The 65675-nt window shown below is 43.3% G+C and overlaps 1 protein-coding gene across 1 annotated transcript; it reads right to left on the reverse strand.

The window, feature by feature from the left end:
* Nucleotides 1-31909: 31909 nt before the first annotated feature.
* On the reverse strand, nt 31910-53629 carry LOC122926771 (myelin protein zero-like protein 3). The gene is made up of 6 exons (XM_044278249.1): nt 53529-53629; nt 45644-45810; nt 37448-37658; nt 36556-36718; nt 34771-34879; nt 31910-32954 (listed from the first exon to the last, which is right to left on the reverse strand). The coding sequence occupies exons 1-6, from the start codon at nt 53587-53589 to the stop codon at nt 32904-32906; spliced, it is 762 nt and encodes a 253-aa protein (XP_044134184.1). The 5' UTR covers nt 53590-53629; the 3' UTR covers nt 31910-32903.
* Nucleotides 53630-65675: the final 12046 nt, after the last annotated feature.

Consider the following 65675-nt stretch of genomic DNA (forward strand, 5'->3'; position numbering starts at 1 on the left):
GAGTGCTTCCATGTATATGGTGAGTACGTGTATGAGTGCATCCATGTATGTGGTGAATGCGTGTATGAGTGCGTCCATGTATGTAGTGAGTGCGTGTATGAGTGCGTCCATGTATGTGGTGAGTACGTCCATGTATGTTGTGAATGCGTGTATGAGTGCGTCCATGTATGTGGTGAGTGCGTCCATGTATGTGGCGAGTGTGTGTATGAGTGCGTCCATTAAGTTTGGGAGGGGCCCAGTACAAAAATTTGCTGTGGGGCCCAGTCAGTTCTAGCTACGCCCCTGACAGGTACAAAGCTGCTGACAGATTCCCTTTAAGAAGAGCCAGTACTTCCCACCACCCCTTCCAAAAAATGTATTTTCAGCTGAGCAGTGTCCATGGAATGTGGATGGCACGCAGAGGGCAAAAAATGGACACACATGGGCAATTTAACAGATGAAACATGGACAGATTTTTTTCAAGGACGTCAAATGGACAAGGAAATATGAAAGAGGCCTGAGTGGTACATAAACAAGTATGGCTGCCGATACATATATTGTCATCTTCCTACATTCCTAAACATAAAATTGGCAACTTTCTAAAATGATTTCCCATTACCACTTTGCATAACTAGAATGATTTGCCAATTATGACTCCAGAAACATGGGTGATATCCGTCCCGTCCTATTTATCATTTTCTACACTTGTTTTAGGCGTAAATAATTGTTTAAATCTACGTCAGCCATGGAGCTGGCATCGATTTAGACAGGCGGTGAATACGCCAATGTTATTTTATTTATTACTTTGGCGCATCCACTGCCAACTACAGGGGTATTAAAAAAAACGCCAGGTCTTAATTAATGACCCCCTATGTTTTTAAGTTAAATGGAACCTGTCACCTTGAAAATGCAGTGTAATCTGCAGGCAGCAGGTTATAGAGCAGGAGGAGCGGAGCAGACTGATGTATAGGTTTATGGGAGAAGATTCAGTAGAACTTATATTCCATTCTTTTTATTTCCTGCACTTTCTGGGCTTTGAAGTCCAGGAGGTGGAGGTACCAGTGATCAGTGATAAACCTATATATCAGTCTGCTCAGCTCCTCCTGCTCTAAAGCAAGCTGTCTGCAGCTCAGACATCATGTACCAGGGGACAGGTTCTCTTTAAAACATATATAGTTTTTTTTCTCAAATTTTTGGCGATTTTCTTTTTAATTTTCCATGTCACTATCTATAGTTTAAAATATATATATATTTCCTATTGTGAATGGTGAATCTTGTGTTATGTATACAATGGTGTCATTTGTCATTGTAATCCTGCCTGTTGTGATAATGAGATGGCTACTGAAGTTACCTGTGCAGAACAAGAAATCATGACCTATTATAAGGCCTAGTGGCCAGTGTGAAAATTGCAGGATTAAATATTTAGTATTTTTAAATATAGATAGGGAGTTTAAAAAATCACCAAAGATTCTAAAAAAAACAATAGGCAATTTTCTACTGACACATTCCCTTTAATAATAACCATATTTGTTGTCAGCTGGACGACTATCTTATGTGCATGGGTTTTGTGTCAAATTTCTTCTGACATGTCAGGGGAAGATGGAGCATGTTGAATTTCAACTTGCCTGATCCATTTTTCTCATGGGAAATCAGGCACTGCCAGAAGTGACGGGCAGCAGCTTATTCCACTCTCTCCATTGAAAGCACTGGCACCCTTGGTCAAACCGAATATGCATGTGAAGGTCTGCGGCTTCCTCAAGATATTACTACAGTTTTATCAGCTTGATAAAAAAAGAAAAGGAAAAACTGAGATACATGTAATGACCCAGAGTGCCATTGCCACTCTTTTTGTACCTTGCTACTGTCTCTAATATGCTAACTTGTGTCATCCAAATGTATTTTATGTCATCCCTGAATAATGTGTATATTTATTGCTATATAACTGTTCATGTAATTGCCTGGTTTACCACAAGGTGGCGGCATTACTGGCAGAGCTGTGCTCTGTAGAATGGAACCCTTCTTCCATTCTATTCCCCTCTCTAGAGAGGGAGGAGTTTAGCTAGAGTAGGTCAGTCTAAGCCTACCCCTCATGGGGTGAGGTTGTATGTGTAGCTGGACTCCTGCTAAAGGGAGAAAGCAGGCCTTGTCCTGTCTGGACAGGCCTTGCCTGTGAGGCTATACATGGTTGCATGTCCCCTCTTGCATTGCCTGAGAAGCCAAGCTAAAGTAAGCTTGAGTTCCTAGGATTACAGTGAGAGTCAGACTACAAAGAGTAAGAAGTTGCAGCAGAAAGAAAGCTAAGTAACAGCCTACAACAGAAAGCTAAAGGAAAAGTTCCTATTTGGACCAGCCAACATAGCAGAGCTGAGGAAGTTCAGATGTAGTAGAGCTGAGAGAGTTTGCCTGCCGGAACTTCATGTCAAAGACCAAGTCTGTAAACTGTTTGGATTATCATTTATGCAAAGTAAAGCTATGTTCAACGTTACTACAAGTCTGGACTCCATTTTTTCCACTTCCCTCATCATCCAAATTATTTACCCACCTTTTGCACTGCTTTGTCCGACCACTTCAGGGATCCAAGGGTATCCAGGTAGGAGCACCGTGACATGTGCTTATAACATCTACAGGGACATTGTAGGCCCACCTACACCACTCTGGCATTCCTACCTTGGGTACCAACACCACCACCATACTTAAAGGGGACTCCATGTCATTGCTGCTTAACTGCAACTGGTGTCACGATTACTTGCTCTGTAAGAGGGACATATTTCAGAAAACCTCCTAAGGGGCAAGGGATACCCCAGATGCTGGGATTAGGGCGCTAAAGACACAAGGGATTTTTTTGTGTGTGTGGAAATATGCTGCAGAGCTACATGTATGTAAGGGCGCACTGAGCTGGAAAGGGTTGTCCAGGAATAGAAGAAAAGAGTCAATGCAACTCTAATTAATGTTTTGTGTCCAGTATCGCTGCCCAGGGGCAGTCACCATTCTAACTTCTAACCAGAAAAAATATCATATCGGTCATTTAAAGGGAATGTCTCACCAGGAAATTCACTTTTGCTTCACCTTTGCTTCATTCTGGGGGGAAAAAAACACTTTTACTCTATATGCAAATGAGCAGTTAAGTGCACCAAGGGCGGGCCCAAGCCACTCCATGCACCCTTGCCACACCTGCTTCCTCTGCCAGCCCCTCCCTTTCCTTGATTGGCAGGGCCAGATGAGATGACTATGCAGGAACCTGTTCCGGCCAATCAAGAAGGAGAGGGAGGGGCCGGCAGAGGAAGCAGGAGGAAGAAGGGTGCACAGAAAGGCTTGGCACTTAACTGCACATCCGCATTAAAAAATATTAGCTAATAATCTCTTAGCACATTAATATAGTTATTGATACTTCTCATGGACAATTAATGGGTTATATATATTGTGTTATGTCTACAGCAGAGATTGGTTGTCAATGGGCTATTCAACGTAAGCTGAGGGACAGAGAGCCCTGCGTCGCTCCTCTGATGGTGCCCTACGGTGTCATCCAGCTTTGCCAACAAGATCTGTACAGCACATGTATCAGTGGTTTCATAAAGACACTATTTTGTAATGGAAAACCAAGATGTTTAATTTGCTACAAAGTTTCATTTTATAAGTCACTGATACGTTTGTAGCAATCATTTCAAATCATTTAAATGGTACGTCATTTTTAAAATGTGTCGCTAAACAAGTTTAATAATGGCGCTCTCTCCTTCAGACATATCTTGTACATGTCTTCACATCAATACATGTCCCAAAGCCGTATTTATGAATCCCCCGTTACAATTTTCTAGCACATAATCGGAGAGCGTTGTTCCGGGACTTTATGCATTTCAGTGCAATTATGCCAGAAAACTGTTGTGACTATATTGATACATGAACTCCATACTGTATACCAGTGCCAACCATATCAATTATACAAAATTACCAGCCACAGGGCATATGTGTTAACCCCTTAATGACCAGCTATTTTTGTTTCAATTTTCAGCAGCCATAGCTTTTTTTAATTTTTCATTAACATGGCTGTCTGAGGCCTAAACAAAAATCACAGAAAAGAGATAAAAAAAACTAAGATAAAAACATCCTGCACGATATGAATAAATATGCGGATGTCCCTGGCTACATTTAAGGTGGAAAAAAATTACAGAAAAAAATAATAATAATGCACTAGCAAAATAGATGCAAGCATTATATATGAACTAAGCCCTCATGCTGATATGGTAAAATCTGAGACTCTTAGCCAATATATATTGATCAAAACACATCTGTGCCCACCTACCTCCGCCGAGGTGGTCTCAGTCAGGCAGGTCCTACGCTAAACCTGCCTATGCCATTACGCATATATGTTCAGCAGCGCAGACTCTGCACATATGGTGTGCTGCTCCTAGTCACCTCTATGTGCTTCCAGCAACCAATGAGAGGAGGAGCACATACAGCTATATGTACCACCTAATCAAGGCGCTCTGTTTGATAGGAAGGGCAAAAGTGCACAGAAATGCTACTCCCATGAGGGATTAGTCCATATATAATGTTTGCATCTATTTTGTTAGTGCATTATTGTTATTTTTTTCTGTGATTTTTTTTTTGCCATAAATGTAGCCAGGGACATCTGCATATTTATTTATCATATTGTGCAGGATGTTTTTATCTTTGTTCTTTATCTCTTTTCTGTGATTGGTGTTTAGTTTGTAGCATATGCTTGAGGGAGTGGCACCTTCAAGTGTGAATGCGCTCCTATTTTATCTTGGGAGTAGCATTTCTGTGTACCTTTGCCCTTCCTATCAAACAGACTGCCTTAATTAGGTGGTACATATAGGTGTGCGTGCTCCTCCTCTCATTGGTTAATGTGTGCACATGGAGGTGACTAGGAGCAGCGCACCATATTGTCGGGTATTTATTTTATTTAAGATATGAAATCATAAAAATATGATTTCATATTTTTATGAAAAATAAAAAATAAAAAAAAAATGAAAAATTTAATTGGCGGACATATAAACGCCAGTTCTTTTATTGATGAGATCTAAAGTTAATTTGTGTAGCTAATGAAACAGGGTGCAATTAATTATACAAAATATAATTTATTATGAATACAAGCAGTACAAATGGCATACAAATGAATACAAAGATAATATCAAAATTGACCATAAGATGGTGCTCCACCGTTTACAGGCTGACCTAAGTACAATACAACTTTTTCTTTTTATCAAATTATTACCGATTAATATACTGGTAATCAAAATATTATAATGCAACAACAACAAAAAAAAAATAATAGAAATGAATCTGTGGAAAATCCCTTATGCTCAATCAGAGAATATGGCAGTAAGAGACACCTTATAAATACGCCCGTTGACCTAACTACGGATAATAAAATCCGATCAGAGATTCCACTCTGATAGCAATATTACAGAAATTCTAATGATGTGCACGTTCATTAAAACTTCCCATAAAATTATTGTTAACACTATTGACCCACTAATAATGGGGTCTCAACTATATGCCAATTGGAGCGATTTATAATTACTGCAAATAAAATAGATTATACATTACCCCTTGCTTTGGGATAAAGAGCTTTTAGAAGGGACCCAGCTTTCCAAGATTCAGATCTATCCCGTCCTGTGGTACGTTCCTGACGTGTGAAGTGATGCTGATGAATGAATTCCCAAGTGTTCTCCCTGAAGAAGTTCCAAGTGATGTTTGGCTCAAGTCCTCTTTGTCTCAAGTGATTTTTTTAAGTGATCTCCTTTTTTTTCTCTCCCCCAAAAACTGGATTAGATATCCTCATCCTTATCTATGCCCATCCCCTCTTGGATTAGGGATTTCCAATTAGATAAGGTGGGTGTGACGTATGGTAATCATGGGTATGATGTCATTTTATTGCCATTCTTGCGAAACTTCCGCCCATCTACCACTTGATGGCACTGTTGTATCATATAGCAATTTTAAGAATTAACATATATATCTGGCTTTATTACACCTCTTAACCTTTGGTCTCTCCCAACTTAAATCAATTAGGAGGTATTCTTTCTGACACTTTAGGATCACTTTCCCAGACATCATGGATCCATTTTGACAGTCAACAGACCATCCTATTTATGGTCAGATAAACGAACCATAAACTTCTAGATTTTGCCCTGGTTTGTATACACCTAATTGTCACAGCTATTTGAGTAATGATGTTTGAAATACCATCAGCTCCTTTGAATAGACCATTCTTTTAAGAACATACAACTTAGCTCTCTATATTCTCTCAGTGAGATACAATACAAAAAGATACATTATTAATTGGTTATAATACATTAATATTGCATAGTATATATGAATCATTAACAAGTTCAAACGCTAAATAAATGCACACAGGAATATATATATATATATATATATATATATATATATATATATACGAAAAGATACCCATTCCACACCAGATGTGTTTTATGGATGTCTCTTATCAGATCATGGCTTAGCCATGAAGCACCCATTGTCCCTCAGACTGATATGTTTAGAGAAACCAGTGTTTTTAAGCAATAACCTCTCTTGACCCCGGTATTTGAGACAGTTTATGTGAGACCCATTACATTCTCTTAAGATACCACATCTGTTGGCAATAACTTTTAAAACAATATACATTGTGTGCCAGTGACCATCATGATCTTCTCTGGCTTATTCCAACAGAGAGTTTGGCCTCTTAAAGGTAATGTGAATCTCCATTTTGGTTCTAATATTGTCAGACCTTAATGTGCAGATATAAATATGCCCGACAATATGTGCGGGGTCTGCTCTCCTGAACATAGATGCCTAATAGCATAGGTAGGTATAGAGCAGGACCTGCCTGACTGAGACCACCTTGGCGGGGGTAGGTGGGCACAGATGTGTTTTTATGTGAATTTTATTATATCTGCATGAGGGCTTAGTCTATATATAATGCTTGCATCTATTTTGTTAGTGCATTATTATTTTTAATTTTTTTCCTTGTTTTATGTGGAATAAATGTTATAATTGTTTTGCTATTGTTCAGGGGTACCTATAAATTACAGTGTAATTTATATGATTTATTTTTTGCTGTAGAAATGTAGAAAAAAAAAAGCTTTTTTGGGCATTTTTTTTATTTTTTTTTATGCTGTTCACCAGTAAAAGTGCCTGTTCTTCTAACAACTCATGCACAAGCATTACCCTATAGAGGATCCCTAAAACAAAAAAAAAAAAAAAAAAATGGAGAAGCTACTTGCCAGTGCACTATTCTCATGACCTCATTTGTCCAGATGGAAAGTACGGGACCTCCTGGGCAGCTAATGTGACTATTCTATGGAGATTTCTGGAGAGAAGATTATTTGCATTCTCATCTGCTTTATGTCTTATGATTCAATGAAGGCTGGGGAGTTCCTGATACCATCAGATACAAGCAAGGAACTCATCCTAAAGAGCTGGATTAGGAGCCTGGTATGGGGAACGACCAGCCAGCAGCCTTCTCTGTGCAGACTCTGCACCAAATCTCCAATGTCAAAAGATGACATGTGAACAGGGCCTAAGAAGCAGGTAGCTTAGTCCAGTCTACGCATTTACCACTCTCAGGGTTGCCACCTTTCCCAATAAGAAATACTTTACTGGGCATATTACTGTCAGGGGCCTTTTACTGGGCATATTATTGTCAGGGGGCACTTTACTGGGCATATTACTGTCAGGGGCCTTTTACTGGGCATATTATTGTCAGGGGGCACTTTACTGGGCATATTACTGTCAGGGGGCACTTTACTGGGCATATTATTATGATGTGGCACTTTACTGGGCATATTACTGTAAGGGGACGCATAACTGGGCATAACTACTGTAAGGGGACACAACTGGGCATAACTACTGTGAGGGGCACATATATGACCATAACTACTGTGAGGGGCACATATATGACCATAACTACTGTGAGGGGCACATATCTGGCCATAACTACTGTGAGGGGCACATATCTGGCCATAACTACTGTGAGGGGCACATATCTGGCCATAACTACTGTGAGGGGGCACATATCTGGCCATAACTACTGTGAGGGGGCACATATCTGGCCATAACTACTGTGAGGGGGCACAATGCTAGCATAACTACTGTGTGGTGGCATAAAGGAGGAAAAACTACTATGTTGGGGTATTTAGGGGGCTGGGTGGGATTAGGTGTTTAGTTATGTTTTGGGCAGAGTTAGAGGCGTGGCCCAGTGCTGAAAAATTTACCGCGTCGCGTTGCGCACATCATGTCCCTCTTCCTTCTTTTCAAAAGTTGGGAGGTATGGTGTGGGCTGCTGAGGAGCGAGCAGCTAGACAGCAGCATGGAGCAGTAAGCCAGGGAACCCCTAACCCTGTGGATTACAGTATGGGATAGCCTTTGGAAAGGAAGGAGAGAAGGTAGGGAGGCCGTACTAAGGGGTTTGCAAGCTACTTTGTTAGAGAAAGATAACTGCATCTAAACTGAGGCTAGAGACATCTCGGCATGTGGTGGGAGAATAACCAATGTCCAGTTTACTACCATATCAAATAGGGCAGAAAGGATCCACTGTCTAGAGACTGTATTCCACTGAGGATACTGGGGTATCTAAGGATTTCCAGAGATATACATATTGCATCTCTTAGGCCAGAAATGAAAAGATTGCACAGCTTAACCAACAAGGGAATGAGGCTAGCCCTCCATACACAGCTTTGGGGCTTGCACACCCCTTGCACCATAAAACCATCAACATCAAGGACACCATGACCGCCATCAGGCAGGAGGATCCCAAGAACCAGAGAGTGCCCTTCCCGTCACTGTACACCGGCCCAGGGAGCTTCAGAACCGTGAGTACAACTTCCACAACACCCATCCAGCCACCACATCCACATTCCCACATGCCCCTGTGGCCGGGCCTCTGCAAGGGCACCTCCAAAGGTCTCGTGGAGTCCATGCCTCGATCAGTAGGAGCTTTTTTTGGAAGAAAAAAGGAGATCTATACAGTGGCGACTCTAGGAACAATATATAGGGGGGGCACAAAGATACCACAGTCAAAAATGGGGGGGCAAAAACAAAATAAGATTACAAAATACGAGAGAGTTGCGGTCTGCAGGGATACAGTTATAATAAAACAATTTACTTACAAAAGAAGCTATTCAGTCGTCTGCTGTGCTGTCCTCTGCTTGCTTCCACGGATTCTTTCCCCTTCTTTCTGTCTCTCGTCAGTGCACAGGCGCACTGTTATGGTGGATCTGTGGAAGACACACTGTTATGGGGGATCTGTGGATGACACATTATGCCTCTCATTAGCCCTCATTATGCCTCTCATCACTCCCATATCAGCCCCCATATAAGCCCTTATGCCTCATTAGCCCCCATTATTCTTCTTATTAGCCCCATTGGCCCCCATTATGCCTCATTAGCCCACATTATGCCTCTAATTAGCCCCCATTATGCCTCTTATTAGCCCCCATATGCCTCCAATTAGCTCCATATGCCTCCAATTAGCCCCCATATGCCTTCAATTAGCCCCCATATGCCTCCTATTAGCCCCCATATGCCTCCTATTAGCCCCCATATGCCTCCTATTAGCCCCCATATGCCTCCTATTAGCCCCCAATTAGCCCCCATATGCCTCCAATTAACCCCATATGCCTCCAATTAGCCCCATAGACCCCATATGCCTCCAATTAGCCCCCATATGCCTCCAATTAGCCCCCAATTAGCCCCCATATGCCTCCTATTAGCCCCCAATTAGCCCCTATATGCCTCCAATTAGCCCCTATATGCCTCCAATTAGCCCCCATATGCCTCCTATTAGCCCCCATATGCCTCCTATTAGCCCCCATATGCCTCCTATTAGCCCCCATATGCCTCCTATTAGCCCCCAATTAGCCCCCATATGCCTCAAATTAACCCCATATGCCTCCAATTAGCCCCATAGACCCCATATGCCTCCAATTAGCCCCCATATGCCTCCAATTAGCCCCCATATGCCTCCAATTAGCCCCCATATGCCTCCAATTAGCCCCCATATGCCTCCAATTAGCCCCCAATTAGCCCCCATATGCCTCCAATTAGCCCCATAGACCCCATATGCCTCCAATTAGCCCCCATATGCCTCCAATTAGCCCCCATATGCCTCCAATTAGCCCCCAATTAGCCCCCATATGCCTCCAATTAGCCCCATAGACCCCATATGCCTCCAATTAGCCCCCATATGCCTCCAATTAGCCCCCATATGCCTCCAATTAGCCCCCATATGCCTCCAATTAGCCCCCATATGCCTCCTATTAGCCCCATATGCCTATTAGCCCCATATGCCTATTAGCCCCCATATGCCTCCAATTAGCCCCATATGCCTCCTATTAGCCCCATATGCCTCCTATTAGCCCCCAAATATGCCTCCAATTAGCCCCCAAATATGCCTCCAAATGCCCCCATACATCTCCAATTAGCCCCCAAATATGCCTCCAATTAGCCCCCAAATATGCTTCCAATTAGCCCCATATGCCTCCTATTAGCCGCATATGCCTCCTATTAGCCCCCATAATGCCCCCAGCAGCCACATTTTTTATAAAATAAAAAAAAAAAAACACTTACCTCTCCTGCTCCTGGACGGACGCCGCCTGCCATTTTCTCCCTCCTCAGTCGACTGTGCGTGCTCTAAACTGGCGCGCACAGCGTGAGGTCACAGAGCGACCTCACGCTGTGCGCAGCCCTGCACAGCCGACAGCCGAGGACCAGGAAGTGGTGAGTACAGAGCGTTCACCACTTCCTGGTCCTTCTGTACTAATGAGCGCTTCCTTAATGGAAGCGCTCATTAGTATTCACTCGGGGGAATCAGCGGGGGGGCACCTGGGGGGGCAAGGAACAACATAGGGGGGGCAATTGCCCCCCCTCGCCCCCCTCTAGCGACGCCACTAGATCTATACAATATTAGGTAGGTGCTTAAGGCTGATCGGTGTAGATATATAACCCCAATTCCGAAGAGGTAAGACACTATGTAAAATGTAAATAAATGTTAATAATAACAGAATGCAATGATTTGCAAACCTCATAGACCCATATTTTATTCACAGTAGATCACAGAACACAGACCAGATGGTACCAAGTGGTACTAATAAAAAAAAAACAGCTGGAGGAGCAAAGTGCTACTAAGTCCCATATGGTCAATCAAAGTGTAGAGGGAGCAGCAGTTGCAGAGAGAGCAGAGCCTCTAGGTCAGGCATGTCCAAAGTGCGTCCCTCCAGCTGTTGCAAAACTATAACTCCCAGCATGCCCTAATAGCTGTAAGCTATTAAGGCATGCTGGGAGTTGTAGTTTTGCAACAGCTGGAGGGCCGCACTTTGGACATGCCTGCTCTAGGTGTAATGGTAACGCCCCCGTTGCTCCTAGAGTCTCAATTACATATATTAAAACATCATTTTTCTCAGCAATGCGGGCACATATGAAGAAAATGGTAAATAATGGTTTCAATAACACGGGTACCCAATTGGTAGCAACTATTCAAGAAAATGGTGGGTGACCTTCATTAATACTTAACTTTTAATAATCGTATAAAATGTTAGCCCAACTATTGACAACTACATACACATAGGAGTGCATACACATTGACACACACAAAGATACACAATGGTGCAAAATAAAAAACGCTAAACCCTGCCAAAGAAGTAATTAGCCATTAGGTGGGATATAGACAGAGAGCATTGGAGAGTACCGTGCGGGGTCTCTTCCCCTACAAATCCCTACACCGCGGGCGATTAGTGTTCACCCTAGAAAGGGCGACCTCACCGTGTCAATTCTGGCCCCTTAGATGTCCCTACGCTGCGCCAATTGACTGCCCAGCTTCGTCAAAGAATAGGGAATGTAAGAAAGGGCCCTAAGGCTATAAAAGTAAGCTTTACCAACGCGTTTCGTTGGTCATTGGGCCAACTCATCAGGGGACTCACAACAGTTATCAGCAGTGTGAAGACAATTAAAATGATAAACTTAGCTTATGAATGGAGATAAAGGCGTAATTCAATACAAGGTGTAGTCTAGAAGCCACCGTCCACTCTATCACCCCAAGGACGCCCATTAATTTCACATGCTGTGTGGTATCCAGCCGGGCTTGTGGCGGCAGCGTGTTCTAGCGTTTTTGATTTTGCACCATTGTGTGTCTTTGTGTGCGTCAATGTGTATGCACTCCTATGTGTATGTAGTAGTCAATAGTTGGGCTAACATTTTATACGATTATTAAAAGTTAAGTATTAATGAAGGTCACCCACCATTTTCTTGAACATATGAATCTGGGACAAACACGCATGTAACAGGTCAGCCAGTTTGGTCATCATTGTCAATCATATTAGTAGGGGCCCGACTCCCGGCACCCACACGGATCAGCTGTTTGAAACGGCCGCGGTGCTCCATCCTTTTCCTAGCTCATTGAGGTCACATTCATCGGTCACATGGCCTAGGCGCATCTCAGCCCTATTCAAGTGAATAGGCCTGGGCTGCAATACCAAGCACAGCCACTATACAATGTACGGCGCTGTGCTTGGTATGCTGTACGGAGGCTGCAGCACTTTGAGGATATGTCATCAATATTGTACTCCTGGAAAACCCCTTTAAGCTTAGATTTATGATACACAGCAACACAGGCTACATAAATATGTGTAAAAAATACATATTTTTTTTATTTTTGCTATTAATGGCAAACAATGGGTCAAAATGAAATTTTTTTTTTGTTATTTATCATACACCACTGTGATGTACAGTATATAACTATTATAGCAGAGATACAGAGATGAATTTCTTACTTTTCACCAGTAGATGGCACCACTGTGAAGCTTTTAAATCACATTGGCCTCCCAGGGGTTTCCTGTGACAATCCTTACTTTTTTTACTTTATTTACTAGACAGGTCATAAAACTATGATAGATGGAGGCAGAGCTCAGTGACACCCCCACCACCACCCCAGACGGATACACTGCGGATTTAATGCTGTGGAGCCGCAGCCGCAAAACCCGGATCATTTACAGTGGATGAGATTTAACCAAGTTATATCCACATGCTGCAGACAAAATCCGGGTGAAATATGGGCAGAAATACATGCTACTGATTTCACCCTATGAAAGGCAAAAGATGAAATGGATGACAACAGCAATTCAGATCTACATGTACACACATTAAGGCTGCGTGCACACAGCCGTGTCCGTATTTCAGTCTGCAAAATACAGATAGCTTCTGTGGAACTTCGAATTTTTCTCACTCCGATCAATAGAAACGGCTATTCTCATCCGCAATGCAGACAAGAATAGGACATGTTCTGTAATTTGCAAAAAGGCACACGGATATGCAAAAAAATGTAGTTGTGTGTCTGGCCTCACAGAAGTGAATGGGTCAGTGTGCTGTCCGCAAAAAAATGCAGAAAACACATGGATGAAAAATACAGTCACGTGAGACCTTTAGGCTCCTTTCAGACGAGCGAGTTTTACGCATGGCACTCGCAGCGTGAGTATGCTGCAGCTCCCGTCCTGACCTCCCAGCACTGCCTGGAGTCACAGAGCATTACATTGATTTATGATGCTATGTAACCCTTACAGTTCTGGAATGTATTGGATGTTAGTGTTATACAATACATTTCAGACCTCTAAGGGTTACATAACATCACAAATCAAAATAATGCTATGCAACCCCGGGCAGTGCTGGGAGGTCAGGACGGGAGCTGCCGCATAATCATGCTGCGAGTCCGATGTATGGTACTTGCTCGTCTGAAAGGGGTTCTTTGCTGTAGTAGTATTGATGACCTATCCTCAGGATAGGTCATTAATATCAGATCAGTGGGAGTCTGACTTTGGGCACCCCTGCCCATCAGCTGTTTGAAGGGGCTGCGGTGCTTTCGCAAACACTGCTTCCTCTTCCATGTTTAAGCGCATGCCGTCCAGAATATAGTGGCGGTGTAGGACAATTACATCTTCCTCTCTCATTCAAGTGAATGGGACTAGCATTTGAAACTAAACTGCACCACTGCTACAACGGAGATGGTGCAATTAAGAGGACCCCCTGCAAACAGCTGAGTGGCCAGCCTGCCGGGAGTAAGACCACTGCTGATCTGATATTGATGGCCTATCTGGAGAACAGGTCTTCAGTATCATTGCTTTAAGCTCTGCACTATGTATAATTAGGTGGCTCAGATTTTCCTAGAGTATTCCGTAATTTTCATAATCATAGGAGTTCCTTTTCTCGTGAATTTATAATAAGCGTATTAAGAGCTTGTGATGAAGGGTGTGTTTTGTTAATTGGAAATCTTAAAGCAACAAAAGGCCTAGGGTTCATATACTGTATATAGTATAGTCACGGCTCTATGCATGTGAGAGCTTTAATTGCTGGGAAGAGATCAGATCTTATTCTTTGAAATTAGGAAAGCCTTTCCCAAAGCATGTGTGGAGAAACTATTTCTTAGTTTAAGATTATGGGCTCTGTCCCTTTAAACGGCATCTGTCAGCAGATTTGTCCCCATGACACTGGCTGACCTGTTACATGCGCACTTGGCAGCTGAAGGGATCTGTGTTGGTCCCATGTTCATATGTTCCCGCATTGCTAAGAAAAATTATGTTTTTATATATGCAAATGAGCCTCTAGGAGCAACAGGGGTGTTACCATTGCACCTAAAGGGTCTGCTCTTTCTGCAACTGCCACATCCTCTCCACTTTGATAGAGTTTGAGATGATGTTTTCACTGCCTGGCCCTGTCAATCAAAATGCTGAAGGTGTGACAGTTGAGAGAGCAGAGCCTCTAGGTGTAATGGTAACTTCCTCGTTGCTCCTAGAGGCTCATTTGCATATATTAAAACATCATGTTTCCCAGCACTGCGGGCACATATGAACATGGGACCAACACGGATGCCTTCAGCTGCCAAGCGCACATGTAACAGGTCAGCCAGTGTCATAGGTACAAATCTGCTGACAGATGCCCTTTAAAGGGAACCTGTCATCAACTTTATGCTACCCATACTAACGGCAGCATAAAGTAGAGACAGGTGAGTTGATGTCAGCGGTCTGTCATTTATAAGTTAAAAGTAAGTAATTGCTGTGAACCAACATCACAATCATTACAGACTGGGCCTGGAAAAGAGTCCTGGCCACCTGAGAAGAGTCCTGGTTATTCATGAAGTCCTGGTTATTCATGAAGTCCTGGTTATTCATGAAGTCCTGTTCTCCTGCCCACCTGCTGATGACTGACCGTCTTCTACAGAGTTTTCTCCCTTTCTCTCCTTTAGGAGAGAACTGCCAATCATCAGCAGGTGGGCGGGAGAGCAGGAGATTATGAATAACCAGGACTCTTCTCAGGTAGATTTGACTCTTTTCAGGGCCTGGGCTGCAATGATTATGATGCTGGTTCTCAGCAACCACTTACTTTTAGCTCATGAGTGACACAGCGCTGACATCAGCATTTCTGTCACTATTTTATGCTACCTTCAGTGAGGTCAGTATAAAGTTGATGACAGGTTCCCTTTAACCACCTCAGCTCCCCTAGCTTAAACCCCCTTAAAGACCAGACCACTTTTTACACTTCTGCACTACACTACTTTTACGGTTTATTGCTCGGTCATACAACTTACCACCCAAATGAATTTTACCTCCTTTTCTTCTCACTAATAGAGCTTTCATTTGGTGGTATTTCATTGCTGCTGACATTTTAACTTTTTTTGATATTAATCGAAATTGACCGAAATTTTTGCAAAAAAATTTCTGTTGTAAAATTTTTCTAATAAAACTACATTTCTATATAAATTCTCTCTCTAAATTTATTGTTTTACATGTCTTTGATAAAAAAAAATGCAATAAGTGTATCTTTATTGGTTTGGGTAAAAGTTATAGCGTTTACAAACTATGGTGCAAAAAAATTTATTTACGCACTTTGACTTTCTGAGCACCTGTCATGTTTCCTGAAGTTCTACAATGCCCAGACAGTAGAAACACCCCACAAATGACCCCATTTTGGAAAGTAAACACCCTAAAGTATTCGCTGATGGGCATAGTGAGTTCATAGAAGTTTTTATTTTTTGTCACAAGTTAGTGGAAAATTATTATTATTATTTTTTTTTCTAACAAAGTCTCATATTCCACTAACTTGGGACAAAACATTTTTTTTTACATGAACTCACCATACCCCTCACGGCATACCTTGGGGTGTCTTCTTTCCAAAATGGGGTCACATGTGGGGTATTTATACTGCCCTTGCATTTTAGGGGCCCTAAAGCGTGAGAAGTAGTTTGGAATCCAAATGCGTAAAAAATGCCTTGTGAAATCCTAAAAGGTTCTCATTGGAATTTTGGCCCCTTTGCGCACCTAGGCTGCAAAAAAGTGTCACACATGTGGTATCGCCGTACTCAGGAGAAGTAGGGCAATGTGTTTTGGGGTGTATTTTTACATATACCTATACTGTGTGTGAGAAATATATCTGTAAATGACAACTTTAAAAAAAAATTTATACAAAGTTGTCAATTTACTGAGATATTTCTCTCACCCAGCATGGGTATGTGTAAAATACACCCCAAAACACATTCCCCAACTTCTCCTGAGTACGGCGATACCAGATGTGTGACACTTTTTGGCAGCCAAGATGTGCAAAGGGGCCCAAATTCCAATGAGTACCTTTAGGATTTCACAGGGCATTTTTACGCATTTGGATTCCGTGTGGGGTATGGTGAGTTCATGTAAGATTTTATTTTTTGTCACAAGTTAGTGGAATATGAGACTTTGTAAGAAAAAAAAAAAAAAAAGCAATTTCCGCTAACTTGTGCCAAAAAAAAATCTTATATGAACTTGCCATGCCCCTCAAAAGTGATCTTTATAGCGCCGCAGCGATTTTATGGTGTTTTTGCAGTGATCAGGAAAAAAACTAATTCTGTCACTGCGGTGGGGCGGACTGAACGCAAGTGGGCGCACAAGGGCCCTGATCGGGCGAACACTGCGTTTTTTGTAGAGCCTATAGAACATGTCCTATTCTTGTCTGCATTTGCGGACAAGAAAAGGCATTTTCTATATAGTTCTGGCAATGTGCGGATCCGCAAAATGTGGAAAGCACATTGCCGGTGTCCGTGTTTTGCAGATCCGCAAAACACATACGGAAGTCTGAATGTAGCCTTACAGGGGGGTGATCAATGACAGGGGGGGTGATCAGGGGTTAATAAGGGGTTAATAAGTGACAAGGGGGGTGTAGTGTGGTGATTGGTGCTACTTAAAGAGCTGCCTGTGTCCTCTGGTGGTCGATCCAAGCAAAAGGGACCACCAGAGGACCAGGTAGCAGGTATATTAGACGCTGTTATCAAAACAGCGTCTAATATACCTTTTTGGAGTTTAAAAAAATCGCATCTACAGCCTGCCAGCGAATGATCGCCGCTGGCAGGCTGTAGATCGACTCGTTTACCTTGCGATCCTGTGAACGCGCGATCCTGTGTTAGGAATAACCCGGCTGCCTGCAGGACGCATCCCTGCGTTAGGCGATCGGGAGGCGGTTAAAGGGGGCGCCCAGAGATTAAGGGATATAGCATTTATCTGATTCAGCAGCTGTAAGGATGGCTTCTGTGGTTGGCCAGCACTATACCAGCAGCTGATACAAAACTGCATCCTTTTATTGTCACCATAAAGATACAGTGTAATCCGCAGGCAGCATGTTATAGAGCAGGAGGAGCTGAGCAGACTGATATATAGATTTATGGGAAAAGGTTCAGCAAAACATCTAATTTATTAATTTAAATCTCTGCTGGGTGTAGGAGTCCAGTGGGTGGTTTTATCAGTGATTGACAGCCTTCCCTGTATGAGTGTGGATAGTTATAGGTGTCACTCATTGAAAGGACCGTCCACTGGACTCCTAACCCAGAAACAGCAGAGTTTTAAATGAATAAATTACAAGTTTTACTGAATCTTTTACCACCAAACGATATATCAACCTGCTCAGCTCCTCCTGCTCTATAACATTATGCCTGCAAACTAAACTGCGTTTCGTGGTGACAGGTTCCCTTTAACCGCAGAATTGGTGAAATTACCAGAAATCAAAACCCCAACAGTTAGAAAATTATGGTGTATCCTAACCCTTTCATCTGTCATAGCAACCTCCCTATCCAACTGTTTGCATAGACACATAGCTGTGGTTCTCCTAATTAAAACGCTATTTTTCTTTTGTTGAGACGCAATGCAGTCTTTGCACCAAAGGTCTAATTTGCATATCAAGAAAAAGTATGATACATCATGAAAGGAGCCTCGGATGAACAAAAGAAAAACAATGTTTTAATCAGGAGAAAAAGTGATTAAATATACGATAACACAAACAAATCACATACAGAGTAATAAAAAGTAAATAATCATCACTAGCCTAAATGGGGTGGAGACTCAGTCGATCATGCTATCACCCATGGCTGTCTACCCCATTATAGCACATGACCGACACCTCATGGTGTACAAGAGAGATAGGGCAATCATACTCACATCCTACCTAGAATGGAGGGCCTGGTGGAGTCTAATGAGAAAATGTGGGTTATAATGTTTTAACCTGTTATCCCCTTCTCCAGTGTGCAGCACGCATGTCTCTGAGATCATTTAGGAATGTGGTCTTATCAGCACAATGGGGGATGGGTACTATCTCTAACCCACTTCATTACAAGGAAAACTTATAAACTATTACACAGAGTATTAAACAGAATTAAAGGGGAGAACCAGTCAGTCACTTAAAAATACCCTTACAATACAACCAGGTATCAAACTGTCGATACCCAATCAATACTATTGTACCTGGATCGATTCGATACCGGGTTTTACTATTTTCCGATACTAGGCTGCGCTATTTCACAGCCTAGCATCTGAGAACATGGCACGAGCAGAACAGTGGAGGAGGCAGTTCCTCCCACTCCCCTGTGCCGCTGCCACCAATGAGTAGAGAGGGGAAGATAAGGGGAGGGGCTGTGGCCACTGCACCACCAATGAACATAATTAACCTGTTAATACAAATGTAAGCATGCGGGTGCCGGCCATATCACATACCCGGCACCCACCCTCTATGACAGGGCGCTGCGATCTGCCGAACAGTCATAGAGGCTGGGTATGTGATACTGCAGGCACTCACATCCTATATTTGTTTTAACAGGTTCATTATAATCATTGGTGGAGCAGTGTGCCCCCCCCCCCCCCCCATTCCAGGTATTATAGTCATTCGGTCACAGGGTCTTCTCCTCATTTATGGTAGTGGCAGCTTCTGATCGGAGCCCCAGCAGTGAAATCACAGGGCTCTGATCGGTTACCATGGCAGCCAGGACACTACTGAAGCCTTGGCTCCCAAAGCACAGGGCTGCAGGGACAGTGTAACGTCCTATTCACCCTAATAGAAAAAAAAAATATAAAATATAAATATATAAACAAAAAAAAAATAAACATATAACATCGCCACGTCTTAAAAAGCCCAAACTATTAAAAAATATCTCCTATGCGGTGAACGCCATAACAGAATAAAAAATGCGCGATTCGCCATTTTCTTGTCACCTTGTCCCCCCAAAAATTAGGATAGGACTGTTCTATTATGGCCCGGACGTTCCATAAAATGCAGAATGCACGCCGCTTTTTTGGTGTTTTATTTTTTTCACAATATTTTTTCGTGGTATCAAAATCAAATCAAAATTTTGGTATCGTGACAAATTCCCTTTGAGTGCAAAAAAGCAGAAATTTGTAATTTTGCTTTCCTCGAGTCCATAGGCAGCACAGAATCGTTAATTTCTAACGATAATTTGTTTTCCCTTAGTCCTAACAGCAGCACAGATGGGGTTAACTGCCCCCCGTGGACTGGTAGGACCGGCGGAATTTTTAATGAGCCCAAAGACTAAACCGATAAAAGAACTCCAGCTCCCTTAAAGGGAGGGGTTCATCCCCCAGCCCACCGTGTATATCACAAGAGAAAAGTACTTTAGGGCGGGAAATTTGTGTGCTGCTGTTAGGACTAAGGGAAAACAAATTATCGTTAGAAATTAACGATTCCCTTACGTCCTACCAGCAGCACAGATGGGGAGATAGCAAGAAGAATCCCCTAGGGAGGGTCCTCATGCTCGGCAGAAGTAAGGACTGTCTGCCAAAAGGCCGAGAACTCCGATATCCTAGCATTGATCCTATAATGGGAGATGAAGGTAGATTCAGAGCTCCAGGAAGCTGCCTTACAGATCAACTCTAGGGGGAGAAGATTTCTCTCCGCAACAGAGGTAGCTACGGCCCTTGTAGAATGGGCCCTCACAAACTCCGGAGGATCTAAGGCTTGGGAAATAAAGGCTTCCCTAATGGCTTCCTTAACCCAGCGACTAATAGTCGTTTTAGACGCTTTACGACCTTTTGACTTACCGGCAAACAGGATAAAGAGATTTTCATCCATCCTGAACTCTTTGGATCTATCCACATAGATCTGAAGGCATCTAGCTATATCCAGTGGATGTCGGACTGGAACATCAGAGGAGGAGGCAGAGAGTAATACAGGTAGAGAGACTACCTGATTAATATTTTGAAAAGGTAGAAACCTTAGGTCTAAAATAAGGTAGAAATTTTAGAAGGACCCTATCTTGTAGAAACATGGTATAAGGGTATGACGCGGAGAAAGCTTGAAGCTCCGAAACTCTTTTGGCCGAAGTTATGGCCAGAAAAAAAAAACCATCTTAAGTGTTAAGAATTTAAAACTTGCCTCCTCCAGGGGTTCAAAGGGGGGGGATGCTAGCCCCCTAAGAACAACTGACAAATCCCATTGAGGAACGGGTTTCAGTATTGTAGGCTTCAATCTTTCCGCTCCTTTAAGGAAGCGCTTGATGAGCGGGTCCCGAGAATATGGTCTGTTAAGACAGGCCGAGATGGCAAACACTTGGACCTTCAGGGTAGAAGGGGAGAGACCTCTGTCTATCCCATCATGAAGGAACTGTAAGATCACTGCGAGGGGCGGATCTGCAAACGCCACCTGGTTGGAGCTACACCAAGAGGTGAAGATCCTCATAATCCGGGAGTAGGCCTTTCTGGTAGACTCTGCTCTGGAATGCGATAATGTTCTCAGGACCGACTCAGAGAGCCCTTCCACACTGGGAAGGGACTGGTCAACCTCCAGGCTGTCAGGTTTAATCTGTGCAGAGATGAGTGTCCCACGACACCAGGGTCTGCTCCGGGGGGAGTCTCCAATATTGTCCCCGACTCATCTGAATGAGCTGGGTAAACCAGGATCTCCTGGGCCAAAATGGTATGATGGCTATTACCGAGGCCTGATCCTGACGGATTTTCATCAATACCCTCGGGATCATGGAAAAAGGAGGGAAGATGTACGCCAGCCTGAACCTCCACGGTATTGTCAGAGCATCTATCGCCAGGGGGTTGTCCTCCCTGTATAGGGAACAGAACCTCTGTACCTTGGCGTTGAACTTGGTTGCCATGAGATCCACCTCTGGCATCCCCCACCTGAGGACTAATTGTTTGAAGATCTCCGGATGTAATGACCATTCCATGGTCGGTAGGCCGCGACTTAGGCGGTCCGCGATGACATTGAGGGAGCCTCTGATGTGAGTGGCGGATAGATGGGATAAGTTCAGCTCTGCCCACCGAAGAATTACCCCAATCTCTAAAAGAAGGGGTAAGGATCTTGTGCCTCCCTGCTTGTTTATATAAAGCACGGCAGTCATGTTGTCTGACTGGACTTTCACTGCTTTGCCCCGAATCCGAGGGGCGAAGTGAAGGAGGGCTAGCCGGATAGCACGCATCTCGCGGAGGTTTGAAGAAAGATGCCGCTCCTGAAAAGACCAGGATCCCCGAACTGGGGACCCGTCTAGATGAGCGCCCCAGCCTACAAGGGACGCGTCCGTGGTCAATATGAGCCAAGCTGGTTGGGTCATAGACTTCCCTTCTGGTAGATGGAACCACCATCTGAGGGAATTCCGGGTTTGGTTGGATAGGGTGCACAGGGAATCTAGCCCCTTGGGGCTGCCGTTCCATTTGCTTAAGACCTCCGATTGAAGGGGTCGGAGGTGCCATAAAGCCCAAGGGACTGCATCCGCAGCCGCTGACATGAGCCCCACCATCTTCATGAGGGTCCGTATGGAAACTCGTCGTGGTACGTAAAGGAACCTTGCTAGGTCCTGAATCCGCATACTTCTTTCTGGTGTCAACTAGAGGGACATCTCCAGAGAGTCGATTATGAATCCCAGATAATGGATAGAAGTCGAAGGGCTCACGTTCGACTTCGGCCAGTTGACAATCCAGCCTAGGCGGAGCAGAAAAGAAATTGCGACATGAAGATGGTGGGAAAGTAGAGGGACTGAAGGGGCTAGAAGAAGCCAGTCGTCCAGGTAAGGGACAATGGTCAGACCTTGGAGTCTCAATGCTGCCACTACCGATACTACCACTTTGGTGAAGATCAGGGGGGCAGACGAGATTCCGAAGGGAAGGGCGGCAAACTGGAAATGTTTGCACACTCCTGATATCTGGACCGCGATTCTGAGAAACTTCCGGGAGGAAGGATGGATCGGGATGTGGAGGTAAGCGTCTTTGAGGTCCAGAGTAGCCATCACATCCCCAGGGTTGAGGAGGTGGCTGACTGACCTTATGGTTTCCATGGGGAACCTGGTCCTCCTTATGAAACGATTGAGAAATCTCAAATCTATAATCATCCGAAGATCTCCCGTCTTTTTGGGTACCAGGAATACTGGAGAATAAATCCCTAGACCCTTCTCCCCTGCCGGTACCTCCTCCAGGGCTCCCTTGGAAAGGTAGTCTTGGATATAGGCTTCCAAGATCCTTTGCCTGGTTGGCAAAAAACTGCGTGTGGCAATGAATCTTCCTGGGGGGGGGGGGGGGGGGGAGAAACAAGGTCTATTAGATAGCCAGCGGCTACTATATTTTGGACCCAGGGATCCCGGATTTCCTGGGCCCATACGTGCCTGAAGAAAAAAAGACGCCCCCCCACAGGGAGGTGGGGGAGGGGTACGGGAAAATCCAGAGGCGTAACGGCAGGGATAGCAGGGTTTATCCAAGAGCCTCTGAGAGGCCCATAGTCAGGAGGGCTTTGCCTCCCTGGTGGGTTTGCGGGAGCGTCTAGAAAACTTTCTAGGCGGCCCCCCACCAATCCTTACGTCCCTGCTGTCCTGGTCGGCCCCCGCGGGCTTGTCTTCCCCTGCCTCGAAAGGGCTGTTGGGGAAGGCTCTTCCCCTTTTTGTCTGAGAGACCCTCCATAATGGTGTCTAGCTCAGATCCGAATAGACGGCTAGGTTCAAAGGGGAGCCCACAGAGGTTATACTTGGATGCGTTATCCGCATTCCAAGGTTTGAGCCACAGAGGTCTCCTAGCGGCAGACACTAAAGCCATAGTCTTGGCCGCCAACTTTAACTGGAGTTGGGCTGTGTCACAAAGAAAATCCATGGCTAAATTGACGGATTTAAAGGCAGCGAGGATATCGTCGCGAGAGACACTCTGGTCAACATCCGTCTGGATCTGGTTCAGCTTGGTTCTGAGGAAGGAAGAGACCTCTGTGGCAGCAATGGAAGTCGAGGCCGAGGCTGCGGCCGCCGAGTAACTTCTTCTGAGGGTGCACTCTGCCCTCCTATCTAGAGGGTCCTGCAGGCTAGACCCATCGTCTGCAGGGACCAGAGTGCGCCTAGACAACTTGGCAATCGCCATGTCCACCTTAGGAATGGAACCCCATGATTCCACTAAGGGTATAGCCATAGGAAACATTAATTTAAACTTCCTGGTAAGGACTGGGCCTTTCTCTGGCTTTTTCCACTCCGTGCGCATCACAGAGAGAAGGGTCTCATCTGCCCTAAAGACCCGCTGGGTCCGGCAGGCGGGATCGGAAGACTCCCCTACGTCAACATCATGGTCCCCCGACCTGATGGACCTTAGAAGCTTCTGGGTCTTTTCCGGTGGAAAGAAGCCAGAAGTCGATTCTTCCTCATCCGAGGAAGATGACCCCCACAGAAAGGGGCATAGGCCTATCGGTGGGGGCGGCCACCTCCATAGGCGTTTGGGAGGGAACGGGTAGTCTCTCGTTAAGACTTACGACCCCCTTAAAGGGTTTCTACCACTTAGGTGTCACATATTTGGCTGTCAGACACTAGCGATCCGCTAGTGTCTGCTCTGGCCAACCATCCTAATATAATTGCTTTTGGGGCGGTGGTTTGGCTAAAAAAAAATACTTTTATTAATATGCTAATGAGCCTCTAGGTGCTATGGGGGCGTCATTAGCACCTAGAGGCTCCGTCTACCTTCAGAAACGGCCGCCGCCGAGCGCGTCCCTCCAGCCCGCCCATCTCCTCCTGAATGCGATCCTCGTATGTATTCTGCGCATGCGCAGTGAATGTCTGATCGCTTCCTTGCTCAGACATCTCCACTGCGCCTGCGCGATGACGCCATAGTGCTCCGAGGACAGGCGCAGTGGAGATGTCTGAGCAGGGAAGCTGTCAGACATTTACTGCGCATGCGCAGAATACATACGAGGATCGCATTCAGGAGGAGATGGGCGGGCTGGAGGGACGCGCTGGGGGCGGCAGTTTCTAAAGGTAGACGGAGCCTCTAGGTGCTAATGACGCCCCCATAGCACCTAGAGGCTCATTAGCATATTAATAAAAGTAGTTTTTTTAGCCAAACCACCGCCCCAAAAGCAATTGTATTAGAATGGTTGGCCAGAGCAGACACTAGCGGATGACAGCCAAATATGTGACGCCTAAGTGGTAGAAACCCTTTAATGGAGTCGTCAACATAAGTCTTAGCCCACTGGTACATGTCCTGCATTGAAGGCTCTGTAGCAGTGGCAGAACGACAGCTGTTGCACCTAGAAAACGGGCAGCTGTCATCAAGAGGCGTATTGCAGTCATAGCAAGCCAGGTGTCTCCTCTTGGTGGCTGATTTCCGTGGCTGATCGGGCTCTCTGGGAGAGGCCATAGCTGAAAAGGAACAAAAGGAGAAGAATTTAAAACATCTTAAGAATGGAAATAAGGGAAATCCCTCCATGATTTTAGAGCACGAACCAGAGGAGAGTACAAAGATAGCTGAACAGCAAAAAGACCGGTCTGAAAAAGCAATATCTCACAAATGGCAGGAGACTCTGGAGCTAGCTTGGTAAAGCAGCGCAGCCAGAGACCGACTGAGGGAATCAGGGAGCTTAAATAGAGTAGCTCCGCCCAGGGGAGTGGTGAAGTCCAGGCTAAACCTCCCCCTTAACAGTGCTATCCAAACTGTCTTCCCTTGCAAAAAAAAAGGGGAAAGAAAGGCCTATGCCTAAGTGAGGGTGCCCCCACACATCCACCTATTCCCCCCATGAAAGAAAAAAGCGGCCGGAAAAGACCGGCCCGCTGTCGGCCGGGGAACCGGAAGTGACGCCGCGGCTAGGCCCGCGTCACTTCCGGTCATGGCGGCGCCCAGGCCGAACTTAACAGCGGAGCGCCGCCGAGCTATCGCAGGGGGAATGACGGAGGGAAGCACCTGCAAGCGTGTGGGAAAAAACCACCGCTACAATGGGGCGCAAATATAAGCGCACTAAGATAAAAAAGGGACTAAAGGAGACCCCAGGTCAGTACAATAAACGTCCCTAACTCCCCATTTAAAAAATAAAACAGGGAGAGAAAAACTCGCCAGTCCACCTGTCCAAAGGACAAAAAAAAAAAACACGGTGGGCTGGGGGATGAACCCCTCCCTTTAAGGGAGCTGGAGTTCTTTTATTGGTTTAGTCTTTGGGCTCATTAAAAATTCCACCGGTCCTACCAGTCCACGGGGGGCAGTTAACCCCATCTGTGCTGCTGGTAGGACGTAAGGGAATGGGATATTCTGTCCCCAGTCTCCGTACTAGGACCAGCCCACCTAGAATACGAAACAATAATTAGCATATTCAATTAGCATAATTAATTCACCTCTATAAAATCTCCTCCTCCCTGACAACATGCATGTAATAAATAGAGACGAATTGCTGCAAAACACACATTTATTGGGAGGGATATAGTTGTGCTGCCTACGGACTCGAGGAAAGCAAAATTACAGGCAAGAACAAATTTAGGCTTTCCTCATCGTTTGTTGTTCGTGTTGAGGGTTAGAGAATTTTATGGAGGGAAATTAATTATGCTAATTGAATATTCAAATTCTTGTTGTTTAGTATTCTATCTAAGCGGGCTGGTCCTAGTATGTAGAGCACAGGGAGTGTATGTGAGGGCTTAAATGTCTATCATCAGAGTTGCCTGGCAGGTGTCCACTTTGTAAAACAACAGGCTATGGCACCAGCTCAGCTCCTGAGCCAGTGCCACGTTTAAGCACGTGCAGACCATCAATTGACTATAAATGTCCGCACATCTGCACTTATCTTTGCAAGGACATTCTTGAACATTCTTGTAGAGATAGCAGCTGCTGAAGTGGGGGGGGGGAGCCCCCTTTTTTTCCCCGCCTGTCTTTTCCCTTGCTGTATAGCGATCAGGAAGCAGCAATGCAGCACCTTCCTGCTCCGGTCCTAGTGATCATGTGATTGCTGGGGGCTGGGTAACTGCACAAGCTCCTGGGTCTTAGCAGACCCAGAACTGCTCTGCAATGAGCCTGAGCAGCCTTGTACTACCTCTCTGAGGGCTATATTCCCTCAGTTACGCCACAACACAGCTAACCTCACCTTGAGAGATCATAAACTATATATCCCACTATATAAAAATGACTACTATGGAGTTTAAAAACGTATTTTAGTTGCACTTTGTGATTTAAAAAAAAATCCAACGCTTATGTTCATATGTGCCCGCATTGCTGAGAAAAATTAAGTTTTAATATAAGCAAATGAGCCTCTAGGAGCAACGGGGGCGTTACCATTACTCCTAGAGTCTCTGCTTTCTCTGCAACTGCCGCATCCTCTGCACTTTGATTGCCAGGGCCAGGCAGTGAAAACATGATCACCCCTAGCCTTGTAAAAGTGCTGAGGATGCAGTTGCAGAGAGCAGAGTCTCTAGGTGTAACGGTAACGCCCCCATTGCTCTTAGAGCCTCGTTTGCATATATTAAAACATAATTTTTCTCAGCAATGCGGGCACATATGAACATGGGACCAACACATATCTTTAGCTGCCAAGTGCACATGCAACAAGTCAACCAGTTTCATAGGTACAAAACTGCTGACAGATGCCCTTTAATTGTTGCCTGTGAAATGTGCCAAACATTCTAGCGTTAGTTTCATACGTATTACTGGCAAAGCGTAAAATAACAAAGTCAGCTATTCTGCTTTAGACAAAGCAGGAAATAGTTGAAGCAAATGGCCATATAACCTGATATTTGTCATGTTCTAACTAGCTGACAGCTCTGCGTGTTTCGGCAAGACTTATCTGACAATGTCTCAGAACCTCATGTTTCAAAATTACTCAACTAGCGAGTACACATTGTTAAGGTTGACCAAAATCTAAAAAGGTTAACCTGTCGCAATGTTAGAGAAAAAACAAACACCAACTACTTCCAAAATACTCTACTAAATTAACTGAAGGTGAAGCTGGAATGTGTTTTTTCTAAAACAGAGCTCCAAGTTCTGGCTTCCTGCAGCCACCACTAGAGGGAGCTCACTGCACACAGCAGGGACAGGTGACTTTGATGGTAGAGATCTACTGCGCTAATACAACAAGTTACTATAGATCTGCCATGATAAAAAGGTCTGGTTTCCACACAGAAGAGAAGCGGCCATGTTGACTGCACTTATACAAGGTGCTCACCATACGAAAAGGGTTTGGCTTCAATATAAGCAACGGGGTAGGTTTACTATTGCAAATGTGCAAAAATTCTGGCGCAAAAGGCTGCCTTCCACATTTATTGGAACTTCTTTTTGCCTTTGGGCATGGCTTTAAGAATGGCAGGCATACAACTGGCACAAAGGTAAGGGTGGTAAAAACTTAAGATTAGACAGTCTAAAGGTGCGCCAGATTTATCATCCTGCACCCGCCACTGTGATAAATCTGGCTCATTTTTGTACTGTCTAGTCCAGGTCAGCACCCTCCAGCCGTGGTGAAACTATGAAGGGGAAATAGGCTCCTCTCACCGCTCTTCCAACAACAGGCAGCATCCGGGCTTCGGGTGCAGGGAGCAGTCCTGAACCGGAGACCGGCGCAAATGTGTAGCTTCAATATTGAAAAGGGGATTGTCCAGCACCCCATAAAAACTTTAATCCTATTATATAGGAAGATTAAAAATATCTTGTACAGAAGGATATAAAACCAAACCTACGCATTTCGGACATAGTATGACTTGTCCTTACTCATGGCATAATGGTCTTCTCTCAGCCGGCATACTGGTTTCACAGGCACTAATCATATTTCATTAACATACTTAACCTCATGTGCACTCTTTGACAAAGACACCCAAGTATCTATTCACCTCATATAAATTTAAAGGGTAGATTTTTATACTGGATAGGTCATCAGTATCCGATTGGTGGGGGGTCTGACACCTGGGACCCCCATCGATCAGCTGTTTGAGAAGGCCCCTACGCTTGTAGTAACTCTGCAGACTTCTCTCAGATTGGACATTGCGTTCATCTTTCAGATGGCCTAGGCGCAGGTCAGCCCCATTGAAGTGTATGGGGCTAAGCTGTGATACCAAGTACAGTATACAATGTACGGTGCTGGGCTTGGGGAGCCACAAGAAGGCAAGCACTGGTGCCTTCTCAGACAGCTTATTGGCAGGGGTTTCTGGATGTCAGATCTCCACCGATTAGATCACCTATCCAGAGGATACATCATCAGTAGTAAAGTCTCAGAAAACCCCTTTAATTTAACATTGGCACCTCTGTCGAAAAATTCCAAATTGATGTGGATAAACACAATAAAAATACATATTCGCTTATTCATCCCTGCAGGGAACCTTTTATCCCAAATATTCCTCTGGCCCTCACTTTATGTCCCCAGTTACCACCTCTACTTGGTTTTTTCATATACACTTTCGGGACCTGACATACCCATACAATCTATACAACCTTTATGTTCTTGGGGAAAAAAAAAAAAGGGAAAGTTTTTCGAGACCAGTGCTTTCTGCGCCGCTGGAGGATGCGCACGCCTCATCATAAATTAAGCTCATCCTCCGGCGGTCCGTGCACCTAAACAGAAACCTACGACAGCTCAGAGTTGCCGTAGATTTCTGGCTTTATTTGCACCAGAAAACTGGTAGAAATGAAGATAAATTAGGGTCAGCCGTTGGCCAAGCCATTTTCCCACCCTTGCAACGCCCCCTTTTTGTAAAAGTGGTGAGGGCAGAGGAAAAGGAGGCACTTGCAACTTTTTTTTATCTTTTCAAAAAGTTGCATTTAAGTCGTCACACACACACAGCTTGTAAGTTTTTAAAGCCACTTTTCAGGTGCAAGGGAGATGATAAATCTCCTCCATAGTGTCTAGGCGCAATTTTACATGTGCCACGTGTTCACTTACTCGTTTTTGTAGAGTTCTCATTGCGCTTCCTATACGGGAACACACAAATTATCCTTCGCATCCACTTTGTTCAAGTACACTGAGGTTGTGTAGATTGTCCAGACCTGACACGCTCGTACAGAGTATATAAACCAAGTGGTGGTGGTAATAGAGAAATATAAAGTGAGGGTCACTGTATGGGGATGAGCGGCGGCTACCGCAATCTCTCATCCTCATTTAGAGTCACTGTTTTTGGGCAGCAGGTCACTTGTTACGCGGCACAATCTGCTACCCAAAAACAGTGATTTATGCGTCAGCGTTAGTGATGAATCCACCCAATGAACGAGCGATTGCCCATTCATGGGGTGATCAGTGGCACCTTTACACCTTTCGTAGGAACGTAATAGTTGGCCTGATAATAGTCCCGTGTAAGGGGACCATCACCTATCATGTCAAGACTGAACCGCGGGAAGTTGTAAGTCACTTTCTCTGTAGAGAATGAGTCTCTTCAGGGTTCTATAGAGCACACACTGGAAAAATAAAATTGAGTCGCCGTCAACTGGCGTCCAAAGAGCATCCCATCCTGGTACAGGTAAAGAGCAGCACAGAACATGTAGTACCAATCTGTACTGTAGGGAGGCGCTACCAGGCAGCTGATCAGGTGTATGGCCATGCCGATTGTTTAGCTCTCCCAACCAAAGCTATGACAAGCTGATATCCAAACATCAATCATATACAATGTCCAAAATGATGAAAGAACACAGATTTATTTTTTATTATAAAAAGAGAATTTAATCACTGTAGCAATATAAAAGCATATATAATGAATGCAGAAGACTTTATATACACCATAGCAGCAGAAACAAGTTATCAAGATAAATAAAATTCTTCATCTGATTAAAGTTTATAAAAAGTGACACTTTTTGTGAAGTCCATACATCAGTGGAAGATACAAATAGGAGGGATTAGTGCAACGTACGCTCGGATCCATTAGAACATCGGGAGAAAGCACACCACACTTTTACATATCACAGGGGTCCGGCTTTCTTTATCTGTGTTACATCCTTGTAACGGGCTGTAACTGGTATTGCAGCTCAGCTGCAATACCAGACATGGTCTATGGACAAGGATGGCGCTGCCCAATTTCGCTAATCTTAAATAGGATTCTGTTCTATTAGCCAGAACCGATAATTTGTACTCTCTGTAGTTTTGTAGGTAATACCAGCTAATTACATGGGGTCTCAGTAGTGAGAACCCCTTCCTGTGAGAACCCCTTATATATAAACAGAAACTGTCTTTCAGCCAAGTAGCATGCCAAAAACGGACACTTATTTATCGCTCTTCATGACGTTCTGCCAGTTCCTGGTAAAAAATTTACTGGTGTTCATCTTTGGCTGGAGAATGGCTAAATATTAGATGCTTAACTTTCATGGTACCACTTGGCACCGAACTAGAGTTTGGGAAATGTTTTTTTACAGTACAAATTAATTTAAAAAGTTATTACACAAAGTCTCGCAACATAATAACTTCAGCTCATCGGAGCCAATACATTCTAATACTGTATGGAGCTCTTGCTCCGTACAGTATTGAAATGAAGTTTTATGCGAATAGACTTTAGATGTTTAATCCGAAGTCGATTCGCTCATCCCTAGTCACTATCTTTACGTAAAAAAATAAAATCATAAAATCCTGCAGTTTTTGCACTAGTCCTAATAACAGACCAACAAATCTAATTTAGGGACAGATCACTAATCAGCAGTCATCTCATTATCCTCACAGACAAGGCAGCATTGCAATGACAGGTAACAGATAGATAGACCAATAGATAATACAGGATACACAGTATGTAATGTCACAGCCTATCTACTCACTCCCTGTACAATGACCTCTGCACAGGTCACAAAACGTGCCTAAAGGGTCCATTACGTTGCCCAATGTTCAGGCAGATTATCGTTAACGAGTGCTTTTACAGATGCTCGTTGGCGATATTCTTCCGGTGTAAAGGTGAAGCGAAATGCTCGTTCAACGGGTAACAATCATTTGCCGGCAGCAGATCATGCTCTCTAAACAGCCTCTCCTACCGGTAAACAATAATTCTGTATGGGGACAAGCGATGGCATTAGTGATCACTCCTCCCTATACTGTGGAGGAGATGACTGCATATAAATGCAGTGGTCTCCTCCACTGACAAGGAGGCAATTGTCAGGAAGGAACGCTTCCCTCCCGACTTTTGCTTGCTACATCGGGCCATGTATAGGGGCCTTAAAGTGCAACTGCCATTCTATTTTTTATTTGTGTAATGTGTAGAGGCAGTGATGATGACCACTTATGTAATATAATTTAATTACTGAAACCATACATTTCTATTAGAAAAATAGCTCTAAAGTGGCCCAGATTGAGCCTTAGCAACGCTCCTCTGTCTTCTGTTTACATGATACAGTCAGTGTTAGCAAGTCTCCACTGATATGTAAACAGAAGACAGAGCAGCGTTGCTAAGGCTTAATATGGACGATTTTAGAGCTATTTTCTAATAGAAATGTACGATTTCAGTAATTAAAGTATATTACAAAAATGGTCAGTATCAGTGCCCCTATACATTACACAAATAAAAATAGAATGGCAGTTACACTTTAAGAAACTCTCCCTTCGATATTAATGAATCCCCTCCAGACTACTGTGTCTATGGTCCATGTGGCAGCTGCATAGCAAATCCCTGAATGCTGTTAACAGTAGCTCAGGCAAGATGTCCCCATCTCCCACCATAATCATGTTTATAAAAAATAGTATAAAAAAAAATAATAATCTACAATCCGAAAATAAAAACAGATTAGAAAAATAGAATATATCACTATCTGGTTTTAACTGGAAGAACCATGATCACATTCCCTTTAAAGGGGTTGTCCAGGGTTTTACAAATGATGGCGTATCCTCAGATCGGCACTCCACAGCACGGCCAATCAGCTGTCCTGCACCAGCTCCGCTGCGGGGAGTCAGTGCTGGATCTACACATGGTGTATTGGATGGAGCTGGTTCTGTGCTCCTATTCTCTTCAATGCAAGCTGCAGTAACCAGCTCTGTCCACTACACAATGGATGGAGCTGTGACGTTCCGGTGATGGAGCTAGTGCAGAACAGCAGATCGGTGGCGGTGTCAGATCCCGATCCCCCGATCCCTCCCCCCCCCCACACTGATCAGATAGTGATGGCTTTACCTTATTATAGGCCCTCACTTGTAGAATCCTGGACACCCACTACATTACAGCATCAAGCTACAAAATGTAAAAGAATACTTCTGGTATAGAACAATGTCTGGGTGTTACTAGCAAACTGGTAACTTTATGTTACACCAATACTTTGGAAAGTTATCTTCCAGGTAAATTACATGTTAAAATTCACACACATTAAATATAATCCATACTGTGCAGTCGTACTAAAAGACACTTAAAATTCAGGATAATACAAAGTCCACAGAATCCTGTATAATTCGTAACCTCCTTCACATGACTCAAGCTTGGATGTCATCTTCATGTGGCATCCATAGGTGTCCATTCACACAAGACTCTTCTTGTCTGCTGTGTTGTCGTCGTCGTCGTCATCGTCCTAAAAAAAGACAATTAATAACTACAGGAGAGCGGGAATATTATATATTAATGTATGCCATCAATCTGCCTGGTTGTAAAGAAAAAACATGTATTTGAATATTAAAGGGATGTTCCACTTTGCCCCATTGTTACTTGTTAAAAGAGGTTCTTTAACAAAAAGCTGATCACAAAGTGTTCCTATGCGCTGGGGTCAAATCCGACCAAGGACAACATCTGCGTCCGTTTCCATATGTCAGTATTTCCGTTCCGCCCCAAAAATAAAACATGTCCTATTATTGTCCGCATTATGGACAAGGATAGGACTGTTCTATTAGGGGCCAGCTGTTCTGTTCTGCAGAATACGGAATGCACACGGGCGTTATCCATATTTTTTGCGGACCGCAAAATACACACGGTTGTGCGCATGAGGCCTAAGAGACACTCTTTGTAAGGGCTGTTTCAGATGAGTGTGTGCAGTCCGGAAATCACGCTCCGTGTGTGAGCGTGATCCTCCGTTCTGGACACTGCTCGTCTTGCAGGAGTGCACGGCATGTTGAATTTCAAGGTCTAATACTTTTCTCCTCTCTCCGCACATACATACTCAACAGAGCCAAGGGTTCAGCTGTATGGGCGAGTTGGAAGGGATGGCCAAGAACTAGTGAAGGTGTAAAGACCCATTTAGCTAGTCGACGATTAGGGCAATTATTGGGAAGAAGTTCCTAGGAATGCCCCATCCTGATAACTGACCTGTGTACAGTTGTCACCAATCAGCTGATGAACAAGCAAACATTCATTCGTAAAAAAAAAACTAAAAAAAAACGCGGACACTAAATCATTGTTTCTGGGCAGGAGATTGTCCTGTGCAGAATCAATAATCACTCCTCCCCATACAGAAGAGAAGACTTCTGCATGTACGTGACTGTCTACTGCAGGGATCAGCAACCTGCGGCACTCCAGCTGCTGCAAAACTACAATTCTCAGCATACACAGGTACTCGACTTTTCTTGTAACGCCCATGGAAGTGAAAGGAGGATTCTGGGAGTTGTAGTTTCAGAACAGCTGGAGTGTCGGAGGTTGCCGATCCCTGATCTACTAAGTCAGCCTAAGTAAACAAGCTTTAAAGGGGTGGTGTCATCTCAAGCATTAGTGGCATATAGCTAGGATATGCCACCAATGTCTGACAGGTGCGGGACCCACACCTATCTCTAGAACAGAGCACGCAGTGAAGGAGAGCTGACCACGCCTGAGTGGCCGCCCTTTATTAGTTTCTACGAGAGCTTGGCTATTTTTAGAACTTCCAGGGAAATTAATGGGCAGCGCACTGCGCAAGCGCAGCCGCAGCTCCATTCACTTCTGTGTGGCTGATGAAAATAGCCAAGCAATACGGCCGCAAATGCGCATTTAGCTCTCCTTCACTTTGCAGGATCCATTCTAGAGATAGGTGCGGGTCCCAGAGGTGGACAATATGCCACCAATGCTTGAACTGACAACCCCCTTAAAGCTAAATATTAGGCAGGATTAGTAATTCTGCCCCAAGCATAAAGCAGAGGGTTGTCATACCCAAGTAACATTGGCAACAAGGGTTGTCATACCCAAGCTTCTTATATTTAGTTTCAAAGGCATCACTTTAGATTCTCTTCCTGCCCTGCTGCTAATACTACTTTTCAGATAACGCACTTTTTTTTAGCACTATTTTTTCTTGGAAAGGGATAAATAAAGTATATTAGACATTTGCAGATATTTTTTATTCTAAAATTTCTAAACTAGACAAATATCAATAAAAACAAACAAAACAAACAAATAAACAAACAAACCACAAAACCAAACAAACTTACATCTATACAACGCATACAACTCAGACAGAGCCTCACCAGACAGCCGGGGGGCTTCTCCACAGATGAACTACGATGGAGCGGAGCTCTCTCATTGTCATTATATACACAACTAGGGGAGAAACAGCATTAATACAGCAGGATGTGAACACAAGCAGACGAATATATAGTAAGCAGCATGCAGCAGACGTGGATTCCCTCGGATTATTTCTCAGGTCAACCCTTGCCTTTGCAAAATACTCAGGGTCACACTTGGGGTATGTTCACATGTTTGTATTTAGACATGAAATCCAAAATTCCATGCGTTTTCCACACAGTTTTTTATGTTGTTTTTCATTTAAAGTGGGGGGTTTTTTAGGTGTGGATTTTCATGTGTTTTTTTTAGGATTACCTCCGATTTCAATAAGAATTTCCAGGCGGAATCAGCACCAATGTTGGTTTTACTTTCCGTGACGCCGATTTTCAATCCATACGATTTATCCTGAGGATTTTTAATTCAAAAACAGGAAGGTGCATTGAGGGCGGATTCGTTCACCCGAAGAACATCGGCTAAAGGAGATTTTCTAATAGCAAAAAGAATCCCTGCGACGCCAAGTACTCACAGAGGCACATGGCCGTAGAGTTAAAGCGATACCTGTAGGTATAACCACATGTGGCGGGTCTGCTGGGGACTTTCTATAGCGGATCGGCCAGAATACCACAGCAGCAAAATGTGCACCAAAGGATATGAATTTCTGTTGCAGAAATCCATGCCACGTCACTGCTTATTGGTTGGAGTGAGCATGCGGCCATGCCTGTGCAGCGCTAGATGTAAACAGTGAGGGGACCAGAATATGGAGGCAGTGGAGGTCCCGAGTGGTGGGAGCAGGTAATGTTTCAGGAGGATAATATGTAATTATTAATGAAGCTGAGGTTGCCATTAGGGGGAGCCAGCAGTGTACAGATTTAAGACGGAGGGACGGATTAGAAGCGCACGGAAACCCTTCCGTGGGCTTTCGGATCTGGGTCTCTGCACATGTATCTTGCGGATCGTGGACCTATTCAAGTCAATGGGTCCGCACCATGATAGGGAGTTCACAATTTTGTGGAACGCCATTTGCGGTCCGCAACACGGGCATGGTGGCCATACGGTCGTGTGAATGGGCCCGAACACCCCCAGATCAAGAAAATTATGTATTTCCATTGCATACCATACACAGCTCTGTGCTTATGGAAGGCTGCCACCCCTTCAGGCAGCTGATTGGTGCAGGAGTCGGACCCTCACAAATCTGATATTGATGGCCTTGATCTTCAGGCTAGGCCATAAATATTGTATACGTACGTAAGGGGCAATATGGGAGCGCAAAGGGAAAACAACAATTTAGAAATATATAACCGAAAAAGAACAGGAGATCTGACCCCGAGAATTTTTAACAATTTAATGAATAATACCATATTATTAACCTGTTCAACATCCTAGACTAGAGAAGATCTAACTACTATTAAGTGAAATGAGCCAAACTCGATTCGTTCAAAAACTTTGATTTTAATGCTGTATGGAAACAGCATTTATAAAAAAAAAAATTAAAAAAAATAAATAAATTTTGAACAAATCAACTTCGGATCTATGATCCAAAGATCAATTCGGTCAACTAACTGCTTTACTGCCTTAAACCAGCAGAAACATTAGGTACTACTAACCCTATACCAACCAATGCCACCACAGATATTACCATTAATCCTTCACCACCATGGATATTACCATTACAATCCTAAATCACAGAGATATAGGCATATAGACCCACTCACTCTTGGGATTCTTCAATAGGAGACTTCTTCACTTTCTGGCTCCTCATCCGGTCTCTCTTGATCGCTCTTTTCATCCTTATCAGCAGTATTATGGAGACCAAAGCAGAGGGGATGAACACCAAACAGGACAGCAATATGACTGTGGTGAACTTAAAGGTGACACCTAAAGAGAAAAATTGATGATCTCTGAGGTTATTATAATAGAACAGCAAACACAAGTGATCCCTCCACGTACATTGCATGGTTCCAGGACAACCAACATTAACCCAAATTGTCCCCATTGCTCCTAGAAGCTAATTTGCATATATTAAAACCTAATTTTTCTAAGCAATGCGGGCACATATGAACATGGGACCAACACAGAGGCCTTCAGCTGACAAGCACACATGTAACAGGTCAGCCAGTGTCAAAACTGCTGACAGATGCCCTTTAAATGCTTGGAAGCCATTAAAACTGGTGAGTATTGTGATTGTCTTCTGTTTGTGGACTATGTGAATATACAGTCACAGCAATTGTAACTTGAAAATATCAACCCCAAGGCCTTCAAAAGTAAGAGGACCACTGTATATCATTAATGGGGTATTCCCCTCTTGGACATTAAGAGTACAGTCATATGTTGTCTGATTGTCTGATAAGTGTGGACCCTAGAGGTGCATCTATCACCAGAACAAGGGTGCCCCAATCATCGTCCCATCTGGTGAGGTGGATACTGGCATGTGTGCGGCTCTCTCTACTCACTTCTATGGAAGACACTTCCTCGGCTAACTCCCAGAGCCGTCCAAAAACTTTAAGAAGCCATCTTTTGAGTCAAATTCACTATAGCAAAAACTATCAGGACTAATAGATGTGAATTGGGATAGTCCCTCTACCACGACCCTGTCTTCTCTCTTACTTTCCAAGGTTACTGTCAGTTTCATCTGTGGTAAGTTCCCGTGGACATCTGGTGGATTTCTGACCGTACATGTGAAGGTGCCGTTATCTGTGAGTTTTAGATCCTCCAACAAAATGGAAGCATCTCCCCGTTCAATGTTCCCTTCCCATTTTAGACGATCCTTGAAGGGTCCAACTGATGTGGGGTACGGTTTTGATTGGTAGTGCATGATCTAGGAAAAAGAACAGATTGTGTATGAAACTTGGGTGATGAGGGCGTTTTCCATCTGTCATCATGAATTAAAGGGGTTCTGCACTTTGTTTTAACTGATGATCTATTTAAGTGAATAGAGCTTAGCCCCGCCCACGCTAGTTGATACAAGTCGTGACGTCACTGGGCCAGCGGCAAACAGTGAGAAGGCCGCGGCGCTCTTGGAGTCCCGGGTGTCAGACCCCTGCCGATCAGAAGCTGATGATCTATCCAGAGGATAGATCATCAGTTAAAGTGCAGAACACCTTTGAGTAAGGCGGGTTCCTTCCTGACAGTCGGCTGCTCGTTCAGTGAAGGAAACCGCGCATTTACATGCAGCGATCTCCTTCACAGTATAAGGATGAGGGGACGCTATCATGGTTTCTGAGCAGCAGATCATTGTTTAGACTATACGGTCTGCCAGAAACTATGATCGGTGGTACCTGCATGAAAGACCGGATCACCTGATGAACAAGCGTTTTACTTGTTCATCATGTGATCGGTGGCACATTTAGATGGGCAGATTGTCAGGAACGAGCATTCGCAGGAAAGGTCGTTCCCAATAATCTGAACAATTATTGGTTCGTCTAAATCGACCTTTAATGAGATTAAAGAGGACTTTTCACCGATCCTGACATTGTGAACTAAGAATACAGACATGGAGAGCGGCGCCCGGGGATCTCACTGCACTTACTATTATCCCCGGGCGCCGCTCCATTCTCCCGCTATGCCCTCCGGTATCTCCGGTCACAAAGTTATGGTAGGTGGAGTCTGCCCTTGTTCTGCTCTAGCGCTGGCCAATCACAGCGCAGAGCTCACAGCCTGGGAGGTTATTTTCTACCAGGCTGTGAGCTCTGCGATGCGATTGGCCAGCGCTAGAGCAGAACAAGGGCAGACTCCGCCTACCATAACTTTGTGACCGGAGGGCATAGCGGGAGAACGGAGCGGCGCCCAGGGATAATAGTAAGTGCAGTGAGATCCCCGGGCGCCGCTCTCCATGTCTGTATTCTTAGTTCACAATGTCAGGATCGGTGAAAGGTCCTCTTTAAGTACACAAAAGACCAAATACACTTAGGGTAAATGCACACAATGCAGATTTTGACCTACGGTGCTGATTTTAAAATCTGCAGCATGTTAATTTATTTTATTTTTCCTGACCGGATTTTCCCCATTCAGTTCAATAGGAAGAGTAAAATCCTCAAGTAAATCCGCACCAATTGATGCGGATTGACCACACGGATTTCCCTGCGAACACCTGCGGATTTCAGTTCGGATTCTTCGCACATAAATCCTGAACGTGTGCATTTACCCTTAAAGAGAAAAACCCCAGAACAAAAAAAAAAAAAAAAGTGATCGTTCATAGGCAATTTTTGTTTAGGATTGCATTTTACTCATTTTTGGCTAAAAATTATATTTTCAATTGGCCTTTATTAAAAATATTAAGCCATTCTGTCACAAAGGGTTAACTGTTTTTCTACCTGTACGGCTGGTACTTTCCCTTTCACTTTGTGCCGGTCATCTAATAACCCTCATCTCTAAACTACTGAGCGGTCATAAACACTTATTTAAACCACATTATTATCAATAATATAAGAACTGAGCTATAATGAGTGTTTATAAGGTCAGAGAGCAGAGATAAGGAGCCCGTCAGCTCCCCAACTAATGGAAAAGAAAATCCAGAGGCTGCTGCTAGAGCATCTCAGCCCTGAACAGAAGAAAGGACTCCATATTTTTGATAAAGTCCAACTGAAAAAAGAAATGAGTACAATGCAATAATAAAAAGAATTGCCCGCAAAGGTGTACATAGCCTTTAAATAACTACTACCTCGCTAACTCAGTGGACCAGGTTAAAGAATAGTGGCATCCCTCACGACCTCAAAAATGGTTTCAAATTGAGAAGTCTTACTTAAGGGGCATTCACACGACCGTGTCTATTTTACAGTCTGCAAATCGCGGATCCGCAAAATACAGATGTATCCCGCACTTTTCACGGGCCCATTGTAAAAAAAATGTAAAATGCCCATTCTTGGCCACAGAACCATTCCTCACTCTCCAATGAAGTTTGCTTATAATTTCCCGGTCCACACTATGCAAGCTGCTGCTTACGCATGGACATGCCTTACAACTGCTAAGAAACGTATGCTAAAATGTCTATAATCTCCCCTTGAAAATCCTTAAAGGAGCCGTCCCCTCTCCTGACATGTCTGTTTTAGTAACTACTTGTATTCCTCATATAATAACAATTCTGGAGCATCTGTTCTTACGACTATGTGGACTAAGTGCACTCCTGTTGTCCCGGCCAGATAGACTGGCGCTTTTTCCTATATTCTGCAAGCACGGCCACTGCTAATGGATTGCACAGTGGTCGTAACCATGGAAACGAGCCGTGTATAATGTGATGGAAAAATGAATCAAGCCAGCAAAGGAGGCAATATTGATAATCACAATACATTAGTAAGTGCCTGGTATTAACTTTCTCTACATGACAAATGCCACTTGGTGAAGTGAGACAACCCCTTTAATAAAATTTTGAAAAAGAAAATAATTCTATAAAATCAATGGCTACCTTGGGTGTCAAGCCTATGTGCCACCCCTACACCAGACCTGCTTTTATAAATTTTATTCCAGTTGTGTCTAATCCAATGTGAAAGCCTTAGAGGCACGTTGAATTATCACCATATATACAAATCAACTGAACTAGAAATTTATCACATTTAATTCACTCAAATAAATAAATAAAAAATGCTGTTTTGTTAATTCTACCTTCTAAAAAATTGAATTAAAAGTTTGTATGTACCCCAAAACGGTACCTATGAAAATATCAACTCATCCCACAAAAAAAACAAAGCCCTCGCCCAGCTTCATCAGTGGAAATAATGGAAAAAGTAAATCTTTATACCTCCCAGAATAAGGATAAAAATTAGTAAAGCATTTAAAAAAAATTTTTATAAAAATATCCCTATATATTCTTACGGGTGGTGGGAGTGAACACACTGCACCAAACAACCAGCTTGGCTTTGGGCAAAAACTGTAAGGGCGTTATCCTAGAAGTCATTAACTCATTAACCCCTGTACAGGAATTTGGAGAGCTACCAGGCTGCTACCTCTTGAGATAGCACCGATGTGGTTGGCAGCTGATCCACAGAGGTCAGAGGCACAGAGGGGTCAGGCAATATGCATAGTTTGGAGACAGGTTAAGGTCCGGGCAGGCAGCATACAAGCAAATCTGTGAGACAAGTCCGAGGTCTGGGTAGGCGGCAGCAGGGCAATTCAAGAAACAGGCTACGGTCAAAGTTGGCATAGAAGGGTTGTCTGGCAGAATAGAACACCTTTGCTAGAATACTAGACACTAGGAACCTAAAGCTCAGGCACCCTCCCACTGGGGAAGCCTGCCTTAAGTACCCAGGGATGACCAGCCTATAGCACAAGACAAGGTCCTTACTGAGGGAGTGCACGGCCAGCGTGTCCAGGAGGAGAGCGGGACAGAGCAGGAGTGGGGCTACGGTAAGCAGTGCGTCACCCCTGCCAGCAAGGAGAAGCGACAATCAAATATTGACTGCCTATCCTGAGGACAGATCATCAATATAAAAATTGCAGACAAATTCCTTCCAGGCCTAAACAAGCCTGGTCATCAATGGGTTAAAGAACCGTATAAAAACAGCACATATTGTACAATCTGCTAGCTGAAGCTTGCAGTGATCAGATAATTACAACCTGCTCTGCATAATTATAGCAATGCAGCAGCCACCGATATCTGTCCAACACAGGTCACCCTCGGCAGTATATGTCGGAAGAATTTCCAGTTTGTTTGTTTTTTCGGGACGTGTGGATTTTCTGTCTGTTCGAAAATCTGCAACAGGAACAGGTACAGATATTTGTGATCCGCATCACGTCTGTCATTTCCGTAGTGCATTGTTTGCAGATTTTCACCATCCAGTTGACTGGAGACACAACATTCCACAACAAAACCCAATCCTGGCAGATTTTGCTGATTATTTCTTTAGCTTCTGCAGCAAAATATCTTTTTTTAAAATAAATCAGCATATTCACTTACGAATCCCCAGAGAGTCCCATCCGGATGCTTCCATGATCACCCACCAGTTTTGGTCTTGTAGCCTCCAGTGTTGACCTCTACAGTTTTTAAACAGGCTGCAGCAGATACATGGATCAACACTTCATCACCGGATGCCAGAAAACAGAGACAGCCAGCGGACCTCAAAGGTTACCCCCCCCCCCAACAAATTATAAAATGGCAGTATATTCTAGCAATATTTTATAAGTGGAGAGTGCCCCTTTAAAAGGGTTGTCCCATTAAGACACGTTCGGGGGGTGGGGTGTCGTCCTCCCCCATTTGAAAGGAGCGGCAGTCATGCATGCCACTCCATTCAGCAATATGGGGCTGCCGGAGATAGCCGATTGCTTGTACTGTGCTATCTACACCAGTCCCATAGCGTTGACTGGAGCGGCAGACATGCCAGGAAACACGACGCTCCAGCAGTTGGGAAAGTTGGACAGTTTCCGCGCACAAGTCACCTCCGCAGCTAATTGCTGGCCTCAGCCGTGCACGGGATTGTCTCTGCTAAAGCCAGCGGTTGGCTGCAGCAGTGACCTGGGGGAACAGAACATCACTGCTGGAGCCCTAGTGAGGATCGGAGCTCAACGCAGGAACAAGCAGAGGAGAAAACGGGCGAGTACCCATTTTCCATGTTAGTCTGTTTACAGGGGTTGCCGAAGTTTTTATATAAAACTAAAACTACCCCTTTAAAAGGGACTTGAACATGCAATCCTCTGATCACTAATAGCATAGACTGTTATAGTATACTATCGCAGTCTATGGGATTTTTACAGGCATCCTATTAAGCCTTGTCCAAGGTTGCCATAGTAACCATTCTGAACCCCACAATGTCACCCCGGGGGCTTCAATTGAAGAACAGAGGAAGCTCTGCTCTCTGACCAATCCGTGGACGCATTACGGCTGGGAGTAAGCTATATTAAACAGCCGGCACTGGCTGCGTATGGAGTGGGCTTAGCGTTTGAGCCCGCTCCATACATACCGGGCGGATGTACGACAGATACATCTGTCATGTGTCTTTAAGGGGTTAAAACAACACAGTTTCTCTGCGCACTTTTTACCGCTTGGCACACCGCCACACAGGAGGCTACACCCAAGGCTTATAATTATCATCGTGATTTCATTTTCAATGCATCATAATTATATTATTATTTAGTAAAAATAACAAACAATTAGCGATAAATGACGGGACTATTATAATTAGCGCACGTAAACGGTTCTTGTCCAACTTCTCCTGCAATTGTAAAGACGGCCCCATACACAATAGTGTATTGTCGACCGAGAACGGCGTTTGGCTGACAGTCTAATGTGTGGGGAGCTCCCGATTCTCCCCCCGACATCATCTGCTCGGGTTGTGCAAACGGAATATTTTCACCCGATCTTTTTGTTCTCCTGTTAGATAAGCCACTTCCAGAAGTGATTGGCAGCAGCTTTCTCCCCATACATGCATGCTCGGCCAAACATGCTTTTTCCCCTCTCCTCATTGAAAACACATGCATGCTCGGCCAAAAGAACGTGTATGGGAGAGTCAGGAGAGACAGCTGATCAGACAGCTTTATGTTTGTAGAGTTACATGACGAAAAAATGCCACCTGTATATCAGCACAGTCCACAACCGGAGCGCCACTATTGCCCACAGGTCCCAATTATATCAATAATTCTGATGTCTAGCATATATTAAGGTAAGCTTTTCAATCCATACTCATGAATATCAGGTATTTCACCTTCTTATCACTTTTATTTAGTATATCCAAAAGCATAAATGATCAATAAGAGCATACACTATGAGGGACGCTAAGATGCGCTTATTGATCATTTATGCTTTTGGATATACTAAATAAAAGTGATAAGAAGGTGAAATACCTGATATTCATGAGTATGGATTGAAAAGCTCACTTTAATATATGCTACACATCAGAAGTCTGCTTATTTGATTTAATTGATTTAAGGACCTAGGAATTTTAGTAAACAGCAAACTAAGCAATAAAAACCAGTGTCAGGCAGCTGCTGCCAAGGCCAATAAGATAATGGGTTGCATCAGAAGGGGCACAGATGCCCGTAATGATGAGAACATAGTCCTACCACTTTACACATCACTCGTCAGACCACACATGGAGTACTGTGTACAGTTCTGGGCTCCAGTGAACAAGGCAGACATAGCAGAGCTGGAGAAGGTCCAGAGGAGGGCAACTAAAGTAATAACTGGAATGGGGCAACTACAGTACCCTGAAAGATTATCAGCATTAGGGTTATTCAGTTTAGAAAAAAGACGACTGAGGGGAGATCTAATAACTATGTATAAATAGATCAGGACTATGACGAGGGGACATCCTCTGCGTCTGGAGGAAAGAAGGTTTGTACACAAACATAGAAGAGGATTCTTTACGGTAAGAGCAGTGAGACTATGGAACTCTCTGCCTGAGGAGGTGGTGATGGGGAGTACAATAAAGGAATTCAAGAGGGGCCTGGATGTATTTCTGGAGTGTAATAATATTACAGGCTATAGCTACTAGAGAGGGGTCGCTGATCCAGGGAGTTATTCTGATTGCCTGATTGGAGTCGGGAAGGAATTTTTTATTCCCCTAAAGTGGGGAAAATTGGCTTCTACCTCACAGGGTTTGTTTTTTGCCTTCCTCTGGATCCACTTGCAGGATGACAGGCCGAACTGGATGGACAGATGTCTTTTTTCAGCCTTATAAACTATGTTACTATGTAGAGTTTTATGGACATGTACATATTCGCTTTTGCTAATATTTTACTGATAGGGGAGAGGGTTTGTTGCTTTGTTGTATCTGAACCAATGCTCCATTGTCTCACAAAGTAATTGGGGGACATGAGATAATGTTCCAGCCATTGGAGACTTCCCAGAGCAGAGCCAATACTGGCTACACAACGAGATCTGCATAGAAGAAGTGCTATCGGTGTGTATGTACACAGCTTAACGCGCCTGATAGCGGCACAATGCCATCCAGCAGGCGGAAAACAAACAGACGCTCAGTGCAAAGTCTGCTAAAGAATGTTTGTCTAAAAGGATTTGTCCAGGACTGCAATCCTCAGTATGGGATCGGTGGGGGATCAGACTCCCGATCAGCTGTATGTTTGTAGGGGCCGCAGTGCTCGGAGGAACGTTCTGGCCCCTGCATAGTATACCAAGCACAGTGCCAACGGGTGTCTGTGGGTATAAAGAGCCGAGTGGCATTCTGACAATGTGCCGGGTATGATTAGTAGGACTTTTCTAGTTTGTAATGACCATTGTCCTGCTTACCAGAAGAGCAAAGTGTCCAAGAAGCCCTGACAGTGAAAGGGTTAAAGGAGTTGTCCCATGACAAACACACCACCCCTGTGCGCAACGCTTGTACTCGGCCATCTCTAGCAGTCCCGTGTACTGTAGTTGAATGGAGCGCAGATGCGTAACGGCCGATCCGCTCAAACAGGGGAACAAGGGCCCCACATTTTTATGATCAGCTGGGGCCCCAGCAGCTTAACCCCTGCCGATCAAACCTCTGACAATCCTGTAGCTAGTGAATAAGTGTTTGTCATGGAACGATTAAGGTGGTTATACACTTTAGATAGCCGTCAGCCAAAGGCTGGTTTGGCCAACAGCTATTGCTCCTGACCTCATCATACGCGCTTGGTTAGGCCGAGCATGCATGTATTTTAAAGGAAAAATCTGCTGCCAGACACCTCAGCCTGCGGCTTATCTCTCTTGAGAGGACTGTATAGAGACAGACCACTTTGAAAAAGGGAATGGTAACACCCAGTTTTCTATTTATTCCTATGTTTCCAGGAGGAATAACAGAGGAATAGACCAGGAAGTTGCAAGAAAAAGATGCTCCAGTGTCAGGAGGGAGGCAGCTCCTCTGTAAATTCATTACACCGGGTCCTGTATGTACTCACAGTGACCATGGGACCTCCTGCTTGAGGACGATAGCTCCAGTCCACTGTTACCAATTCAGACGTCGAGTCCCTCGAGGAGAAGCCGCACCATAATTTAGCCGATTCTCCTTCAACCCCGTATACTTCGGAGTCCATTCGGATGTCGATACAGCCCACGCCGATAAAACCTATAAAATAATAAATAAAACACAACAAATCACATTAATGTGCTGGAGGGTATCGTGCAGCGGCTGGTTAATTACTCAGCGCGCCGGGAATACAACAGAATCACGTACTGTCGGCGCTGACCACACTGATCAGGGAGAAATAGCAGGGAGATGAAAGAGATTAAAGGGGTTGTCCAGGCTTTTAATATTGATGACCTGTCCTCAGGATAGGTCGTCAATATCAGATCGGCGGGGGTCCCACACCCAGCGCCCCCACCGATCTGATATTGATGACTGGAGAACCGCTTTAATATCTACAGTACACTGTGAGGGAGCAGCGTACGGCCCGTCTTCCCAGTCAGTACTGCACCGGGCTGTATTAGGAAGACGGATGTGCCTTAGCAACGCTCATTTAGGGCTCATTCACACCACCGTATGTGTGTCCGCATCCGTTCCGCAATTTTGCAAAATGGATGGCGGACCCATATGTCAGTTCCGCGGCTCCGCAAAAAAGATAGAGCATGTCCTATTCTCACACAGCCATATCCGTATTTTTTGCGGATCCATTGTAACAATACCTATTCTTGTCCGCTAAACGGACAACAATAGGGCATGTTCTATCATTTTTGCAGGGCCACGGAACGAACATACAGATGCGAATAGCACAAAAAAAAAAAAAAAAAAAAAACACGGAACGGACATGGAAACAAAGCACGTTTGTGTGAATGTAGCCCGAGGCTGCTTTTACACTGTTTTTTTTAGTGCACTTTTGTGTTTTTTAGTGGTGTTTTTGCGGTACAAGCGCCAGCTCCGTCTATGGGAAAAAATGAAGTACAGGACGCCGAAGGGTTATTTGCTCCTGGTGTTTTTGTTCAAAAAAACAACACCAGATGCGGCCAATAGGAATAGGGGATCATGAAATAAACTACAAACAATGCATTTTTATTTTTACTTTTCATTATTTATTTTTTTTGGTCTACTGTATTTTTCCTCCAAAAAAAAAACACAGCAAGCTTTTTTTCCAGCCATTTTCTCATAGGCTTCTCTATAGGGTGAAGATACAAAACTGAAAAAAAAAAACATCTGTGAAACTGCATTACATTCTGAGGTCTTCCTTCCGTTCTTCACACATTCACTATGGAGTCGGAGCTGCGCGAAAACCACACAATACAGAACATGCTGCAATTTATCCTGAAGGCAAAGATGATGCATGAAAAACAACGCTCGTGTGCACAGAGCCATAGAAATGAATGGGTCAGGATTCAGTCCGGAGGCTACGTGTTCACTACACGCATCGCATCCAGACAGAAAACTCACTCGTGTGAAAGAGGCCTAAGGCTATGTTCACACTACCATATTTTTCGCTTTATAAGATGCACCCGATGATAAGATGCACCCCAGATTTTTCATCAGACCTCATATCAGATCCTCAGAACATCATGTCAGACCTCCATATCAGACCTCATATCAGACCCTCAGATCAGCCCTTTATTATTGACCCCCCATCAGACCCTCAGATCAGCCCTTTATTATTGACCCCCCATCAGACCCTCAGATCAGCCCTTTATTATTGACCCCCCATCAGACCCTCAGATCAGCCCTTTATTATTGACCCCCCCATCAGACCCTCAGATCAGCCCTTTATTATTGACCCCCATCAGACCCTCAGATCAGCCCTTTATTATTGACCCCATCAGACCCTCAGATCAGCCCTTTATTATTGACCCCCCATCAGACCCTCAGATCAGCCCTTTATTATTGACCCCCCATCAGACCCTCAGATCAGCCCTTTATTATTGACCCCCCATCAGACCCCTCAGATCAGCCCTTTATTATTGACCCCCCATCAGACCCTCAGATCAGCCCTTTATTATTGACCCCCCATCAGACCCTCAGATCAGCCCTTTATTATTGACCCCCCATCAGACCCTCAGATCAGCCCTTTATTATTGACCCCCCATCAGACCCTCAGATCAGCCCTTTATTATTGACCCCCCATCAGACCCTCAGATCAGCCCTTTAATTATTGACCCCCCATCAGACGCTCAGATCAGCCCTTTATTATTGACCCCCCATCAGACCCTCAGATCAGCCCTTTATTATTGACCCCCCATCAGACCCTCAGATCAGCCCTTTATTATTGACCCCCCATCAGACCCTCAGATCAGCCCTTTATTATTGACCCCCCATCAGACCCTCAGATCAGCCCTTTATTATTGACCCCCCATCAGACCCTCAGATCAGCCCTTTATTATTGACCCCCCATCAGACCCTCAGATCAGCCCTTTATTATTGACCCCCCATCAGACCCTCAGATCAGCCCTTTATTATTGACCCCCCATCAGACCCTCAGATCAGCCCCTTATTATTAACCCCCATCAGACCTCAGATCAGCCCTTTATTATTAACCCCTATCAGATCTCTGATCATAATAAAATAAAAAAAACTTTTTATCCTCTCCTGTGCCGCGGCTCCGCTCTGGGTCCGGCGTCTCGCTCCCGGCACCTAATGTATACTAGTGAGCGCTTTCAGATTAGGATTTCAATAGCGGAAGAAAACGCTTCAGTTTCGTCCCTATTCCTTGTCAATAGGGAAAAAAACTGAACTGAACGAAACGGAGTGCACCCAAATGCATTTTGTTCCATTTGGTTGCGTCCCCATGGCGGACAGAATAACGCTGCAAGCAGCGTTTTTATGTCCGCGATGTGGTGCGGAGCAAGACGGATCCATCCTGACCCACAATGTAAGTCAATGGGAATGGATCCGTTTTCCCTGACACGGACGGATTCATCCAGCATTGACTTTCAATGGTTTTCATGATGGACCCGTCCTGGCTATAGAAGACCTAATACAACTGGATCCGTTCATGACGGATGCATGCGGTTGTATTATTGTAACGGAAGCGTTTTTGCAGATTTATGATGGATCCGCAAAAAATGCTAATGTGAAAGTAGCCCAATTCAGAAGCTTTCTCATTTTTGAGACTTTTATCCAAAGTAATTTGTGCCTGAAATTGTTGTAAAAGCAGTCTGATTTCTACTGGCGTACTTTTCTTCGTCTGTTTGCAATGGTGAAGTGCGACCTTTTTTTTTTTGTTTTTGCATTAAAAGTCAGACTTTCCGGGAGACATGCAACTTTTCTCTGCAAAGATGTGACTTTTTTCATTTGGAAATAAATTAGACCAGTCTAAGTGAATATGAACCTGTCGTACTGAAAAATCACCACCAGAGGTCAGACTAGAAATAATCGGCAAAAGAAAGACAACCGAATGAAATACGCCAGTCTCATTTTTTACACCTAAACACAGGCTACTGCTACCGATTTTTCTAAAAATTCTCCAATATTATGGCTACTTGAAAGCGACACAGCAGGGCACATTTATCAAGCTCGCCTGTTTTTAGGCATAAACTTAGACTGATGACTTAGATGTTATTTATTCTGTTCTTCTGATGGATCAGAACAGAAAATGAAACTGTGATGTGAATCCAGCCTTAGGGCTCATGCACACGACCGTATGGCTTTTTCAGTGTTTTGCGGGCCGTTTTTAACGGATCCGTTTTTCCGTTGGTTGTTTCAGTAGTGTTTTCGGTTCCATTCCGTTTTTCCGTATGGCATATACAGTAATTAAAAAAAAATTGGGCTGGGCATAACATTTCCAATAGATGGTTCCGCAAAAACAGAGCAGATACGGAAGATATACGGAGTACATTCCATATGTGTTCCCTTTTTTTGCAGACCCACGGAACGTGATTTGCGGGCAATAATAGGACATGTTCTATCTTTAAACAGAACGAAAATACGGAATGCACACGGAGTATACATATATGGTATATACACACACACACACTATACATATATGGTATACACACACACACACACACACACTATACATATATGGTATACACACACACACTATACATATATGGTATACACACACACACTATACATATATGGTATACACACACACACACACTATACATATATGATATATACACACACACACACACACTATACATATATGGTATATACACACACACACACACACACTATACATATATGGTATATACACACACACACACACTATACATATATGGTATATACACACACACACACACTATACATATATGGTATATACACACACACACACACACTATACATATATGGTATATACACACACACACACTATACATATATGGTATATACACACACACACACACTATACATATATGGTATATACACACACACACACACTATACATATATGGTATATACACACACACACACTATACATATATGGGTATATACACACACACACACACTATACATATATGGTATATACACACACACACAACACACACTATACATATATGGTATATACACACACACACACACACTATACATATATGGTATATACACACACACACACACTATACATATATGGTATATACACACACACTATACATATATGGTATATACACACACACTATACATATATGGTATATACACACACTATACACATATGGTATACACACACACAATACATATATGGTATACACACACACACACACTATACATATATGGTATACACACACACACACACACTATACATATATGGTATACACACACACACACACTATACATATATGGTATATACACACACACACCACTATACATATATGGTATATACACACACACACACACTATACATATATGGTATATACACACACACACTATACATATATGGTATATACACACACACACACACTATACATATATGGTATATACACACACACCACACACTATACATATATGGTATATACACACACACACACACTATACATATATGGTATATACACACCACACTATACATATATGGTATATACACACACACTATACATATATGTATATACACACACACTATACATATATGGTATACACACACACAATACATATATGGTATACACACACACACACACTATACATATATGGTATACACACACACACACACACTATACATATATGGTATACACCACACACACACACACTATACATATATGGTATACACACCACACACACTATACATATATGGTATATAAACACACACTATACATATATGGTATACACACACACACACACACTATACATATATGGTATAACACACACACACACACTATACATATATGGTTATACACACACAACACACTATACCTATAGGGTATACACACACACACACACTATACATATATGGTATATACACACACACACACACTATACATATATGGTATATACCACACACACACACACTATACATATATGGTATATACCCACACACACACACTATACATATATGGTATATACACACACACACACATATACATATATGGTATAACACACACACACTATACATATATGGTATATACACACACACACACACTACATATGGTATATACACACACACACACACTATACATATATGGTATATACACACACACATACATATATGGTATATACACACACACACACACACACACTATACATATGGTATATACCACACACTATACATATGGTATATACACACACACACACACACACTATACATATAGGTATATACACACACTATACATATATGGTATATACACACACACACACACACACACACACTATACATATATGGTATACACACACACACACACTATACATATATGGTATATACACACACACTATACATATATGGTATACACACACACACACACACACTATACATATATGGTACACACACACACACACACACACACTATACATATATGGTATACACACACACACACACACACACTACATATATGGTATATACACACACACACACACTATACATATATGGTATATACACACACACACACACACTATACATATATGGTATATACACACACAACACACACACTATACATATATGGTATATACACACACACACACACTATACATATATGGTATATACACACACACACACACTATACATATATGGTATATACACACACACACACACTATACATATGGTATATACACACACACACACACTATACATATATGGTATATACACACACACACACACTATACATATATGGTATATACACACACACACACACACTATACATATATGGTATATACACACACACACACACACACACACTATACATATATGGTATATACACACACACACACACTATACATATATGGTATATACACACACACTATACATATATGGTATATACACACACACTATACATATATGGTATATACACACACACTATACATATATGGTATACACACACACACACACTATACATATATGGTATACACACACACACTATACATATATGGTATACACACACACACTATACATATATGGTATACACACACACACCTATACATATATGGTATACACACACACACACACACTATACATATATGGTATACACACACACACACACACTATACATATATGGTATACACACACACACACTATACATATATGGTATACACACACACACACTATACATATATGGTATACACACACACTAATACAACTATTACCATATATGGGTATACACACACACACACTATACATATATGGTATACACACACACACACTATACATATATGGTATACACACACACACACTATACATATATGGTATACACACACACACTATACATATATGGTATACACACACACACTATACATATATGGTATATACACACACACACACTATACATATATGGTATACACACACACACACTATACATATATGGTATACACACACACACACACACACTATACATATATGGTATACACCACACACACACACTATACATATATGGTATACACACACACACTATACATATATGGTATACACACACACACTATACATATATGGTATACACACACACTATACATATATGGTATATACACACACACTATACATATATGGTATACACACACACACTATACATATATGGTATACACACACACACTATACATATATGGTATACACACACACACTATACATATATGGTATACACACACACACACACACTATACATATATGGTATACACACACACACACTATACATATATGGTATACACACACACACTATACATATATGGTATACACACACACACTATACATATATGGTATACACACACACACTATACATATATGGTATACACACACACACTATACATATATGGTATACACACACACACTATACATATATGGTATACACACTATACATATATGGTATATACACTATACATATATGGTATATACACACACACACTATACATATATGGTATATACACACACACACTATACATATATGGTATATACACACACACACTATACATATATGGTATATATGGTATATACACACACACACACTATACATATATGGTATATACACACACACTATACATATATGGTATATACACACACACTATACATATATGGTATATACACACACACTATACATATATGGTATATACACACTCACTATACACATATGGTATATACACACTCACACTCACTATACATATATGGTATATACACACACACACTCACTATACATATATGGTATACACACTCACTATACATATATGGTATATACATACACACACACAGTATAAAACGACACAACTCCTATCACAAGGAGTGCCACTATATCTATTACACTGACGGCCACTCACCCGGGAGCAGTAGCAGCAGTGCGGTGCTCCAGGCCCCCGTCCTGCCCCGCCGCTCCTCCATGTCTTCCTTCGCCCTCTCCCCAGTCTCGTCCAGCAGGTGAAACCAGTGAGTAACCGGAAGTAGCTGCAGCCAATCCGCCCGGTGCACAGCTGACTCACCTGCCCGCCCTGTCTCATCACCTCAGCGGCTGTACGAGCCCCGTCATCACCGGAGCTGCAGGGAGTGCGGTTATCAAGATACTAATGTGAACACTGTCTGCAGTGCGGTATTGTCTATACAATCTATTAAATCGTATATTTCTGTGGAATCACAATGCAGTTTTAATAAACTTCCAGATTGAGGCTCCTTCTGCCAGTTACATGAGGTTCTTCCAAGTGAATTTTAGGTGAAGTGAGTAAAGGGGTGCGTTCACACGAGAGGTTTTGTCGCTGCCATGGGTTTTCCTTTTGAACGTGGTGAACCTGCTGGTCTCCGTTTAACGCCATTGAACGTAGGCTTCCGCTGCAGCTTTGCGAGGGATTTGCGCGGTATCAGTGCCAAGAACGGACTTGTACATTTATAGTACAGTCTGGAAAATCCGTGCTGAAAGCCCGCGCCCATACCCTCATGAACGCTTTCCGTAATTTTCCAGTGCGGAAATCGACCTGCCGTGTGGATTTGAACCCCTTCCCCCTGTACGCATTTTTATGACTAAGCAATCTTTTTTCATTTTTTGATCGTCTCCTTCCAAGAGCTCTAACTTTGTTATTTTTCACACGTCTGCAAAATGGGTCCACATCCGTTCCGCAAATGGGGATAACCATCAGGCCGCTGCTGGTTGGTTACCATGGCAACCGGACACCTTCACAGGCATCTGGATTGCCATGGTATAGCTGAGCCTGATCAGGCTTACTGTGAATGACAATACACTGCAGTACACTATACAGTGTATTGTAGAGGCATCAGACCCACTGGATCTTCAAGAAAAAAAAAAGTAAAAAAAAAAAAAAAGTTAAGAAAAATCTAACTTCTTCTTATATCCGCACATATAATTGGTTAAAAATGTAAAAAATAAAAAACACTAAACATGTTTGGTATCGCCGCATCCGTAATGACATGATCTATAAAAAGATTACTTACTTTTACTGCACAGTGAACGCCATAAAAAGAAAGAAAGAAAAACTATGGGGTTAATAACTACTGTGAAGCCCTCCCCCCCTTTTTTGGTGGTGATGAGAACGTGGCTTCATGGGATGGGGGGCGTGGCTTCATGGGATGGGGGCGTGGTTTCACGTGGGCTCGTGCCCCGGATGTCTTCAGACCCTAGCAACGCCCCTGCATCTCACTAAAACTAAATGATTTTTTTGTTTCAAAAATGCTCATAGGGTCCATTCACATGTCCGTAGTGTATTGCGGATCCGGCACCCCCATAGAACTGCCTATTCTTGTCCTTTTCGGGAGGCGCGGACCGGAAGATCTGCTGTCTGCATCTCTTCCGGCCCCATAGAGAATGAATGGTTCCAGATTTGTTCCGCAACGTTGCGGAACGGATCCGGACCCATTCTACAGACGTGTAAATGGACCCTTATCGTGTAAAATTAAAATATATTTAAGAAAAACAGACATATTAGGTATCACCGCGTCCGTAACAACCTGCTGTATAAAAAAAATCACATGCGTTAACCCGTAATAAAACGCCGAAAATAAAAACCATGCCAAAAATTCTATTTTTTATCACCTTACAACACAAAAAGTTTAATACCAAGTGATCAAAAAGTCATATGTGCCCCAAAATGGTACCAATCAAACCATCATCTCATCCCACAAAAAATTAAACCTTACCTAAGACAATCGCCCAAAAATATAAAATTATGGCTTTCAGAAAATGGAAACACAAAAACATGATTTTTTTTCAAAAATGCTTTTATTGAGTAAAATAAAATAAAATAAATTAACATATTATGCATCACTGTGTCCGTAACAACCTGCTCTATAAAAATAGCATGTGATTCAACCCGTCTGGTGAACGCCGTAAAAAAATAAAATAAAAAGATGTGCTGTCCGTATTCGTCTACATTTCGTGGGTAAGCAGTGACACCCCTCGACATAGCACCCGCCATTTATGCTGTGAATTGGTGCTGCCACATTTTTCCTTTTATATATATATATCAATATAACAATGGCTGCACATTAGGCCAAATATCAATGTGTCTCTTTTTTTTTATTTAAAGATATATTGCGGAACAAACAATACATAGTTCAAAGGGAATCATTTACTCACAACAAACAGCACTATCACTTAGAGGTTAGATTATTATCCTTGACAAATTGCTCTAAAGTGAACAGGCTAATCAATTGACTACATTGTATGTCTACCTCTATAGCGCTGGTGAGATATGCAACTATAAATTGAGAAACATGTCAACAATAAAAGATGTCTTCAGTGATTTCTAAAAAATATGAAATAATTAAAAAACAAAACAGAAAAATTCAAGGTTGTGCAGAAGTTGAGTTGAATGCGTCCATGTATTTGGATTGCCTCCAGGGGTCCCAAATTTTGAGGAAGGATGATTTGGTCATAGCTTCCCAATGTGCTAGTTCCTTTAGTCGGAGTATTTGATTGACCTTGTTGGCCCAGTCTTGTAGGAATGGAGGCCTTGGGTTTCACCAGAAAGTGGGGATTAACAATTTAGCCGCAGATAGCAATAATGTGGGTAGATTGTGTTTACGAGGCGTAAAGGAAGAGGTTTGGCACCACAGGAGGACCAGTTGTGGAGTTAATGTGATCTTGCTGGAACACACATCATTTATGCTGTTTTCTATTGCTTTCCAATAATCTTTTATAAGGGGGAAGTACCACCAAAGGTGAGATAAAGTGCCTCTATCAGACCCGCATCTCCAACAGGCATCTGGGATCTCTGGATTAATTATATAAAGGAAAACTGGAGTTTTGTACCAACGTGTTAGTAATTTAAAGGAGTTCTCTTGGAGCTTTACACATTGCGAAAAGCCATGTGATCTGGAGAGTATAAATTGCAATTCTGGATCAGAAAGGGTGATATTCAATTCTTCTTCCCATTTAGACACGTACTGGGGCTTAAGTTGAGAGTCGTTAGTTAATAGCCAGAAAAGAAAGATCTTTGGCGTTTGGCGAATGTTTCAGTAAGTGAATATCTAGCCATGTATACTTCCTGACGTGTGGATGGCAGTTCCTTGTAGGCAATTTTACAGACAGAGTCAAAGTCATGTCACTATATAAAGTTGGATGTATGTATTTTGGTCTTTTCTAGTAAAATATCTGATGTGTGCAGAAAATATATCCTCTACCGTAATGTTAGAAAGTTGTTTCCAAAAGTCTGAGGGAATGTTTGTATCTGGATTGATATGTTTAGGTAAGAGGTTCAGAGGCATTACAGGCGATGGGGAGGAGATCAGAGCTGTTTGTTTATTGAGCTTTTGCCACACATCGGCAATGCCTCTGAGAAGGATATGGGGGTGATAATTAGCAGGTTCAGAGATGCCCCACCAACAACAACGGTCTGCCAAGGTGAAAAGATAGTTTTCAATGTTGGCATATAGATTAGATTATGGGTTTAACGTGATTGTGATCCATCTACTAAGCTGGTTCGCTTTATAATAGGTGAGGAGGTGTCACCGCCAGACCTCTGAGAAGCTCTGACAGACATTCTTCAGAACCTCCTGCCTGAGGTTCTTTTGTTTTGCTTTTGTTTTGTCATCTCGTTTCCCTCTCTCAGCTGTCATCTAGTTGCACTAATTGCATCCCTTTAAATCCCCTCCCATACTGCATCACTTTGCGGTTTATACAACTTCCTGGAGTGTGCTGATGCTAGAAGCTGATTCTGTTTGCCTGTGGGCTTGATCCTAGGTGACCCTGACTCCCTCTGTATTAAGTGTAGGGAGCCGGTGATCGTGTCCCCTCACTATTATAGGGTGTTCAGGTGTCATACAGTCGAGGAACGAGGGTATGCAATTTTCTACCATTGAGATTTTTGCATAGGCTGAGCAGTAAGGGAGAGAGCTAGGGCTCTTACAGGGCTTACCCTCCTGTTCCTTAGTTTTGGATCAAGTCAGTCGGATCTTCATTTGTGTCTTCTAGTTTTCTGTAACACCATCCGTGACAGGAGGTCTGGTAGCCCAAAACCACCGAACCTTTGTTTGCGTTTCAGAAGCCTAAAAGGAAGCCTAGGGCGCGTTTTGTTCCATAAAAAATGGATTAAATATGGACTGTACTTTGGAGAAAAAAGGAGCCAGATGGGAAGTGTTTGTAGCAGGTAAAGCAATTTGGGTACAATATAAGCTTTAAGGAGGTTTTTCTTGCCTATCCACAACATGAAAGGTAGTTTTTTAAGCTGGCCAGTTATGTCTTGCAGTGTCGGTAGATAGTTGGCTTTATACAGGGCAGCTGGATCTCGTGTTAAATTAAGACATAGATACTTAATAGAATCTGCTGGCCAAGTGTACTTAGATTGATTTTGGATTGTGAGTCTGATGTAGTGGAAGCGTTATATTAAAAATTTCTGATTTGCTGAAGTTAAGTTTGAAGTGCGACAGGCTTCCATATTGTTCCAGCAATGCTGAAATACGTGGAAGAGACTGCAGAGGATGTGTTGTCAATATCAGCAAATCATCTGCAAAAGCTGCAGTGGTGTGTGTGAAAGATCCCACCTTATATCCCTGTATCAGAGGGTCCTGTCTAATTCTCTGGATTAAGGTTTCCATTACTAGTACATAGAGTGAAGGGGACAATGGACAACCCTGTATGGTACCATTTTTTAATATGGAAATTCAGAGAATAAATTCAGTTTACTTTTATCTTCACCTTGGGTTTGTCGTATAGTGTAAGCATAGCAGTAATGAATACATCAGGGAATCGGAACCGCCGTAAGGTTGCAATCATATATGGCCAACTAACCCTATCAAGCGGTTTCTCAGCGTCTGGGCTTAAAAGGAGAAGAGGCATTTTAGCGGACCTGGCATGTGATATTATACGTATAAGCCTAGCAGTATTGTCTTTCCCCTGTCTACCTTTAACAAACCCAGTTTGTTTGGCACCAATGATCCTGGGCAGTATAGGACTTAGTCTATATGCTAAAGCTTTAGCCCACCATTTCAGGTCTGTGTTGAGAAGAGATATCGGCCTATAGCTGCTGCAGAAAGTTGGGTCTTTTCCTTCCTTAGGTAATAAAGTTATATGGGCTTTTAGAGATTGAGGTGGCCAGGTATCTCCTCCCAAGAGTGCATTACAGGCTTTAGTGAAACACGGTAGTAAAAGGGATTTAAACTTTTTATAATAGTTGATGGAAAAGCAATAAGGACCTGGTGACTTACCCGATGGGATAGACTGTAGTACTTTACCCAGTTCTAAAGGAGTAAAGGGTTGCGTCAAGGCACTTTTATCTGTCTCTGAGATGGAAGGGAGATTAAGTGAGTCCAGGAACTGGTCAATAGCTCCCGGGGAGGGTGTCGACACTAGGGAGGCCAGAATGTAGATCATACAAATTAGAATATAAATCTTGAAACGCCTGGGCAATTGATTTGGAATCAGTAGATAAAGTTCCCTGTGGCGTGTGAATTTTGGTGATAAATTATTTTTCTTTTTGTTGTTTTACCAGGGCTGACATAATTTTATTACACTTATCTCCGTGGGCATAGTATTTAAACTTGGACATGTGGAATAACTTAGCCACGTGAATATTAAGAATGTTATTAATCTTAGTTCTGATTTCAGAGAGTTTCCTGTTTAATGGCTTAAGCTCTAGATTTTTTATGAGAGTTTTCTAGTTTAGAGGCTTGTGACAATAGTGAGTCAAGAAGAACAGATCATTGTTTTTTAAGTCGACTTCCAATGGATATCAACTCTCCCCGTATGACGGCCTTGTGTGCCTCCCAGATAATAGGTTGTGGTGTCTGAGGGATATCATTAGTTTCAAAGTAAGCAGTGAGACATTCCTGTATTGACTTTGATACAACTGATTGCTCTAATAAAGGCTCGTTCAACCTCCAACACCAAGCCCCTTTTGGTAGATCTGGAGAGGTTAAGGTAATTCATACGGGGACATGGTCGGAGAGTAGAATGTCACCGATATCTGCTTTGCGAATATGAGGCATATAGGTTTGTGATAGGAAGATGTAATCTGTAAAGTGGCATCTGAGTAAGAGGTGTAATCATTTGTGGTGAGGAATAACAATCTCCAGACATCCACCAAATGTAAGTCTTGCAGAACTCTGGTAAGACGTCTCAGGGACCGGTAGGAGATATGGGAGGTACCAGTGGAATCAATGATTGGGTTAATTGGGAGATTAAAGTCACCACCGACTATCTTCATGCCTTCTGCAAATTGCCAAAATTTTTGCAATGTCTGCGTAAGCCGTGTTACTTGGTGTGTGTTTGGGGCATAAAGGTTTGCAATAGAATATACCGAGTTACCTATTTTCCCCTTGATGAAGAGGTATCTACCCTCCGGGTCTGCAATTTCTGTGAGGAGCTGAAAAGGAATATTACCGTTAATAGCAATAGAAACTCCCCTAGATGCTGTAGTGTACATGCTATGGTACCAGAGAAGTGCTTGTGGGGAAGAGCAGGTGTTTTGGATGTCTTAAAGTGTGCAATAGATACTTTATGAGTACGCAGATAGTGGAGGATTTGACTGCTTTTCTGTGGTATATTAAGTCCCTTAATATTAAAGGACATTACCTTAAATTAAGCCATAGGAGGAAACGTAAGTAAGACGCCCAATATTCTGTGAGAACCAGTGCAAAATAATTGTATGGGTAGAGCAATATGGGGGATGAGGAAAAGGAAGAGGAAGAGGGGGAAAACAAAATAAGAAGGTGTTGTAACACCAAAATATTGATGTCAACATCAGCAGCAAGGGCAATCGAGGGCCAATATTATGTAACAGGGCCCGTAATGGAAAATGATAGCTGAAAGAAAACCTTATAGAACAGTGGTCCCCAACCTTTTTTGCACCAAGGACCAGTTTCATGCAAGACAATTTTCCCAGGGACTGGGGGGGGCTTAGGGGGTGCTAGTCAGCGCTGACTGATTCACGCGCATAACAAAACACAAGGTGCATATTAAAATATATAACACTATATGACGACTAAATAAACTGACTAGGGTCTCTGCTGCACTTGTCTCTGCTGCACTGTACAGTATTTTTCACCCTATAAGATGCACCTAAGTTTTAGAGTAGAACAATAAGACCAGCAATCAGACCCCAATGTTAATCAGACCTCAGATCAGACCCCCAACCTTTAGCCATCTATCAGCCCCCATGTCAGCCATCAGCCCCCATGTCAGCCATCAGCCCTTATATCAGCCATCAGCCCCCCATGTCAGCCATCAGCCCCTTATGTCGGCCATCAGCCCCCCATGTCAGCCATAGGACCCTCATGTCAGCCCCCAGCCCTTATGTCAGCCATCAGCTTCCTTTAGTCGGAGTATTTGATTGACCTTGTTGGCCCAGTCTTGTAGGAATGGAGGCCTTGGGTTTCGCCAGAAAGTGGGGATTAACAATTTAGCTGCAGATAGCAATAATGTGGGTAGATTGTGTTTACGAGGCGTAAAGGAAGAGGTTTGGCACCACAGGAGGACCAGTTGTGGAGTTAATGTGATCTTGCTGGAACACACATCATTTATGCTGTTTTCTATTGCTTTCCAATAATCTTTTATAAGGGGGCAGTACCACCAAAGGTGAGATAAAGTGCCTCTATCAGACCCGCATCTCCAACAGGCATCTGGGATCTCTGGATTAATTATATAAAGGAAAACTGGAGTTTTGTACCAATGTGTTAGTAATTTAAAGGAGTTCTCTTGGAGCTTTACACATCGCGAAAAGCCATGTGATCTGGAGAGTATAAATTGCAATTCTGGATCAGAAAGGGTCATTTTCAATTCTTCTTCCCATTTAGACATGTACTGGGGCTTAAGTTGAGAGTCGTTAGTTAATAGCCAGTTATATAGAAAAGAAAGATCTTTGGCGTTTGGCGAATGTTTCAGTAAGTGCATATCTAGCCATGTATCCTTCCTGACGTGTGGATGGCAGTTCCTTGTAGGCAATTTTACAGATAGAGTCAAAGTAATGTCACTATATAAAGTTGGATGTACGTATTTTGGTCTTTTGTAGTAAAATATCTGATGTGTGCAGAAAATATATCCTCTACCGTAATGTTAGAAAGTTGTTTCCAAAAGTCTGAGGGAATGTTTGTATCTGGATTGATATGTTTAGGTAAGAGGTTCAGAGGCATTACAGGCGATGGGGAGGAGATCAGAGCTGTTTGTTTATTGAGCTTTTGCCACACATCGGCAATGCCTCTGAGAAGGATATGGGGGTGATAATTAGCAGGTTCAGAGATGCCCCACCAACAACAACAGTCTGCCAAGGTGAAAAGATAGTTTTCAATGTTGGCATATAGATTAGATTGTGGGTTTAACGTGATTGTGATCCATCTACTAAGCTGGTTCGCTTTATAATAGGTGAGGAGGTGTCACCGCCAGACCTCTGAGAAGCTCTGACAGACGTTCTTCAGAACCTCCTGCCTGAGGTTCTTTCTTTTGTTTTGCTTTTGTTTTGTCATCTCGTTTCCCTTTAGCCATCTATCAGCCCCCATGTCAGCCATCAGCCCCCATGTCAGCCATCAGCCCTTATATCAGCCATCAGCCCCCCATGTCAGCCATCAGCCCCTTATGTCGGCCATCAGCCCCCCATGTCAGCCATAGGACCCTCATGTCAGCCCCCAGCCCTTATGTCAGCCATCAGCCCCCCATATCAGCCTCCAGGTCAGCCATCAGCCCTTATGTCAGCCCCCAGCACAAATAAAAAAAAAACACCTCTCCTGCTCCTGGTCACCATCGCGATCCTCTTCATCCTGCTGTCGGCTGTGTATCGCGGCGCACAGTGTGAGGTCACAGAGCGACCTCATACTGTGCGCAGCCCTGCACAGCCAAGCCAAGGACCAGGAAGCTGTGAGAACAGATCCTTCACCGCTTCCTGGTCCTCCTGTACTAATGAAGCGCTTCATTAGTACCGCGTTAAAGACGGCCCTGATCGCCGCGGCCCGGCAAACAATCTTCCAGGGCCCGGTGGTTGAGGACCGCTGTTAAAGAACATAAACTGAACTAAAGTGAACATTATAATGGTTACTAAATAGCTCATTTTGCATATCAGAATAGATGTGATTTCTCTGTAACGGAGGCAGAAACAGCCGAAAAGTAGGACTCTGACAGTGCTGCTCGTTTACTAATGGGGTATGTGTGGACATGCCCTTTAAGGCTAAATGCACATGATCATCATTGTATTCGGATTTTCTGTGCGGATAATCCACACCGTAGGCCATGTACATTGTATCCTATGAGAATTTGAAATTCTCATGTACTCAACGCGGATTTGTTCTGATGTGGATTTTGACCAGCAGTGTGGATTTTAAAATCTACAACATGTCAATTTATTTTATTTTTCGCAATCGGATTTTCTCCATTCACTTCAATGGGTAAAGGAAAATCCGCACCAATTGATGCGGATTTCCTGCACCGATTTCCGTGCGAACTCCTGTGGATTTCAGTGCGGATTCTCCACATGCGTATTTGCCCTAAGGCTCTGCTGAAAGCTGTCATGTGACATGTTGAGGTACACATATATGAGGCCGTATGTACTGTTCCTCCCTTTGCCTCCATTTTCATACAGAAAAACATCATCAGATGCTGCATTTTGAGGCCTTCTCACATAGAAGCATTACTTCTAGCGCAGGATATCTCAATACAGTCCTGAGGACAGGCTCCATCTGGTAGCACATAGAACTGGTTCCATGTGCAAAGCCATAAGAATGCTGTGTGCTACCATATGGCGATCCTTTACTATACACAGTGCTACTTCATACTGATGACACGCGCTATGAAGGATTCTATAAGCCCTGGCTCGACACACAAGAAATGGCTTAACATGCCCATTCAGCGGGTCAATGCTACAACCTGTGATTGGCTGAGCTGGCAGAGCAGAGACCAAAGCAGTGACGGAACTGCAGTGGCGGGGAGATGAGTGGGTGAGTTATGCTTTTTATTTTTTTTTACCTTTTCTGGACCATTTAAAAAATTTGTTAAAATATGCTGTTGTTTTTGTTTTTTTCCCACGCAGACTAGTGTTTCTCTGTGTAGTCTTCTCCATCTGTCCTGAGTGTATTCTGCCAAGAAGTAGTGGACAGATGGAGTCCGACTGTGGGGCCAGACTACACAGAGTTTGTTTATTGTCTGTAACCATGGAGACACATAGGTTATAGATGCAGTGGATCGTTTGTTGTCTCCACATAACAATAGAGATGACCATGCCCATCACTCATCCCAACCTTCTATATTGACGTACTCTAGGGAGCATGACGCTGTCCTCACCTATGTACCCAAGAAACACACATTTTCATTTGACACGTTATGAAGGATTCCATAAGCCTCCATATTATAGGGTCACAGTACAGACCCCAGCATGAATCATCCCATTGCACATCTTCTAGTAGTCTGTAACGCCAGCATAACAGATGAGTCTGACAGACGCTTTCTAGTACAATCTGCTTTGATAATTGCCTTTAACAATTGAATTTTCCTTATTTTATTATTTTTAATTTCTAGAAAAATGAGAGGAAGAGGAAATCCATCCGAGCGGTCCTTTAGTGTCCCAGAAAATGGAGCGGTTTGTGGCCAGAAGAGTTAGGCCCCTTTCATACAAGCGAGTTTTCCGGGCGGGTGCAATGCGTGACGTGAAGGCATAGCACCCGCACTGAATCCCGACCCATTAATTTCAATGGGTCTGTGTAAATTTTTTTTTTTCACGCATCAATTCTGCATTGCATGTTCTATTTTCTCCGTTTTTCACGCAGCCCTGGCCCCATAGAAGTGAATGGGGCTTCAGTGAAAAACGCATTGCATCCAGAAGCAGGTGCGGGTGCGATGAGTTTTTCACTGATGGTTGCTAAGAGATGTTGTTTGTAAACCTTCCGTTTTTTATCACACGTGTGAAAAACGCATCAAAAAGCATTGCAACAGCGCGGAAAAATCTGAACAACTGAACGCAATCGCAGACAAAACTGACTGAACTTGCTTGCAAAATGGTGCAAGTTTCACTGAACGCATCCGGAGCCAACCTGTCACGCTCGTGTGAAAGAGGCATTACCGGTTCTCCAATGTATTTCTAACATTTTATGGAGTGTGACACTCTGACACTTGTGCCCCATTATATCCGTCAGCGCCCGGTTGCATAATGCAGTGACTTCCGTAATAATCCTCCTCCCCTAGAGGAAACAAGTCTATCAGGTTTCCAATATTCACAGACGGAAATTGAGTTATTCCCATGAAATAAATGAGCGTTACCTCAGACAGAGACACAGGGGTTTCCCTTACGTCCTACCAGCAGCACAGATGGGGTTAACCACCCCCGTGGACTGGTAGGACCGGCGGAATGTTTAATGAGCCCAAGCATAATAACTCAATTTAAGCAATTAAGTATCCCCTTAAAAGGAGGGAGTCAACCCCCAGCCCACTGTGTTTTTTTCTGTCCTCCCGGACAGGTGGACTAGGCGGTTGACCCCCCCCCCCCCCTTTCTCTGAAAGTGCGGGGATCCTTATTTCTTTGGGTAACGCTGTTGCCCCCCTTGCTTATGTACCTCTTTAGTGGCCGACAGCTTATCTGCTGCCAGGCCCCGCGCTGTTGTGCCTGGCTGAGGTAGGTTGGCGGCGTCCTCGTTCCAGTTTTTTGGTCCCTGGGCGCCGCCATCTTCCAGAAGTGACGCTGGTTTCTCCGTCGCGTCACTTCCGGGTATTTCGTTTCCACGCGATTTTTTTTCCGCGTTTTTCTCACGCAAATTTTATTCATTTTTATTCGCATGTTTTCCTCCTGTTTTCAGTGACCTCTGCTTTTTAGGTATTTTAGTTAAATCTATAGATTTTTCCTCTGTGGGCGGGGGAGGGGGTTGGCTCCGGAGTTTGTAAAGGCCCACTCTACTAGAGCTGTGGCTACTTCTTTTGCCGAGAGGAGTCTTCTGCCTCTTGACATGATTTGTAAAGCTGCCTCCTGGCGCTCTGAATCGACATTCATCTCCCATTATAGACTAGAGGCCAGACTAGCTGAGTTTTCGGCCTTTGGGCAGACTATTCTTAGTTC

This window comes from Bufo gargarizans, chromosome 2 (genome assembly GCF_014858855.1).
Source record: "Bufo gargarizans isolate SCDJY-AF-19 chromosome 2, ASM1485885v1, whole genome shotgun sequence".
Classification (NCBI taxonomy): Eukaryota; Metazoa; Chordata; class Amphibia; order Anura; family Bufonidae; genus Bufo; species Bufo gargarizans.

What these genes read in the sequence shown, in the direction of transcription:
- LOC122926771 (XM_044278249.1), bottom strand. Translation starts at nt 53,589, where the DNA reads ATGGAGGAGCGGCGGGGCAGGACGGGGGCCTGGAGCACCGCACTGCTG. An exon ending in CAGGAGGTCCCATGGTCACT is followed by an intron (nt 37,659 to 45,643) that starts GTGAGTACATAC and finishes TCTTTTTCCTAG; the next exon opens with ATCATGCACTACCAATCAAA. An exon ending in CCTATTGAAGAATCCCAAGA is followed by an intron (nt 34,880 to 36,555) that starts GTGAGTGGGTCT and finishes TTTCTCCCCTAG; the next exon opens with TTGTGTATATAATGACAATG.